The 69,497-nt window shown below is 58.0% G+C and overlaps 1 protein-coding gene across 2 annotated transcripts; it reads right to left on the reverse strand.

Moving 5' to 3' along the window:
* Positions 1 to 13,838: 13,838 nt before the first annotated feature.
* On the reverse strand, positions 13,839 to 50,073 carry GFRA2 (GDNF family receptor alpha 2). 2 transcript variants are annotated; one of them, XR_010425495.1, is made up of 10 exons: positions 49,693 to 50,073; positions 42,797 to 43,120; positions 39,825 to 39,908; positions 36,183 to 36,531; positions 27,746 to 27,855; positions 27,522 to 27,662; positions 27,260 to 27,435; positions 26,729 to 26,782; positions 25,670 to 26,069; positions 13,839 to 13,855 (listed from the first exon to the last, which is right to left on the reverse strand). XR_010425495.1 is itself a non-coding variant. In XM_064638121.1 (9 exons), the coding sequence occupies exons 1-9, from the start codon at positions 49,730 to 49,732 to the stop codon at positions 25,932 to 25,934; spliced, it is 1,416 nt and encodes a 471-aa protein (XP_064494191.1). In that variant the 5' UTR covers positions 49,733 to 50,073; the 3' UTR covers positions 24,773 to 25,931. The 2 variants fall into 2 exon arrangements, 1 of the variants encoding a protein (XP_064494191.1); XM_064638121.1 differs by lacking the exon at positions 13,839 to 13,855 and having other exon boundaries at positions 24,773 to 26,069.
* Between the last annotated feature and the right edge of the window lie 19,424 nt (positions 50,074 to 69,497).

Here is a 69,497-nt window from a genome sequence, read left to right on the forward strand (position 1 = left end):
CCCTTCCCTGCTTTCCAGCTCCCAGTTTATCCCACGGCAAAGCTCCTCCCGGGGCCTTGGCAGCCCGGGGAAGGAGGTGGGGGTGGCGCGAGGAGGAATTGTCATTTTTCCTGGCGCTGCTCCCGCTGCCGGGAAGCAGCAGGGAGGTGACAGGATCCAGGGAGGTGACAGGATCCAGGGAGGTGACAGGATCCAGGGCTGGCAGCGGGGGAACGTGTCCGTCACCTCCTGGCAGCGGGGGAACAGCAGGAGGGGGATGGGACCGGCTGAGAGCCCGTGACGCAAGAAATTCCCAAAAAAACAGCTTGTACATGGATCTGGAGGGGATGGAGGGTTGGATTTGGAGGGGATGGAGGGTTGGATTTGGGGGGATGGAGGGTTGGATTTGGAGGGGATGGAGGGTTGGATTTGGAGGGGATGGAGTGTGGGATTTGGGGGGGATGGATGTTGGATTTGGGGGGATGGATGTTGGATTTGGAGGGGATGGAGGGTTGGATTTGGGGGGGATGGATGTTGGATTTGGAGGGGATGGAGGGTTGGTTTTGGAGGTGATGGAGGGTTGGTTTTGGAGGGGATGGATGTTGGATTTGGAGGGGATGGAGGGCTGGATTTGGGGGGGATGGAGGGTTGGATTTGGAGGGGATGGAGGGTTGGATTTGGAGGGGATGGAGTGTGGGATTTGGGGGGGATGGATGTTGGATTTGGGGGGGATGGATGTTGGATTTGGGGGGGATGGATGTTGGATTTGGAGGGGATGGATGTTGGATTTGGGGGGGATGGATGTTGGATTTGGAGGGGATGGATGTTGGATTTGGGGGGGATGGATGTTGGATTTGGGGGGGATGGAGGGCTGGATTTGGAGGAGATGGAGGGTTGGATTTGGAGGAGATGGATGTTGGATTTGGAGGGGATGGAGGGTTGGATTTGGAGGAGATGGAGTGTGGGATTTGGAGGGGATGGAGTGTGGGATTTGGAGGGGATGGAGTGTGGGATTTGGAGGGGATGGAGTGTGGGATTTGGAGGGGATGGAGTGTGGGATTTGGAGGGGATGGATGTTGGATTTGGAGGGGATGGAGTGTGGGATTCCTCAGTGCAGCAGATCGGCCGGGTGGTTTTAGCACCAAAAAACCAAAATAAACCTCAAATCTCATCCACGGCATCATCGGGAAGGGCTGTTCAGATTTTTCCCCCCCTCCTCTGGAAGAGAAATATCAGGGACTCGCAGGGAATTCTGACAGGCAGCTCCATCCTGGACAAGTGGGAGAGGTGGTAGATTGGAAGGAACACAAAGACAAGGGGAAAAATAATAAAATTAATAAAAATAATAAAATAATTAAAAATACTGATAAAATTAATAAAATAATAAAAATAATGACATAATGAAAATAATAAAATACGAATGAAATAATAAAAATTAAAATGACATAATGAAAATAATAAAAATAATAAATTAATAGAATAAAATAAAATAATAATAAAAATAATGACAATGAAAATAATAAAAAATAATAAAAATAATAAAATAATAATAAAAATAATAAATAATAAAAATAATAAATAATAATAAAAACAATAAAACAATAAAATAATAAATTAATAAAAATAATAAAATAATAAAAATAACATAATGAAAATAATAAAATTAATAAATTAATAGAATGAAATAAAATAATAATAAAATAATAAAATAATGAAATAATGAAAATAATAGAATAATAAAAGTAATAGAAATAATAAAATAATAAAAATAAAAAATAAATTAATAAAATAATAATGAAAATAATAGAATAATAAAAGTAATAGAAATAATAAAATAATAAAAACAATAAAATAATAAAATAAAAAAAATAATAAAATTAAATCAACTGAGTACTGAAAGGTTCTGTTTCCGGAATTAGGATTCGAGTGAAAACACATTGAAACATCCACATTTCCCAGCCATGCGTAAAAACCACAGCGAATCCTGTGTGGGAGAGGAAGGGAGAGGAAAAAAACCACCCCAAAATCAACTTTCTCTGCTGGGAGCCGTTGGCTCAGAACTGCCAGGGCTCGGTGGGGGAGCTGGAGCGGGGCCAGAAGGCTCTGGAGAGATCTCAGAGCCCCTTCCAGGGCCTGAAGGGGCTCCAGGAGAGCTGGGGAAGGACTGGGGACAAGGAATGGAGGGACAGGACCCAGGGAATGGTTCCCACTGCCAGAGGGTTAGATGGGATATTGGGAAGGGATTCCTCCCCAGGAGGGTGGCACAGGTTGCTGGGAGAGACTGAAACGCTCCCGTAGCAGGAGTCAAAACACCATAAATGTCCCCCCTGTAAATCCCCCCCATCCCTGGCAAAGCAGCCCTGGGTGATGCCAAGAAAACACTGGATTGCTCCTTTTTATCCCCCCTCCCCAGCCCCAAAGAAGTCATGGGGAGGAGCAGCCATTAGACTAATTAGCCCCAGTGAGGGGGGGGGGGGGTTCAGCAAAGGCAGTAATTGAAGCCAAATAATGAATATTTAACTCTCTTAAGTGAAGTTTAATTAAGTTATCCTATGGCTGAGGCTTTTTGCAGCATTACCGTGGCTTTCAAGCATATTAAGAGGAGCCAAAAATAACCTTTTCAGAGACACGGGGTCCTCTCCCCCTCTGTCCCCCCTCTGCAGAGCTCTGTCACTGCTCAGCCCCCAGGTTTCATTATCAGGAAAACTTAATTAATTTAGAGGCTCCTGGAACGGTTTGGGTTGGAAAATACCTTAAAATCATCCTGTCCCACCCCCTGCCACGGGCAGGGACATCTTCCACCAGCCCAGGTTGCTCCAACCTGGCCTTGGACACTTCCAGGGATGGGGCAGCCACAGGTTTTCTGGGAAATCCATTCCAGGGCCTCCCCACCCTCCCAGGGAGGGGTTGGTCTCTTTTCCCAGGCAACCATCAGCAAGACAAGAGGGCTGGGTCTGCAGCTGTGCCAGGGGAGGGTTAGGTTGGAGATTAGGAAGAATTTCTTTGCAGAGAGGGTGCTCAGCCATTGGAATGGGCTGCCCAGGGAAGGGGGGGATTCTCCATTCCTGGAGGTTTTTAAGAAGAGACTGGATGTGGCATCAGTGCCATGGGCTGGGAACCACGGCGGGGTTGGATCAAGGGTTGGACTGGATGATCTCGGGGGTCCTTTCCAACCCGGCTGATTCTGTGATTCTCTGATTCTCTGCTAATGGCCCTCACTAATTGCACCGCTCCAGCTCCACGAGTTAATGCTCCATTAGCCCCGCGCCCGGAGCGGTCCCCGGGCTGGGGAGGGGTCCGAGCCCGCCGTTTATCCCCCCCCAAAACCTTCTCGGCTGCGCGGCAATCAGCCCCAAAAACCGGCGATGAGTGATTTGTAACACCCCGGCGAGTGCACGAACCTTCCTGTAATTGCCTGTCCTTCTCGGGGCTCTTAAAAGCTTTCCAGGGGAAGAGAACAGAGGCTCCTTGTCAGAAACAAGCCATTAAACAGATGAAAAGAGCTTCCCCTCCTCTTCACCGCCTCTTGTTGGGTCTCTTAATGTTTTATTTTTCTCTCCCGAGCCGCGGGTGAGGCCGAGGGGCAGCCGGGGAGGGTTTGACCGGGTGATTTTAGGAATATTTAGCCTGGGATTAACACCCGGGAGCAGGGCCGGGTGTTCACCGCGTGTTTTCCAACACCGGCATCGATCCCTGGAGGAGCCGGGGGTGCCCCATCTTGGAGGAATCTTGGAGGGATCCTGGAGGGATCTTTGGGTCACTGACGGCCCCACCCCGAGCATGGGGAATTGGGGCTGGAATTGGGGACCGCAGGGCCGAGGGTGCTCCGGGAGCCTCATCTGTAACCCCAGCAGCGTGGGCTGTCGGGGGACTTGGCACAGCTTCAAACCCGACCCGTCGGAGGCATCGTTTCAAACGGCTCCTTCCCCGGCTCCCCGAGATCAAACCGCGCTGCTGCTGACTCACAACGCCTCATTAGCGATCCGCCAGCAATTAATGCCTCTCGTGACGACGCTCGGAGCCGCTTTTCACCCCCTCCTCTGCCTCTGCCTCAGCGCGGATTTCTCTGCCTCGAGAGGGGCCACACCGAGCTCCTCCTGCCCTGCCCAAAACCCGCCCCGTGCTCGACCAGCCTTTGCTCTCTGGCTGATTTTCTGCGTCTTTTCTTTCGAAAAGAGCTGAGCCTGGTGGCTCTGGGAGGCGGGAGACGGCTCCAGACGGGCTCCCGGGCTGATCCAGCCTGACAAGGCTTCCGCTCCGCTGAGATCCCTGCCGAGCACCACAAGGCAGGGAGAGCGGGATTTTCCCTTCGCATCAGCGCTCAGCCGGCTGGCACCGAGCGGGCAGAGGCACTGAACGGGAAAAGCGCTTCGTTCTCCCTGGAAATGCTCCCTTCCGGTGCCCATCTCCCCCTGGGAGCGGCCTCTCTGGCCAGGGAATAAGTTCTGGGGTGAAAAAAGCCTTCTCGGGGCGCCCCAGTAAAGCAGGGAGGGAGGGGAGGTGGGAGGCAGCTCCACCTTCCCCCAGAGAAAGTGGGGGGTTTCAGAGCCGCCCCATCCCAAGGAATCCTGCTCCGAGGTTCCCCCAGCCGTGCCCAAAACATCAGATTTTTTGGAGCAGGAGAACGGGCGGGCAAAGGGGGAGCACAGTGAGGGGAGGGGAAAGCCGAGGCACGAAGTAATTCTGTCTAGAAATGCACATTTTAAAAGCTCAGCTCTGCCGGAGATCGATCCCCCAGCCCAGACCCGCAGCCCTGCTCTGACCCAGCCCCCTTTCCCCCGGCGGGATGTTTGGCCCCGGGCAGAGCCAGCTGGGGTTGGCAAAACCCTCACAAAAAGTGGGAATTTGGGGCCCGAAAGGACTTGACAACGTCCCTTTATTCCCTCGGCCGTCCCTGGAGGAGCTGGCACTCAACTGATGTCCTCTTCGATTCAGGGAGAGGGCTTTTCTCCCTGCCTGGAATCGGTTTGCTGGCTGATACTTCCCAAAGGCAGCAGCAGGACTGGGAGGGGAGAGGATTCCCAGAGGGAGGGGGGGTGGGACAGGAAACAAAACTCCAGGAGTGGATGCTCAGACCCTGGAAAAGCCCATCCACCCCGAGCCAGAGGAATGCTCCAGCCCCATTCCCAGCCCCCAGGGATGCTCCAGCCCCATTCCCAGCCCCCAGGGATGTTCCAGCCCCATTCCCAGCCCCCAGGGATGCTCCAGCCCCATTCCCAGCCCCAGGGATGTTCCAGCCCCATTCCCAGCCCCCAGGGATGCTCCAGCCCCATTCCCAGCCCCAGGGATGTTCCAGCCCCATTCCCAGCCCCCAGGGATGCTCCAGCCCCATTCCCAGCCCCCAGGGATGCTCCAGCCCCATTCCCAGCCCCCAGGGATGTTCCAGCCCCATTCCCAGCCCTGAGGGATGTTCCAGCCCCATTCCCAGCCCTGAGGGATGTTCCAGCCCCATTCCCAGCCCCCAGGGATGCTCCAGCCCCATTCCCAGCCCCCAGGGATGCTCCAGCCCCATTCCCTGCCCCTCAATTCCCAGAGATGCTCTCTGCAGGACCGAGGACCTCCATCCTTTCCCCTGTTTCTGGGGTGCTTTACCCCCCCCGCAGCAGGTTGGGGGGTTGTGTCTCACTCCAGACCCCTCTGTGAGAGCCACCAGCTCTCCCCCCACCCTTTCCCTGCCTCCCACCCCCCGTTTCTCTCGCTGCTCTCCCCCATTTCTCTATTTTCATGCCCTTCTTTTGTTCCGCCCTCTCTCTTCACACTTTCCCCCCCCACCTCTTCCCCCCCATATGTTACTTCAGAAGAAGAAGAAAAAGTTGGTGGAGGAACCAACAAGCAGAGCTTGCTGGATTATTTTTAACAGGAATGGAAACAATTACCACCCTAATGGAAAGCTATAATGAAGATTAGCTTGGGTTTTATTTTCCTTTTATTTTTTTTTCCCCCAGTAACAGCTTCCATCGGGAGGGAGAGAAGCAAAACCAGCCAGAAAAGGGCAGATTCACCCATAACTTTAATTTGCAGTGATTTTCCCTGCCAGGCTCAGGCAGTGCTTCCAGGAGCACCCATTTTTTTTTTCCTGGGAGTTGGGTGCAAGGAGAGCATCGGGCAGAGGGAGATTTGGGTGGTGGAGGATAAAGGGCCTGGATTCATTCCCACCTTCCCCCCTGAGCCAGGCAGCCTCAATCAGCTCCCATCCATCCTCTGCCCGTGCCCTGGGCTTCCTCTGAATCATCTCCTGGCTGGAAAGGAGGTGGATGAGGACGGTGGGATCCTCATCCCAGGGATGGGATGGGCACAGCCAGGATGGGGGGGCAGGATGGGTGAGGCTGGAGGGTCTGTCACCCCCCAAAACAGCCCCGTGGCGCCTTCCCATCGACATTCCAAGCTGGCAACACATCCCTGGCCCCTGGAGATCATCAGGGATGTTAAACAAGAGCCCTGGCACCCACTAAGCTGGAAGAGCAGGGGGGGTGCATCCAGCACACCCCACTCAGCACCTCCACCCTCCCAGCCCAGCGGGCACATCCTGCCCCTCCTGCCCCTTCTCCCCAGGTCCTGCCCTCCCTGCTCAGCTCCTCCAGCACCTCAGCACATTCCCAGTGGGAAATAAATGTGATTTTCTCCCAGGGCAGAGCCCCAATTCATCTTCCTGTCAGTGGGAACCGCAGGCAGAGGCCGAGGAGCAGCAGCAGCCACTCTGTGCTTCCCCTCATCCAGCTCCCACAAATCCCTCCCTCCCTAATCCCTAATCCCCAACCCGGCACTGGGGGCTTGGGAGGGAATTAAACCAGACCAAAAAAAACCCCAAAAAAACCCAAAATAAAATAAAATAGGAGGTGGACAAAGTGATTTTGTTCCCCTCCCCGGTCAGTCCCTTTTGTTCTGTCCAGAGCTGTAAAACCCGGGGAGATTTTTATCTTTTCATAAACTTTTATTGAGCCTGACGCTGGGAGGGCCATCCAATTAAACCTCCCCCTAATCCCACTCTTAACTCCAGGCTCCGAGGGGAGATTAAGGACTAATCAAGGTGACAAACGAGGGGAGATAAAGGGGAGCTGAGCAGGAGGAGGGAGGGCAGGAGGGCACCGAAAAAAAAGGGGTTTAATGGTGAGAGCCACAACCCCAGGAACAGGGGAATTACGCCTTTCATATTCTGCTGGGCAGCTGGAGCCAGGCAGAGCTGACATTACACAAATCCCTGGATTTTCCTGCTGCCAGGGGTGCCCAGAGCTGCCAGAGGAGGTGGGAACTGCAGCCACAGGGCACTTGGAAGGTCCAGGTGTCTCTGCAGAGAAGCCCCAGAGCTGCTCTCCCTCCCAAAGGGATTTTCCCCCCTATCCTGCACGTTTTCTGCTGTGCTGTGGGTTGGGGAAAGCCCAAGGAGAGGCCATGGAATTGCTGGTGGGAGGCAGGTGCTGCTGTTTAATTGTTCAACCCACTCAGGACTCTCTAGGAGACGGATCAGGGCTGGTGTTCCCAGAGTTGTGGCTTTTTGGGATCAACATTCCTGGGAGCCCTCCCAGGAGTTCCTCAGGGAGAAAAGACCCCCTTGGGTTTAAATTTCATGCATTTTACAGTTTTACAGAAATCCCACCTTTTTCAGATAAGCTCGATATATTCACTTTTACCTAAAAAAAGGTTTCTTTTCTCTGAAAAAGGGGCTTATCCTTCTTTTTAATTGGCCACTGTCAAAAGGGATGGATCTTCCTTTGTTCTCAGCCCAAAGAGAGAAAAGAAACCCCCCCATGTACCAAACTCTCACATGAGTGAGAGAGTCATTCATATCACAAGATTTTGAGTTTTAGGAATTTTTCTATTCCCCTTAACCTGACACCCAAGCCCACTCTGAGACTTGGATACCTCACGACTTCACCATGGGCCTGTAAACTCAGATTTATTTATTTCTCACACCAGGGCCTCCCATTCCTCCTCCTGCCCCAGCTCCGTGCTTCGACTTTCCCGGGAAATCAGCTCCCAGTGCTCGTGCAGAGGGAAAACGAGGCCAGCCCGGATCCAGGAGCAGCTTCCCCACGATCCACGTGCTCCTCCCCATCCCTTGGAGCAGGACGCAGTTGGCCTTGAGCAGGAGCTGCTGCTTTTAATTCCTTCCCCACTGACTCAACAGCTCCCTCCCTTCCCCAGCTCCCCGTTCCAGCCACGTGGCGAGAAAAGGCAACTCCAACGCACCGGAGCTATTTTGACACGCTGAGTAAATATCAATTAATTCGCCTTTAAAGGGAAAAAAAAATACATATATAGAGAGAGAGGAAAGAAAAGCTTAATTGAAAAAAAAAAAAAAATCCGGGGCCAGATTTGCAGCCTGGCATTTGCCAGAAGAGCCTTGTTTTAAAGGGCTTTTGCGTTTCTTCAATTGCCGGGGATTTTACAGCTCCCAGGAGGAAAAGCTTTCTCTGAAGGAACTGGATGAGTCACCGGAGTCGGAAAAAAAAAACCAAAAACAACAAAAAAAAAAGGGCAAAATAGTCGCTTCAGGAAGGGTCTGAGCTCCCACTGCCCGGGGCAGGTGGGTGGGATGAGGGGGGTCGTGGGGCCAGCACGTCTGGGGACCCCAAATTTGGGAGCTCACAGCCCGGAGGCTGCAGGGAAGGGACAAGGACAAGTGGCTCCGGGCACCAGCGCTGCTGCAGCAGGAGGGGGAAGCTGCTGTTTCCTCCGCAAACATCAGCCGCCCATCCCTCGGCTCCAGGCCCCCCAATCCCACCCGGATCTCCGGGCAGGGGGGCCCCGAGAAGCGGGGGCAGGTCCCCCGTCCCCACCCCGCAGGGCCGGCAGGAGCACTTGGTATAAAAAACCCCAACCCCAAATCCCCAGCCCCTGCAGAACGACTTAATTTAGTAAATCGCTTTGACTCATGCAATTATTTGCTTCTAAAACGCAATTAGCTGACGAGCCTCGGCTTTGTTTTGGGTCTTCTCCTCCGCAAGGAAACAAGTGCGTCACTGGCACCGAGTCCCCGGCAGAGGGGACGGGAGGGCTCCGGGGGCTCCTGCCAGTGGCAGGAATGTGGCTTGGTGGTGCAGGACTGGAATTCCACAATGGTTTGGCTTGGAAGAGACCCTAAAATCGTCCAGTGCCACCCCCTGCCACGGGCAGGGACCCTTTCCGCCAGCCCAGGTCGCTCCAAGCCGGCCTTGGACACTTCCAGGGATGGGGCAGCTTCTCTGGGAATTCCATCCCGGCCCCTCAGCACCCTCCCAGGCAGGAATTCCTCCCCAGTATCCCACCTAATCCCGCTCTTCCAGTTCGAAGCCGTTCCCCTTCCTTCCTGCTGAAGTCCCCCCCCCCAAAAAAAAACAGCTTCAAAGGGAAGAGAGGAATAAAACCTCCCTGCAACAGCCGGGATAAAGGCAAAGAGAATCTGTTCATCCCCTCCGCTCCCTCCTTTGACACCTCCTAATTAGGGTTACCCTTTGCAGCAGCAGGCACCCGGGGTTTTAATTACCCGCGAGAGGCAGAACGTGCCAGACTCGCCGTATTTTTAGGCGGCACAAAACCCGACACGTCCCGTTCCCTCCGCCCTCTGCTCTTCGCAGCTGCCCCCAGCTGAGAACGTCAGCGCTTTACAAGTGAGAAAGGAAAGGGAGGGGGGGGAAAAAGGTTAACCAAGCTGTCAGAAAGGTTTTTTTTCCCTCTCCTTAAGACGGCGAAGCAGCAAAATGTGTTTAGTGCTGGGCGTCGGGAGCTAACGAGGGGTCGGTGCCGCGCCCGCCTGACGCTGAGTGCCTGTGACACCCTGACGGCCCTTTGGAAGGAGCGAGCTCAGCCGGTGCCTGAACGGATTATTCCAAGTGTCTGTCGCCGGAAAAAAGCCCCACTTTGCAAATATTCCAACGCTGCTTCAAGTGCCGCATCCCGGGAGCCGCCCGGGGAGGAGCGTCGGGAGCACGGGAGCTCGGATTTTGGGTGGCTCTCGTGGTCGTGGAGCCGCCGGGGCGGTCGGGGCCGGGCTCCTGGGAACAGGTTGTTGCCGGGTTTAAGCGATTTTGTGGCGTTTCTGCCCTTAACCACAACCCCCACCCCCCACCCCCCCCCGAGCTCGGCTGCTGCTGGATATCCCGACAAACCCACAGTGCAGTGGGATCGTGGGATGGTTTGGGTGGGAAGGGACCTTAAAATCATCTGGTTCCACCCCCTGCCATGGGCAGGGACACCTTCCACCAGCCCAGGTTGCTCCAACCTGGCCTTGGACACTTCCGGGGATGGGGCAGCCACAGCTTCTCTGGGAATTCCATCCCAGCCCCTCCCCACCCTCACAGAGAGGAATTCCTTCCCAATATCCCATCTAAATTTACCCTCCTTCAGCTTAAAGCCATTAATGCATCACCCCAATGGACATTCCAGTGGGAAATCCCTGAAGGAGCTGGATGCAGACCCCCCTTCTGGGACTCCCTTCCCAACCTCAGCCTCTTCCTTTTCCAGTTTCCCAAGCCCAGCCAGTTTTCCCACTCCGGCCTGGGGAGGGGGAAAGCAGCATTTTGTGCCTTATGGCTGGAAGTGAGGCAGGAGATCTTTCCCCACCCCTTGGATGTCACAGCTGGAGGTCAGGAAAAACGACCCGGAGCCAGGAGATGATCCGAGGCAGCGACGTGAAACCATCTTTACATCACAAGTGGCATCGATTCATCCCCCTGTCACTCCCTGATGGTGTTTCCAGCTCCATTCCTTCCCATAACGCTGTCAAAGGGAATCACAGGGGTTTTCCAAGGAGCTGGGGGGGACACCAACCCCCCTGCACACCCCAGACCCGGGTCAGCATCATCACCAGGCTGTCCCAGGGATGGGTATTTCCATGCAAAAACCACCCGGGAATAAAGAGCCTCCGGGAGAAGAGGGGAGCCCGGAGGGATCCAGGGAAAACGCAGCAGGCAAGTCACAATTCCCGGTAAAAATCCTGCCGAGGAAAGAGCTTAAAGAGCTCAGGCTGCTCCGTTTATCAAAAGGACAACGGGGGTGACTTGATTGCCGGGAGTAAAGTACCTTCCTGGGAGAAAACACAGCCCATTAAAGGGTCTTTAATCTACTGAAGAAAGACAATAACAAGAGGCAGGAGTTGATCGTGTCTGGCTGGAGCTTCCCCGCTGGAAAACAAGGCACATGTTTTACCAGCCAGGCTGAGTCACCATCGGGGCAGAAACGATGAATTGCACACTTTTTTTAATGGCTTCAGCCCCGGAGCAGGTGCCTTTTCCAGGGAGGGATCAGCCGGCAGGGATCCCCCTCTGCCTGCCCGGGGGAATGGGAATGTGTAGGACACGGGGAGCAGGTTATTCCCAGATTAATTCAGCTGCCCCTCCAAGGCTCAGACAGGAGTCCTAAAACCCCCAAATGCACCTCTGGGGGTTGGCTGCATCCACACCGTGGTATCCATGGACACGGGCAGCACTCCCACCCTGCGCTGGGAGCCTGGGGAAGGGAAGGGTCTGGAGAGACCTGAGAGCCCCTTCCAGGGCCTGAAGGGGCTCCAGGAGAGCTGGGGAGGGACTTGGGACAAGGGGTGGAGTGACAGGACACAGGGAATGGCTTCCCACTGCCAGAGGGCAGGGATAGATGGGATATTGGGAAGGAATTCCTCCCTGGGAGGGTGGGGAGGGGCTGGGATAGAATTCCCAGAGGAGCTGTGGCTGCCCCATCCCTGGAAGTGTCCAAGGATAGGCTGGAGCAACCTGGGCTGGTGGAAGGTGTCCCTGCCCATGGCAGGGAGTGGAACTGGGTGATTTTAACATCCCTTCCCACCCCAACCGTCCCAGAATTCCATGATTCTTCCGGAGCTGTTGCCACACACCCCAGGCAGCCCCTGCTCCCTCCCCGGCCCCACATCCTGTCCCTCCCCACAGTCCCATCTTCAGAGAGCAGCTCACAGGGCGCTGCTTCTGCTCCCGTTCCTCGATTTCTGAGCGTGGGGGCGGACAAAATTTCCCAGATTTTCCCCCCCACGCCGCAGCAGGTGGTGCCAGGGAGGATAAAAAACATAAATATATATAAATACACAAATATACACACGGCAGCCTGCTGGGGAGCTCAGACCTTAATGCCCAGCACGGGAACGTCACCAGGTTTGGTGCCAGCCCTGGGGGCTGCCAGGGATACTGGGGTGGGCTTGGAATCAGCTAAAACTGTGGAAAAGCGGGAATGCAGCCTGGTCTGGGGGGATCCTGGAATTGCAGGGGGTTGGGGTGGCTGTGAGGGTCAGGAGGAGCAGAGAGGGGACAGGGATGGGGATGGGGCCAGGGATGGGGATGGGGCCAGGGATGGGGATGGGGCCAGGGATCTGTGACTCTCCCTCCCCTCCCCATCCCGGTGAACTCCGCTCCCGCTTCCCGGGTGACGTCAATGGGAGCAGCATCTGGAAAAGCTGAAGCTCCCGAGCCAAGGGAGCTGCTCCAGGCGCATCCATCCGGGCACGAGGCTTCCCAGGCAGCTGGAAAACAGAGCCTGGCTCCTGGAGCACATGGCTGGGAGCTGAGCACATGGAAAAACCCGACCCCGGGGGCGCAGAGCAGGGACAGGACACGATCCTGCTCCATCCTTGGAGAGCATCCTGCATCCCTGGAAGGGCTGGAGGAGGGGTGGGAGACCAAGCTGAGCCCCTTGTCCCGCCCCAAACCCACCAGCTTTATCCCTAACCCCCTGCAATCCATGCCCAGCAGCCCGAGCTGTGCACGGAGCCCACTTCTCCCTCTTTATATTACCCAGAGGAACGAGCTGCTATTATGGAATCATTAAATTAATAACTCGGTAATATGGGCAGATATATAAAACAATCTGTTCCTAGAACAAAAGAAATTACCGCGTCCCAAACAGCCATAATTTAATTTAACAGTGAATTAAAGCAGCATACATAATATCCCCCTCCAAATGTCAATAGCATTATGTAAATAGAGCCGGGATGGGAACTGGGAATGTCCTTTAGCACCAGCTCCAAGGGGCAGGAGTGGATTAACCACCTTTAATTAAGGCTGTGCTGAACATTCAGGGGGTTGGTTTGTACCCAGGGGCACGGGGAGACCCTCAAACCCTATTCCTGCCCCTTTCCTACTCCTGCCCCGTTCCTACTCCTGCTCCATCCACCCAAAATTAAAACCAGCAGCCAAACACAGCATTTAAACCTTTCCTACTTCTGCTCCATCCATCTAAAATTAATCCCAGTAATCAAACACAGCATTTAAACTTTTCCTATTCCTGCCCCTTTCCTACTCCTGCCCCATTCCTACTCCTGCTCCATCCACCCAAAATGAAAACCAGCAGCCAAACACAGCATTTAAACCTTTCCTTTTCCTGCCCCTTTCCTACTCCTGCTCCATCCACCCAAAATTAAACCCAGCAACCAAACACAGCATTTAAACCTTTCCTACTCCTGCTCCATCCATCCAAGATTAACCCCAGTAATCAAACACAGCATTTAAACCTTTCCTATTCCTGCTCCATCCCTCCAAAATTCAACCCAGCAACCAAACACAACATTTAGACCTTTCCTATTCCTGCTCCTGCTCCATCCAAAATTAATCCCAGTAATCAAACACAACATTTAAACCTTTCCTATTCCTGCCCCTTTCCTATTCCTGCCCCGTCCCTACTCCTGCTCCATCCACCCAAAATGAAAACCAGCAGCCAAACACAGCATTTAAACCTTTCCTTTCCCTGCCCCATCCACCCAAAAATGTAAAACAGTAGCCAAACCCAATATTTAAATTACCCTGCCTCCCTATCTCGCCGCTCCTTTTTAATTTCCTTTCCATTTGTGCTACCTAATACTCTCCCCTTTTGTTTGAAATTAATTTGCTCTCATTTGTGGGAGCGCGTTTGATTGCCGTTGATTAAGTTTAACAAGCAGGGGGAAAAAAAAAAAAAGAAAAGGCTGCAGCATTAGACATCAAAGCAAACAAATCCGTTTGCTGGGCCTGCTTGTGCATAATTAATAAATGCTGTCACTCCTCGTGCAGTAAATATATCTATTATGTTACAATAAAACCCGTGTTGGAGCGATTAATGCACGCGGAAAACACGTCCTGGGCAAACCCACAAAAATCTGGGAGTCGAAGCCGCTTGTTTGTTGAATGTTTTGGGATTCAGGGCGACTGTCAGGAGCTGGGGAAATGGGAGTTTTCCTTGGCTGCCAGCTCAGCACGTTCCCGGTGATTCCTGTGCCCTGCAAGATCCATGAATCCCTGTTGGAACTCCCTCATTCCCGGTGATTCCTGTGCCCTGCAAGATCCATGAATCCCTGTTGGAACTCCCTCATTCCTGGTGATTCCTGTGCCCTGCAAGATCCATGAATCCCTGCTGGAACTCCCTCATTCCTGGTGATTCCTGTGCCCTGCAAGATCCATGAATCCCTGTTGGAACTCCCTCATTCCCGGTGATTCCTGTGCCCTGCAAGATCCATGAATCCCTGTTGGAACTCCCTCATTCCTGGTGATTCCTGTGCCCTGCAAAATCCATGAATCCCTGTTGGAACTCCCTCATTCCTGGTGATTCCTGTGCCCTGCAAGATCCATGAATCCCTGTTGGAACTCCCTGAGTAGGGCAGGGCGGAATTCCAGGCTCGGGTCTGCTCCAGACACCCCCTCCCAGGCAGAAATCCTGGTGTGCAAACCCCTTTTTTTAGCAACACTCCCAGAAGCCAGGCTGGGAACTCGGCCTGGGGAGCAGATCCTGACCTGGCTTCTCCCGGGATGAGCCATGGAAGGCTCTGGGATGCTCAGGAATCTGCCCTAATTAGGGGAGAAGCTGGTTCCAGTCCATCACTCCCAAGAAAATTTGGGGATTAGAACCCCTTTGCCAGCAGTTCTCCGCATTTTACCGCTGGATTTTATGGATGGAGAGAGCGGAAAATCGTGGATTGGGGGGGAATAAACGTGCTGGAACAAACTCCAGGCAAAGCAAAAAAGCCCCGGCCAGTTGGTGCCACTTCCAAGCACATTAAATATTTATGGGCCCTCGCTCGGGGCCTCCAATGAGCTGTGAACTGAGCGGGGTTATTTTCCAGGTGATTAAAAATGGAAGAGGGATGGAGGGGACTGTTGATGGGAAGCCACAAAACCACAGCTACTGAGGGAGTCACCACCAGCTCTGCAGCTCGGGCTTTGCATCCCACTCCTGCTGCATCCCAGGCTTTGCATCCCATTCCCACTGCATCCCAGGCTGGTCCAGCCCCCTCTGCCATCCCAGGCTTTGCATCCCACTCCTGCTGCATCCCAGGCTGTTCTATCCCAGGCTGCTGCATCTCCCTCCCACTGCCTCCCCCTCCGTTCCTTCCCACTCCCACTGTTCCAGCCCCTTCTGCCATCCCAGATGTTCCGTCCCACTCGGCCTCATTCCCCTTCCCACGTGGAAAGCTCTGTGGGATGAGCCACCAAACTGCTCGGGGTCACTGCTGGGATATTCCAGGGGATGCTGGAGCATCCAAGATCCAGGCACAGGGCTCATCTCCCCTTTGGAGCACAGGGAGCTGGGCAGGATGGACTCACCTCTTCCCAAACTGCTGCTGAGTTCAGGATTCGGCAAATCCCGACATCCCAGAGCTCGTTTTCCATCCCAGCCCCCTCCCATCCCCGCCCAGAGCCACTCCCACCCCAATTCCTTTACTTCTGTCTGCAAATATTTCAGGTGGAACTGAACTTATCCCTTTAAAACAACCCAAAGAATCCTTCTGAGGTCGCAACACCACAGCCCTGCCTTTCCAGAGGTTTATTCCTGGTTTTCCATGCAGTGTCTGCAGGATGGGGAAGGGCAGACACGGATCTGTCTCCTCGTGTTTCAGGGATTTGGGAAAGCAGTGGCTTCACTCCTGCGGCTGCACTGGGATTAACTGGGATAAATCCTGGCCGCGGGTGCCCAGCCGGGGGTCGAGCACCCACGCAATGACTTTTTTTGCTTCTTAGAAATGCAAGGAAACAGCTGGGAAAAAGGGAGGAAAGAGGGACTGGGGCGGAGGACGGGGTGAAGGAAAGCAGATTAATAAACAAACAAACAACAACAACAACAAAAAATCCCCGAATCCACCCCCCCCCCCGAGCGAGCGGAGGCTCCAAAACAAATTAAAAGTTGTTATGGCAACTGGGGGTGTGTGTGGGCAGCAACACCCGGCGCCCGGAATTCAAACCTTCAGTAAACACCCACACCAAAGGGGGCACCGGGACCCCCCCGCGCTGCCGGGGCCACGGGGGCAGCCGGGCTCTGGCTCGGCACCACCCTCAGACCCGCCCCGGTTTTCCCAGCCCCCCATCCAGCCGCTGGATGAGAGCAGGATTTGCTTCCCAAAACGCTGAGCCCCGTGGGATGAGCTCCGTGCACGGGGTGACCCCTGGATACCCCCGGGGTGACCTCTGGCATCACCCGGGCACGGGGAGGGGGTGGGAGCCGCGGGGGATCTGGCTTGGAAATTCCAGGGCTCGTCTTCCCCCTTCCCACACTCTTGATTTGCTCCAAAAATGACCAGGCGGGGTCACCCGGGGGGTGCAGAGCCCGAGGGGAACAGCAGAGCCCTTGTTCCTGCCATGGTCCCTCTGGGACCAGCCCCCTTGTCCGGGGATTGGGGGTGTGGGGTGTGGATGATGCTCTGGAAAATGCTGCCTTTATGCCCCGAGGTCTGGGAATGGGGTTTCTGAGGCTCCTCCAGCCCCATTTATCAGCAAACCAGGGCCGGGACCGGGACGCCTGAACCAGCCTGGGGGGTGTTTCCTTCCTGGGAGCACTGGGAAGCCATCCATGCTCCCCCAGGGAGATGGGGAACACGGCTGGTGCTTTCAGGGACAGATGGGTTTGGCCCCAGCAAGATCCATCAACTCCTTGCACACAGGGAGGGTTCTCCATCCCGGGATTTCCCAGCTCCCTGCTCAGAATCCTCCTTGACATCCCAGTGGCTGCTGCTGCTCCCGTAAGGAAGCCACAGGCAGGGAATTAGGAGAGCCTGTGCTGGGTTTTAGTTCACCCCCTGAGGCCAGTTAAGGGGTGCAGAGAGGCAGCACTGGAGCGGGAGGCGGGAATGATTCCGGAGGACACGGACAGGCAGGAGGCAGAGCATCACCCCGGCCACTCACTGCACAAGTCCTAAACAGCTTTTTCCAGTTTTCCAGCCCTTTAAAACACACCTGAACCCCAGGAATTCAAGGCCAGGTTGGACAGGAGCTCCCTGGGATAGTGGGAGGTGTCCCTGCCCATGGCAGGGGTGGCACTGGATGGGTTTTAAGGTCCCTTCCAACCCAAACCACTCCGTGATTCTATGAATTCCTCTCCTGGAAAAGCTTGCAGTTGTCCCCCCTCACTGGATATCCCAGCTGCCAGGGAATTATCGCAGGCACATCCCATAATTTGCTTTCAGAGCCCGGGAGTTTTCCCTCCTGTCCCTGTGTTTCTTCCCAAGGCCGAAGGTTGAACAGAAGGGTTTTGGTGCCTGTGATTTTTCCTGGTGGAAGACGAGGGGTTTGTCCTGTCAAACAGACCCCAGAAGGGCAGATTTCCCTGGATTTAAATCTCCTTTTCTCCAGTGGAAGGTTTGGTCTGTCCTGCAAAGATCCTGGGAGAGGAGGAGGTCATGGAATGCTGGAATGGTTTGGGTCGGGAAGGACCTTAAATCTCATCCCGTCCCACCCCCTGCCATGGGCAGGGACACCTCCCACCAGCCCAGGTTGTTCCAGACCCTGTCTCCAACCTGGCCTTGAATTCCTGGGGTTCAGGTGTATTTTAAAGGGCTAGAAAACTGGGAAAAACCGGGAAAATCCTTGGATGCTCTCAGGGATGGAGCAGGGGCCCCAGACCACCCACTCCAGTGAGAACCAGCCCTTCCTAAAAACTCATTAAACCCGATTTTCTAGAAAGTGCTTTTCCCTCCCCGAGTCTGAGGCTCCCTCAGTTACGTACACTCGTATTTCTGGCACACAAACAGCAGCTATTTTTAAAAAATCTCTCTGAAACGCTTTCCCTTCTATTTTTTCCCCAGTGCTCCCACCGGTTGGCATTTCCTGTGAGGAGCACGGGGACTTTTTTCACTCCTTCAAGAGCCCGAATACAAAAACGCCACCTGGGACAGCGCCGGGCTGGATTTACAGCCCCGGGTGAGCGAGCACAGGTCGGTGCCCGGGGGAGGAGCGATAAAAACACCCCGACGAGCCCAAATGCGGAAGGTGAACTCATTAACGAGCCAAACTCGCCGTCCCCTCCATCCCCCCGAGGGTCCCTCGCTGCTCCCGGAGCTCTGGGATGGGCGGGAGGGAAGAGCTCGGGAATTTCTGCGCGGCGTTAAGTGAGGTGCTTTGGTTTCCGAGCAGGTTAAATGGCTTTTTTTTTCCCGTGGGACTGGCAGCTGGGAAAGGGAGATTCCACCCGCTAAACGGGGGGAAATCCTCATGGATTCCTGGGTTGGAATTGGAGGATTTGCTGCAGGTTGTGCTGGGTGCTGGGGTGAACACGGGGGCGGCCAGTGATGGTCCCAGCTGCAGAATCTTCATTTGAACTCCTCCCGGGTTACAAATAATCCTCGGAGCAAACCCTGCTTTGCCAGGACAAGACCCGGGACATTCCCATCCTGGCTTTGCTGAAAAAAAAAATCACAGAACACTCTTTTTCTCCCAAAAGCAAGATGCCATGGACGGGGGTTTTAATACCGAGCTGCACCTTGGAACTCCAGAGCAAGAATTAAACGTGATTTATTCCCTGGCTCCTTTATCTGAGGAAGGGAGAGCTCTGGTGGTTTTTCTTCAATTATTGTTTTAGGCAACATCCAAAAAAAAAATAATAAATGAAACGGCGTTTTCAGCACTTTCTCATATCAAGAAAGTAATTGAGTCAAAATGAAGAAGAAATTATCTCCGAAGTTAATTATCTCGCAGACGTGTTTTACACCCCGTCATTTTTCACCATCCCCGGGCTCCGGGAGCAGGAGCGTCTCTCCCTCCTGTAATTAACGGGCCCGGAATGTGCTGGAGGAAGGGCAGGTTTGTGGTTGGAGGGGGAGGGGATGGGCAGCGACTCCAAATCCTGGCACGGGGTGCCCAGGTGGAGTCACCATTCCCACAGGGAATACGGGAGCGAGACCCCTCTGAGCGCTGGGGTCTGGCTCCAGCTGTGGGTTCCATGTCGGGACACGAGTTTGGAATCGGGGAGGGAGCTCTAGGGGAGCAGGAATTACACCTGGCACCTCTTCCTGCCGGAGCTGGGAGCTTCCTCCCCGTCCCTGCTGACATCCCTTTCCCAGAAAAACGTTGGGATGGGCAGAAAAGCCCCGAGGGAGCCGGGACGGTTCCTTCCCTCGGGGAGGGACCCCTGGCAGCGACACCCCCGGGTCTGCCCCCTCCCTTTCCCCTCCACTGAATTCCGTGTCCATTTTCCGCTGGAATTCCATTAGGGAAGCGCAGCCGGGCACGGGAGGCCCTCAGAGGCTTCCAGTTGCTGCTGGAACGGGACCATCCGGGTGGGAATTGGGGGAAAGTCCGTCCTCCGGCCCAGCTTCCCGCTGGAAACGCTGCAGCTGCGACCACTGGGGGTGGCTCCTCAGCCCCTTCCTTAATTACCCCCTAATCACTGAAATACAGTCTCTTTTTTTGGGGATGGGGGGTGAATTACCCCCTTAATCACTGAAATGCAGGGTTTTTTTGGGGGGGATGAGGGGTGAATTACCCCCTTAATCACTGAAATATAGTCTCTTTTTTGGGGATGGGTGGTGAATTACCCCCTGAATCACTGAAATACAGTCTCTTTTTTGGGGATGGGGGGTGGTAGAGCTCAGTCGTGCTGGCGGAAAATCCCATTTTTATGTTTATGTGGCACAGCCCCCTGAGCCCCTTGGTCACCCCTGAGCCCCTCCTCACCCCAGGGACAGTGGCTGCAGCTGCTCTGGGCAAACCCAACCCCAAACTCCCTTTTGCCTCCCCGGTGTCCCCCATGTCACCCCCAAAGCACCTCCCCCCCCATGGAAGCAGAAGCTCCTTCTTTTCCTGCCGCACTCCCCAAATCCTTTTAAATCTCCCGGGGTCATCCAAGGCCCCCGGACCTGGGAGAGTCTCCAGAGCTTCACTTACTCCATCAAAGATAAGAAAATAAATCAATTCTGGTTTCTTCTCCTTGTCAGAGACCTTCTGAGCTTCCGCCTGTGCCGAGATTATCCCAGATAACGACATCGGGTGATTTGAGGAGATGTTTGTTCTCCCTGGAATTGTTCCTGTTTAACAAAAGGGACCCGTTCCCTTCATCCTCCTCCTTTTTTTTCCTTCCTCTCCTTGCTGGAGCAGCATCAAGAGAACTTCTGGGCCCGAGGATCAAGGGCATCCCAGTTCCATGCCCATCCCTGACCCGCAGCCCCTCCGCTCGTCACTGGGTTATTTTTGTGCCTTTAGAATGAAACTCAGCCCAGTGGAGAGTGAAAAATATTTTAAAAAAAGAAAAAAAGGTGTTTCTCGTGAAGTGAAGCAGCTTGGGAAGGTTAATGAGGCAAAAGAATCTGCTCAGGGAAAACCTGGAGGTGTCAGGAGAGGTGAGAGCTGATGTCAGGGAGGATTAGGGAGAGGGAGGGGACCCCACACTTATTAAAGCCCAAAGGACACCAGCAAGTTAATTACAGAGGGCAAAGGTGCCCGTCCTGTCTGTTTTTAATCACCTCTCGTGGGGGGAAAGTCTTTCCAAGTGCTGCCCTTGTCGTGGGATGGACCAGAATCCAGGTGGGTGGTGCCATGGGGGGCCAAACCCCGAACCAGCACAGCGGGAAAATTGTCCTTGGAGGGAGGAACTGCCCCTAATCCCGGGGTTTGGCCTTCTGGGGGTGGGTGGGAGTGAAGGGAGAGCTGTGGAGAGGGGATGGGCACAGGCTGGGGCTGGGAAGGGGTTTGTGCCCACCCATGTGTGGCTCGGGGTGTTCTCCGGGGTTTGGGAAGACACACCAGGCAGCTCCTCGAAACAACTTGTGTCCAGAGGGAAAAAGAGATGGAAAAGAAGGAAAAAACCACCCTGTTGGGAGGCAGTCCTGGTCCCAGGTGTGTTCCAGCCCTTGGGGAGGTGCAGATCCTGGAGTTGCTGGATCCCACACTTTGGGACTTTGGGAAGCCATCGGGTCCACGGAGCTTCCCGGGGCTGTGTCTCCGGGGGGGGTTGCAGGGTGGTTCCTGTTCCTCTGGTCAGGCTGAGGCTGCAGCCTTGGAGCAGGAATGCTGTTCCTAGGAGCAGGAATGCTGGGTTTGGAGCAGGGATGCTGTCCTTTGGAGCAGGGATGCTGGGTTTTGGAGCAGGGATGCTGTGCCTTGGAGTAGGGATGCCATGCTTTGGAGCAGGAATGCTGGGGTTTGGAGCAGGAATGCTGTGCTTTGGAGCAGGAATTCTGTTCCTTGGAGCAGGGATTCTGTTCCTTGGAGCAGGGATGCTGGGTTTTGGAGCAGGAATGCTGTTCCTTGGAGCAGGAATTCTGTTCCTTGGAGCAGGAATGCTGTGCTTTGGAGCAGGAATTCTGTTCCTTGGAGCAGGGATTCTGTTCCTTGGAGCAGGAATGCTGTGCTTTGGAGCAGGAATTCTGTTCCTTGGAGCAGGGATTCTGTTCCTTGGAGCAGGGATGCTGGGTTTTGGAGCAGGAATGCTGTTCCTTGGAGCAGGGATTCTGTTCCTTGGAGCAGGGATGCTGGGTTTTGGAGCAGGGATTCTGTTCCTTGGAGCAGGGATATCCACGCTGCCATTTGCAATCCCCAGTTCATCCCGCAGAAGGTCCCCAAATATCCCTAAATCCAGATGAGCCGAGGCTTGGCTCCGGCTGAGAGGGGCTGGAGACTCCCAGCCCCACACGGCTCCTCTAAAAGGATCATTCCCAGAAAAAAACCTCCATGCAAATGGAATCCTCTGCACATCCCATGGCTCTGCCAGGAGCCTCAGGATTTTCCACGCCGCATTAACGAGTCCTCGCAGCTTCCTGAGGAGCCCAGAGCGTCTCATCCCCCTCATCCTCCTTCCAGGAAAGGCTTTGTGTTCCCAGAGCAGGGATTTCACGTCTCGGACTCTGTGTCCCAGCCCTGGGATCAGCATTTCCGCCTGGAAGAGCTTTGCTTTGCTGGGAGAGCTCGAGCACCTGGATGAAGGTGTCCCATTTATCACGGATAAAGCCTTCATCCCAAACACGTGGATACCCAGCAGATCCTGCTCCATCTCCGTGCCTGGGACGCAGCCAGGGGGGTGCAGCTGCATCCAGGCTGCTCCAGGAGTGGAATGGCACATCCCCATCCTGCTACATCCAGCAGCTCCATGAAATGGCACATCCCAATCCTGCTGCATCCAGGAATGGCAAATCCCCATTCTGCTGCATCCAGGAATGGCACATCCCCATCCAGCAGCTCCAGGAATGGCACATCCCCATCCTGCTGCATCCAGGCTGCTCCAGGAATGTCATATCCCTATCCTGCTGCATCCAGGAATGGCACATCCCCATCCTGCTGCATCCAGGAATGGCACATCCCCATCCTGCTGCATCCAAGCTGCTCCAGGAATGTCACATCCCTATCCTGCTGCATCCAGGAATGGCACATCCCCATCCTGCTGCATCCAGGAATGTCACATCCCTATCTTGCTGCATCCAGGAATGGCACATCCCCATCCAGCAGCTCCAGAAATGGCACATCCCCATCCTGCTGCATCCAGGCTGCTCCAGGAATGTCACATCCCCATCCTGCTGCATCCAGCAGCTCCAGGTGTTGTCCTGCCTCTGGCCCCACCGGCACTTGCTCGGGGAGGGCCCAGCAGTGCCAGAACCCCCCCAGAGCGAGGAGGGACCCTTAACTCGGCTTCATCCAAAGCTTTTTGCTTCCTGCTGGTGCCTCCTTAGGCTGGAAAACCTGGGGAGCTCCCAGGAGCAGGATGGACAATCCAAAGCAGGGAATGCAGGATGGACAATCCTGAGCAGGGAATGCAGGATGGACAGTCCTGGGCAGGGAATGCAGGATGGACAATCCCAAACAGGGAATGCAGGATGGACAATCCTGAGCAGGGAATGCAGGATGGACAATCCCAAACAGGGAATGCAGGATGGACAATCCCAAGCAGGGAATGCAGGATGGACAATCCTGAGCAGGGAATGCAGGATGGACAATCCCAAACAGGGAATGCAGGATGGACAGTCCCGAGCAGGGAATGCAGGATGGACAATCCTGAGCAGGGAATGCAGGATGGACAATCCCAAGCAGGGAATGCAGGATGGACAATCCCAAGCAGGGAATGCAGGATGGACAATCCCAAACAGGGAATGCAGGATGGACAATCCCAAACAGGGAATGCAGGATGGACAATCCCAAACAGGGAATGCAGGATGGACAATCCCAAGCAGGGAATGCAGGATGGACAATCCCAAACAGGGAATGCAGGATGGACAATCCCAAACAGGGAATGCAGGATGGACAATCCTGGGCAGGGAATGCAGGATGGACAATCCCAAACAGGGAATGCAGGATGGACAATCCCAAGCAGGGAATGCAGGATGGACAATCCCAAGCAGGGAATGCAGGATGGACAATCCCAAACAGGGAATGCAGGATGGACAATCCCAAACAGGGAATGCAGGATGGACAGTCCCGAGCAGGGAATGCAGGTGCCCCGTGGGCAGCAGTGATGGATGGAATCCCTGCCTGGCAGAGCAGTTCATCCTCCTCCCAGCAATGCCTGCAGCATTCCCAGCCTTCTCAGGGAAGACAGGAATCCAGCCACCACCCAGAGGAACAATCCACGCTGTGTTTTACATCCCCTTCCCTACGGAAACACGGAGCTCAGACTTCAAACCCTGCATGATCGGGGGTCACCCAAATCTGGCTGTGGAGCCCCCCCAGCCACCCCTCTCCGTGCCAGGATGGTTTTTTGGGAGCCAAACTGCTCCACAGGGTCAGAGCTGTCAGAGGAGGCAGGAGCAGGAGCAGGAGCAGGAGCAGGAGCAGGAGCAGGAGCAGCCTGGTTTTGCCCCCAGCTCCCGGGAGAGCCGTGACATGTTTATTTTCCCCATGCCAGCTCCCCCGGCTCAGCCCTCTCCGCTTTTTTCCGCGCTGGAAAAGGGAATATTCATCCATCCCTCCCCTTCCCCACCGGCCCCAGCTCCCTGCAAACAGCCCAGCAGGTCCCTCCACTCCAATTTTCAGCGTCCCAGGCCAGGATTGGAGCAACCCAGTCTCTGGAAGGGGGGTGAACAGGATGATTTTTGAGGTCCCTTCAACCCAAACAGCTCCAGGATTCTGCGATTCCACGGCTGTGGCATCCCGAGGTGCCCAACACCCCCTCTTCCACGGGCACAGCTGGATGGGAGCCGACGTTTCCGCCGCCTGACAGGAGCGGCAAAGTGTGAAAAAACCTGAAATAAATAAATTTAAAAAAAAATCGAGCAGCTCGCTGCTTTGCCTGACCCAGATCTCGACGTTTCACTTCGGTTTTTAAAGCGCTGACAGGTCTTGGGGGGGGGGAAAAAAACCCCACCAACCAAAAAAACAACGTTAAGGCGAGAGGATGGTGTTTCAAATCCACGGTTATTGCACATAAAAATAAAAACCAACCCAAACAGCAACAACAACAAAAAATAAAACCAAAAAAAAAAACCCTCTCCCTGCCACACGGGAACGTGTCAGCTCCTTTGAAATGTTGCCTTGTTTGCTTGTCTCCCGGAGCAAAACAGGCAGGGAATTGTTCTGGAGAGCTGCAAAAATATTTGGGCTGACCCAAAAAATCTCTGTGTTCCTGCAGCTGAAGGGGCCCCCCCCTCGTGACCCCCCTTTCCCCAGGCTGGGGGTGCTTGGCCAGAAAACTCGGATTCCATCGGAGCTTTTTGGGGCTGTTTTCGTTCCTTGGGTTTGTTGGTCTCGGTTTATTTTATTGTTTTGTCTTCTCCATCATAGACGTCATTAAAAAAAATAAACTTTTACAATAATGCATTTTGAAGTCACCGTTCCGAGCTCGGGTTTTGTTTTGTTTTTGTTTTTTTTGCCTTTCCAAAAAAAAAGAAAGGAGGGGAAAAAACGAAATTAAAAAAGCCACACGTTGCATCTGGTTATGTATATACATACATATATGTAGGTATAGGTGAGTGGGGTATACATACACTATATATGTATATAGAAAAGAAAAGGGAGAGGAACACAGAGAGAGATTCTGACACCCCCCCCCCCGAGGGGTCAAATCCCTTCCCGACCCTAATTAAAAAAAAAATTAAAAAAAAAAAAAATAAAAAAGAAAAATAAAATAAAAAAGAAAAATAAAATAAAAAAGAAAAATAAAGATCTCCCCCTGGAAGTGACAGAGTGAAAACATCGGGATGACCCCACACGGTTCAACAAAAGTTTCTTTTCGCTTCTGTTTGAAAACTCTCGGGGAGAAATAAAAACAAAACGACCCCAACCAAAACGCCCCATAATGATGTTAAAAGGTCCAGCCAGTCCCCTCCGAGCTGCACAGGGGGCTCCCCACGGCACAGCCAATCCTCTGGGATGCTCCCCTGCGGAACCCTCGTCCCCAGGCCGGCGGATCCTGCGGATATTCCTGAAAATCCCCTTCCCCCAAAAAGCTCTGCTCCGTTTATTCCCCCCTCCCCAGCGCCGCTCGCAGCTCCGGCCCCCTCCCCTTTTCCCCATTCCAGGGGTGGGTTTTCCACCACGAGAGAAAATCCTGCTTTGGAAAAACCAAAAAAAAAAAAACCAAAAAAACACCCTCAAAAACCAGGGAAAAAAAAAAAAACAACCGATGAAACCAGGAAGAAAAAAAACCACCAAAGTTCCCCAGCGTCGGTGAGAGGGTCCCTCCTGCCGCCTCGGCATTCCCGCGCCTCGGCATTCCCGGCGCTCCGGAGGGTCTCAGTCTGTCCGTGTCCCCCCGTGGCCGCAGCAGGAGCTGGGGGTGAGGCTGAGTGCCAGCGGGCACTGGTGGGCACTGGTGGGCACTGGTGGGCACTGGTGGGCACTGGTGGGAGCGTCCCCGTCCCGCCGGCCTTTCCCTGCCCTCTATAATCCCGGTGCCAGCAGCAGGATGGGCCCCAGGAGCACAGGGAGCAGGGTCCGGCCCGCCCGGGGTCGGCTGCATCCCCCCTTCTGGTCCACGAAGGTCCTCTGGTCCGGCATCGTGTCCGTGGGCAGCTGGGGCTGGGGGCAGAGGAGGCGTCAGCAGGGCGGGTTTTGGGGGGGAGGGAAAGCATCCAAGGGAAAAGCATCCATGGAGAAACACCTGGTGTTCCCTTTGCTCATCCCTGGTGTCCTTCCCTCATCCCTGGTGTTCCCTTCGCTCATCCCTGGCGTCCTTCCCTCATCCCTGGTGTTCCCTCATCCCTGGCGTCCTTCCCTCATCCCTGGTGTCCTTCCCTCATCCCTGGTGTCCTTCCCTCATCCCTGGTGTCCCTCCTCATCCCTGGTGTCCTTCCTCATCCCTGGTGTTCCCTTCCCTCATCCCTGGTGTTCCCTTCCCTCATCCCTGGTGTTCCCTTCCCTCATCCCTGGTGTTCCCTTCCCTCATCCCTGGTGTCCTTCCCTCATCCCTGGTGTCCTTCCCTCATCCCTGGTGTCCTTCCCGCATCCCTGGTGTCCTTCCCTCATCCCTGGTGTTCCCTCATCCCTGGTGTCCTTCCCTCATCCCTGGTGTTCCCTTCCCTCATCCCTGGTGTTCCCTTCCCTCATCCCTGGTGTCCTTCCCTCATCCTTGGTGTCCTTCCCTCATCCCTGGTGTCCTTCCCGAGCTGTTTGCACAGGGAAACAGCTCCCAGGGCCAGGATCCCCCTCCCTGTGCTCCCTCCCTGCCCCAAACCCACCTCTGAGTAGCACAGGCTCTGCTCTTTGGACTTGTTTGGCTTCAGTCCTTGTTCCTGGGGAGGAGAAGGCAGGAAGGGTGAGGGCAGGGATGGGAACCGGGGTTTGGAGTCCTGGATTTCCCTGTGGAAATCGGGGCTCGGAGCCCATGGCTGGGGGGTGAGGCACGAAGAGAAAGGTGAGCAGGAGGAGGAGAAGGAGGAGGAAAAGCTCATCCCTTTTCCACGGGCAGCTCAGGGTCTCCACCGGGCTCCTGCCTTGCACCCCTGCTGCAAATCCTCCTGCTGTGGACACCCCCAGACCCCATCCCACCCCTCTCCCAAGGAGCAGAACACAGCCCCACACGCCCAGCCCACACGTATTTTCCCCATTTCCCCAAAACCACGTGGAATTGGAGCCGCTTTCCCCCCGGAGCAGGAGGAGGAGGGCTCGGGGCAGCCACACCGGCTCACCTGGGCAGGCAGGTGATGCTGCCCCGGGTGAGGGGCAGGGCACTGATCCCTCCTTTGCCCATTCCCTTCTCCCGTCCCTACCTGGGCGGGGGTGCAGGCGGGGCCGACGCTGGTGTCGTAGATGGTGTTGCTGTCGTTGACGTCGTCGGGCAGGGCCGGGCTCTTCTCCGCCCTGGGAGGCACCGTGACGGGGGGAGAGGGGTTTTTGGGGGCCACGCTCACGTCGCTCCCGTTGCCAAAGGCCTGGATGGCGTTTCCTGGGGGCGGGAGAGGTTTCAGGGGGGTGATGCAGCAGGGTGGGGTGAGGGGAGGGAGCAGGGGGGGTGGTGGGGAAGCGCCTTACGGAGACAGGGGTTTTCCGTGAAGTCCCGCAGGAACTTCTCGCACTCCTCCTCCATGTTCCCGCTGCCCTTGCAGGAGCACCAGGGCGAGATGGTGATGCTGGTGGTGCTGGCGTCGACGTAGTTGGGGGTCATGTCGAAGCCTGGCAAGGAGGAGGAGGAGGAGGGACAGGGATGAAGCCACGGTGGGAGGGGGACCCTTCCCCAGCCCGAGGCTGCCACTCACCGATGAGCCCCGTGTAGGAGCCCAGGCACGCCTGGTAGTTGTCCCCGGGGCAGCTGGTCAGGGACTGGAAGGTGGCCTGGCAGTTGGTGTGGAAATCAGCCAGACGGGACCTGGAAGGGGAAGAGAAGGGGGAGAGGGATGGGATTGCATCGCCTGTCCCAGCACGGAGCAGCTCGGAGATGTTTCAACAGGATAAAGGGGAAAATAAGGGGGAATATAAAGGGGAACATAAAGGGGAACACAAATGGGATTAAAGGAAGGAGATCTAAATGAGAGCTGAACTCAGGTGGTGAAACTTCTTGTCCCACCTCTGTCGCCCCACCCTGACAAGGGGGCATGGGATGAGGGAGCCAGCCCTCATTCCCGAGGGAATGAACCCCCTCCAAGCCTGGCACCCTCATTCCTCCATCCCTCCCTGCTCCCCAAGCCCTCTCCAAGCGCTGCTCCACCGGCAGAGACCCCATAAACTTCCCGGCCTCGTTTGGCCTCTCCCGGGCGTCGTTACAGGGCCAGAAAATTTCACTGCCTGGATTTATCCTCCCCCCTGGAACCTTCCAGCTCGGAGTGCAATTAAAATGCCTGAGGTTGGGAATTACAGTTTTCCTTTCTTCTTTTGAAGTCGAGAAGGGAGGGGAGGGAAAAACCCCCCCAAAAGGCAGCAGGGTGGGGGTGAGATGCTCCCACCCTGCTGCCTGACCCGGGAGAACCAGCAGAGACGGGGAGAACCAGCAGCAGCAGGAGGAATAAGGAAGGGCCACGAGGAGCTGACTCCCATCCCTCAGTCCGATTCCTGCCTTGGTTCCCCCGTCCCATCTTCCCTCCCGCACGGAATCAGCACGAGGAGCGATGGAAGCAGAAGTTTCACGGGAGGTGTCCCTTCCCCGTGGCCTTTAAGGTCCCTCCCACCCCAAACACTGTGTGATTCCGCCATTCCACGATTATTCCCAGGGGTATCCGTGCCCTGGCTGCGCTGACACACACCCGCTCCTCATCCCAGAACACGGGGAGGGATCCCCCAGGTCGGGAATTGGGATTCCCTAAAGGAGCGGGAAGAGCGGAGAAGAGGATGGACAGACAGCCCAGGGGGACAGAAGGACGGGCTGCAGATTCCCAGGGGGACTCAGCCATCGGATGGACAGACAGGAGGGTGAGTCGTGGCCCCTCTGGAGGAATCTCCCACCCCGAGGATGAGCCCTGGCATTTCCCAGTGGAAAAGCTCCTCGGCTCCTTTCTTCCCCCCCACACTTCACACACCCCGCAGGAGGAACAGGAATCCGTTATTTCCCTCGGCTTCCTCTCCTCCCTTCTTAATTAAATGTCAGCTTTGTCCAGGCAGTGATTGAATCTTCCAGCGGTACCTGCCTGGAGCCGCGGGAACCGATGGAAAATTGCGTCATTTTTTCGTTCCTTAAATAGGAATGGTTTGTTTTCAGGAGGCTTTTGAGCAAATTAAACACGGGAACAAAGGAAGCGGTGGCTGAACGGAGCAGATTCCTTCCACCCACCCCAGAATTCCTCCTCCCCGTTCCAGATCTCCAGGCAGGGACCACCGGAGGGCCGGGGAGGAGCAGGAACGCTGCAGTTCCAGGGGCTACAGCCCAGGGAAAGGGATGTAGGGAAACAGGGAAAGGATGTGGACACCCCGTCCTTGGAAGTGTCCCAGGGGCCAGGTTGGAGCAACCAACTTGGAATGGGATTCTGTAAGGCCCCTTCCAACCCAAACCACTCCACGATCCTCAGATTAAGAGGGAATAAAGGGAGGGAATAAAGCCCTTTAAGAGGGAATAAAGGGAGGGAATAAAGCCCTGCTGCTCAGGGCCGGACCAGCACACTGGATGCTCCATATGGGAATGCGGTGGGATTCCTGGAGACTCTTGCTGGTGACCGAGGGCCTAATTGGGTGCTAATTGCTGCCATCCCAGCGCCCATCCGAGCCCAGCAGCATCAGGCTCCTGAATATTTCACGCCCAAAATGCCAGGATTTCTCTGGTTTTTCCAGGGATTCGCAGGGACTGAGGGGAAAAAGGGCTTTAAAAGACACGAGCCCGGAGAGGCAGCCGGGAAAGGCGCCTGTCCCCCTCCCCTGCAGAGCCGGGGATGTTCAAGAAGCTGCGACAACACGCGGAAAAAAAACCTCGGCGAGACATGAAAAACCCGCGGGCCCCGCTGGGCACCCCCCTCCCAGCGCTGCCTCTGCCTCGTGTCCTGCTGGAGAGGAATCCTTTTGAAGCCGGGAGATGCTGAGATAAAACAAAGATTAGCCTCAAACGCGGGCAGGTGATTCAAAGAGCCCCCGGAGGAAGGAGGGAAGCCGGGACAAAACTCCCGCTTTTGTGGGTGACCCCCCACCAAAGGCAGCAGAGGGGGAAAAACACAAGCAAAGAGATCAATGGGGAGATTTGTTTGATGTGGGAAAAGTTCTGTGCCACCTCTGGGGAGCGGGGTGGCCTGTTCTGGTGGGAGCCAGGGGAGCCTGAGTTGGGGTTTTGGGGAAAGCTGGATTTCTGCCTGGCTCGGTGGGGTGGGCGCTGCTCCCTCATCCCGAATTTCAGGAGGAATTCCTTCGTGGAAGGGGCTGTCAGGCACCAGAAGGGGCTGCCCAGGGAGGTGGTGGAGTCCCCAAGCTCTGGGCAGGGTGACAAGGAGGGGGTGAGGTTGGACTTGGTGATCTCGGAGGGCTTTTCCAACCTCAGGTCCCTCGCTCGGGGACAGGGGGACAGCAGGAAAAAACAAAAAAAAAAGGCAAACCCCCCCATAAACCGAAGGAGAAACCCCCAAATTAGGCCGAGCAGAGGCAAACCAGCAAGAGGGGGGAAAAAATCGGGAGAGAAACCAGCCCAGCTTCTCAGTCAGGAGCTCTCCACGTGCCTTTCAGGACACCACGTTTCGATTCCCCGCCGATAAGAGCGGCTCAAAGGCTTTTTTTTTTTTTTGGTGGGTTTTTTTTTTATCCTCTTTGCCTCTGCTCGAGCCCTATCATTACCCGGGGAGGGAAGAATTAAGCACACGCATCATTTGGTTTTAATTGAGGGCCTGTTCTATCCCATTGAACTGCTAACTAAGCCGAACAGGAGATTGTGTTTACATAAGCAAAGCCCGAGTCGGTATAGACTTGCTGTCACATTAAGTCAATACTTATGAAGCCTCTCGATTTAATTATTCAGCGAGAATTGACTTATTATTGTGTTAAAAGCCCGGGGAGCCTCGAGGGAGCTGAGCCCTCCCAGCTGCCTCCACATGTGGGGTCCCAAGGGAGGGTCACCCCCGAGGTGCTGCCCCACCGACCCCCCCCCTCACCCAGAAATCCAAATCTGACAATCTTTAGAGGTTTCCTAATTTCAAAGTTGGATTTGGAGGCTGGTTGTTGCAGGCTGGGAGCTGGGGGAGTGTGTCAGCCATTGCCCCTCAAACTCAACCACTGCCCCCCAAACTGCACCGTTGCCCCCAAAATTCCACCACTGCCCCCCAAACTCAAACTTTGCCCCTCAAACCCCACCATTGCCCCTCAAACTCCATCACTGCCCCTCAAATTCAAACCTTGCCCTTCAAACTCCATCGCTGCCCCCCAAATTCAAACCTTGCCCTTCAAAATCCACCATTGCCCCTCAAACCCCACCACTGCCCCTCAAACTCCACCACTGCCCCCAAAACTCCACTGTTGCCCCCCAGACTCAAACATCACCCCCCAAACTTGAACACTGTCCCCCAAACTCCACCATTGCCCCTCAAACTCCACCATTGCCCCCCAAACTCAAACATTGCCCCTCAAATTCCACCACTGCCCCTCAAACTCCAACATTGCCCCCCAAACTCCAACATTACCCCCCAAACTCGAACACTGTCCCCCAGACTCAAGCATTGCCCCCTCAAACTCCATCACTGCCCCCCAAACTCCACCACTGCTCCTCTCCACCAGCTCCCGGAGCCGCTGTTGGATCCAGGAGCAGTTTTTCCCTCCTCCTCCTCCTCCTCCTTCCCCGCCAGCCGAGCCGCGCTCGTTACAGGGACTAATGAGAAAGTTGAGCTGCTGCTGCTCCGCTGTTTATCAAGGAAACATCCATTCCGGATGGCATTTTGTCTCTGCTAAACAAAGGCCGGGAAGGCTTTAAAAAAAAGAAGTGTTTTGTTCCCAAATTCGGTGTTTAATCAACACCCAGCTGGGCCGGTTCTGCTCATTCCCGACCCCAAAAGCCGAAAAGAGGCGGCTCTGCTGTGCCCAAATATCTCCCTGATGGGCACAGACACCCTGGGAGGGGCTGGGAAGATCCCTCACCCCATCCCCCAGCCTTAAATACACCAAAAATAGGGATAGAAAAACTCTGGGAAATGATCCCTCACCCCCCACTCCCCCAGCCTTAAATACACCAAAAACAGGGATAAAAACTCCCTCACCCTCCACTCCCCCAGGAAAAACAGGGATAAAAACTCAGGGAAATGATCCCTCACCCCTCACTCCCCCAGGAAAAACGGGGATAAAAACCTCAGGAAAATGATCCCTCACCCCACTCTCCCAGCCTTAAATACACCAAAAACAGGGATAGAAAAACTCTGGGAAATGATCCCTCACCCCCCACTCCCCCAGGAAAAACAGGGATAAAAACTCTGGGAAATGATCCCTCACCCCACTCTCCCAGCCTTAAATACACCGAAAAACAGGGATAAAAACTCTGGGAAATGATCCCTCACCCCACTCTCCCAGCCTTAAATACACCAAAAACAGGGATAAAAACTCTGGGAGATGATCCCTCACCCCACTCCTCCAGCCTCAAATACACCAAAAACAGGGATAAAAAAACTCTGGGAAATGATCCCTCACCCCCCACTCCCCCAGGAAAAACAGGGATAAAAACTCTGGGAAATGATCCCTCACCCCACTCTCCCAGCCTTAAATACACCAAAAAACAGGGATAAAAACTCCAGGCAATGAACCATCAGCCCCTGGATGCTGAGGGAGCTCCAGCCAGTGGAGGCTGGGCAATTCTTCAGCCCCAGCACCACTGGAGCGTGTAAGACCAGATTATTTGTGTTCCCGACTTGCTGATGCAAGATGAAAAAATACAGCAAAGCTGCAGCTGCTGAAATCAGCTCTTTTCTCCCCCTTCTTCCCTTCCCTTTCCTTTCCTCCTTCGCTGAGGTTAGTGCTTTTTTTTTTTTCTTTTTTGGAAAAAAAAGGTTTTTTTACATTCCGGGAGCTCAAAAACCTGCCGGTCGCAATCAGACACAAAAGCCCCGGGAGCTCGTCGGGCTCCCGGAGCGCCGGGAAAAGCTTCCCTGGGCACAAAGGGCCGCGCAAATTGCGGCGATCTGAGCCCGGGGGAGGCGGGGAAGGGCCCGGGGGGATTTTTTTTTTGAGTGGCCAGCCAGGTCGAGGGCGTTGGGATCGATTTATCCGGAGCAAAAACCCGGGATTTGTGCCCGGAATAACCCACAAAGCCGGGAAGGGGGTGGCACAGTGGATTCTCTGGGTCCCACTGCCAATGGGATCAGCCCATGGAGAGCTGGGATTTTCCAGGTCCCATTGCCAATTGGGATCAGCCCCCATAGAGCTGGGATTTTCCAGGTCTCCCTGGGATTCTCTAGCTCCCACTGCCAGATAGGATAAGCCCATGAAGAACTGGGATTTTCCAGGTCCTTCTGGGATTCTCCAGTTCCCACTGCCAGATGGGATAAGCCCATGAAGAGCTGGGATTCTCCAGGTCCCATTGCCAATGGGATCAGCCCATGGAGAGCTGGGATTTCCCAGGTCCTTCTGGGATTCTCCAGTTCCCACTGCCAGATGGGATAAGCCCATGAAGAGCTGGGATTCTCCAGGTCCCACTGACAACTGGGATCAACCCATGGAGAGCTGGGATTTTCCAGGTCCCATTGCCAATTGGGATCAGCCCCCATAGAGCTGGGATTTTCCAGGTCCTTCTGGGCCTCTGCAGCTCCCACTGCCAATGGGATCAGCCCATGGAGAGCTGGGATTCTCCAGGTCCTCCTGGGACTCTCCAGCTCCCACTGCCAATGGGATCAGCCCATGGAGAGCTGGGATTCTCCAGGTCCTCCTGGGACTCTCCAGGTCCCACTGACAACTGGGATCAGCCCATGGAGAGCTGGGATTCTCCAGGTCCCATTGCCAATGGGATCAGCCCATGGAGAGCTGGGATTCTCCAGGTCCCACACCTAACTTGCTGTCAGCAGGGGTTGGGTCCCTGAGGGGACACACGGGAGGAGCCCAGGGGACAAATCCTGGCCCCTTCCTGCCCTCAGAAGGGCAGCACAGGGTGTCCCCCCAGCCATGGGCACCCCTGGGTGACCCAGAGCTTCAACAGCCCTCCCAAAGCACCCAGAGCACACCCACACCTCGGTCAGGATGGAGGAGCTGGGGGATTTTATCCCCCCCTCCACGGAACCCCCAGCCCTGCACAGCTGGAAAACAGCAGCGAAAAGCCACGAAAAACCTCCAGGAATGGGTGATTTCCACGCTGGGTCTTTTAATTTGCCCTTTCCCTTCCAACTCCTCAGCTTTTCTGGGGAGGAAGGGCCCCTTCCTGCCCGGGGTAGGAGCCTTATCCCATCTCCTGTCACTGCTGGCTTTGGGAACACTCGGGATCTGCTCCCAGTTCAATCCCTCACCAGGCCCCATCGGGTAAGGATGAGCATCAACCTGCTGGATAAACACAGGGATATCAGTGGGAAACCCCCTTGGGATGAGGGGAGGGGTTTCGTGCCTGGTCGCTCCTGTGAGGAGATGCCAGAGGGGAGTGGATGGGATGAGACCTTCCCCTGAAAAACCCAGATCCAAGGAGTGCATCCATGTCCTGGAACACCCCACCAGGAAGGGAAAACACCTGAGGCTGCAGCACAGCTCTGCTGGAAACAACGGAACGCTGGATTCAGGCAGCCCCCAGCCCCCATCCCCATCCCGGAAAAGTGCACTTCCACCTCGGAGCAAACACTCCAGGCAGCTGCTGCACCTTCCCTCCCGTTGCTGCTTCACCTCTTCCTGCTGGGATTTCATCTCGGGCAGGCTCAGGCTCCTCATTAACGCTCGGCAGCTCCGGGGCCGCTCGCCTGGGTTATCCCTCTCCCTCATCCGCAGCATCCCCCCTCGGAGCGAGCTGATGGAGAGGTGCTGCCACTCACCGCTATCTTTTATTCATGGACCTTGGCTCGTTGTATTACTTTTTGATAAAAAGCCCCAATTCCCACATTTCCAGCGGCTCCGGAGGAAGACCCGGAGCTCTCATTTCTTCCGCCGGGAAACTCCATCACCCCGATGGCAAAGAGGAGCAAAGCCCCTCCTGCTCCTGGCAGGAGACAGATCCCTGACGAGGCTGATCCAGCCCCTGGAGGGTTTTTTGCCGGGTGAATAATGAGTTTCATAACTGCACCGGAGCCTGAGCTCCCACCTTTGCTCCTCCGTGGGGAAAGCGGCGGATTTCACCAGCCGGGAAGGCTTTTTTGGGATGCTGGGAGCACAGGGAGGGATTTGGCTGCTTGCAGGGCACGTGTGTGACCTCCTGCCCTTTGAACATTCACCCCTCCACAGCTCGGGGAGGTGGAGCAATCCCGGGTGGGGAATGGAGCTGCACATTCCCCGGGGATCCGGCTCTGCCGCTCGCAGCAGCAAAGGGAGGCTCCATCCCTGTTCCCTTGGATTCTCCAGGTCCCACAGCTGATGAGGACATGCTGGGAGCAGCCCCCAGAGAACTGGGATTGTCCTGCTCCCACTGCCAGCTGGGATCAGCCCATGGAGAGCTGGGGTTCTCCAGGTGCCACTGGGATTCTCCAGGTGCCACACCTAACTAGGACATGTTGGGATCAGCCAGAGGAGAGCTGGGGTTCTCCAGGTCCCCCTGGGATTCTCCAGGTCCCCCTGGGATTCTCCAGCTCCCACTGCCAACTGGGATCAGCCCCCAGAGAGCTGGGATTCTCCAGGTCCCACTGCCAGCTGGGACCAGCCCACAGAGAGCTGGGATTCTTCAGGTCCCACTGCCAACTGGGATCAGCCCCCATAGAGCTGGGATTTTCCAGGTCCCCCTGGGATTCTCCAGCTCCCACTGCCAGCTGGGATAAGCCCCCACAGAGCTGGGATTCTCCAGGTCCCACACCTAACTAGGACATGCTGGGACCAGCCCCTGTAGAGCTGGGATTCTCCAGGTCCTTGTGGGACTCTCCAGGTCCCCCTCCCAACCGGGATCAGCCCCCAGAGAGCTGGGATTCTCCAGGTCCCACTGCCAGCTGGGATCAGCCCATGGAGAGCTGGGATTCTTCAGGTCCCACTGACAACTGGGATAAGCCCCCACAGAGCTGGGATTCTCCGGGTCCCACACCTAACTAGGACATGCTGGGACCAGCCCCTGTAGAGCTGGGATTCTCCAGGTCCTCCTGGGACTCTCCAGGTGCCCCCGGGACTCTCCAGCCCCCCCTTCCAGCCGTGCCCCCCCTTTACCTGCACAGGTGATCCGCCCGGCAGGTGCCCCGCAGGTCCAGGCAGTTGGGCTTCTCCTTGTCCTCGTAGGAGCAGGAGGGGACGATGGTCTGGCGGCGGCGCTCGGCGCAGGCGCGGTCCTTGCAGGAGCAGAAGAGCAGGCGGAAGGTGAACTCGCCGGGCACGCGGTCGAAGAACTGGCGCAGGGCCTTGTGGCACTTGCGGCGGCTGCAGGGCTCGGCCCCCGCCAGCTCCCGGCTGCACGTGGAGATGTACCCCGAGCGCAGGCGCTTGCAGTTGTCGTTCAGGTTGCAGGCCTTGGCCGCGTCCAGGCAGTGGTTGCTCTTGGAGGAGGCGGCGGGGTCCATCCCTGGGGAGGGAAGGAGGGAGGTGGGGAGGTGGCCTTGGTCTAGGGACGAACTCTGAAACTCAGCTCAGGGGTTAGGAGGAGCCCTCGAAGCTGGAAGGATGCCTCTCAACCTGGGGAGAAGCCCTGGGACCTAAAGAGAAATCCTTGAACCTGGGGAGAAGTTTCTCGACCCGGCGATTAGGGGAAGCCCTCAAAGCTGGAAGGACGCCTCTTAACCTGGGGAGAAGCCCTCAAACCTGGGGAGAAGCTTCTCAACTCAGGGGTTAGGAGGAATCTTCAACATGGAAAGATGCCTCTCAACCTGGGGAGAAGCTTCTCAGCTCAGGGATTAGGAGAAGCCCTCAAAGCTGGAAGGATGCATCTCAACCTGGGGAGAAGTCTCTCAAATCATGGATAGGGAGAAACCCTCAAACCTGGACAAATGCCTCTCAGTCTGGAAAGATGCCTCTCAAACCCAGGGAGAAGCTTCTCAGCTCAGGAGTTAGGAGGAATCCTCAACCTGGAAAGATGCGTCTCAACCTGGGGAGAAGCCCTCAAACCTAAGGAGAAGCCCTCAAACCTAAAGAGGAGTCCCCAAACCTGGGGAGGAGTCCCCAAACCTGGGGAGAAGCCCTCAAACGCAGGGAGAAGTTTCTCAACCCAGGGATTAGGAGAAGCCCTCGAAGCTGGAAGGATGCCTCTCAACCTGGGGAGATGCCTCTCAAACCCAGGATGGGGAGATGCCCTCAGACCTGGGGGAGATGCTCTGGGGAAGGGCTGGCATCGGTGCCACCCCTCTGGCATCTCCAGCACGGCCCATCCCTGCCCTGCTGGCAGTGGGGAAGGGGCTGGATGGTTCCCCCCTCCCCAGTTTGGAGGCCCCCATCCAGCCCAGGGAGGGTTAAACACCCCCCAAAACCGGGGGGACCTGGTCAGGCAGCTCTGAGTGCATAATTCATGCCAGGAACTGGCAACGTTTCCTTCCCCTTTGTCAATTATTCAGAGAATAATTATTAATTATTCAGCCCTCTCCAAAGCAGAATAATCTGCCAAACCACAGAGGGCCCCTCAGCCCCACAGCCTCTCCCCAAAACTAGGGCTCAGTGCAGCTTTTTAGGGGCTCAGTGCAGCTTTTTAGGGGTTCAGTGCTGCTTTTTAAGGGTTCAGTGCTGCTTTTTAGGGGCTCAGTGCCGCTTTTTTAGGGGTTCAGTGCCACTTTTTAGGGGCTCATGTTCCTGTGACAGCTGTCCAAGCCCTGCAAGTGGTTAACAGCAGATCTCCTGCCCAAAGCGGGATTTTGGGATCTGTGGGAAGCGCCAGCTTATTGTCTAAACCCCCCTGAGCATCTCATCACTCCTGCCCTGCCCGGGACCTGCAGGGACCTGGATGCATCTTAATGGGGTTTCTGGGGAGCTCATTAATAAAGCACGAAAGGCCATGAAAGTTTCATGAGCAGGGGAGGAAAGCGGGGGGCTGAGGGGCTGGGCAGGGGACCTGGGGCCACTTGGCATCCCCTCTGCAGGCCCTGGTGGCCCCTCAGTGCGGGACAGGGGCAGGGACAGAGCAAGAGGAGGAGGAGGTGGTGATGGGGCTGAGCCCGGGGGGCCTGATGCCCACCCAGCTCTTGGGGGGTTGGTTCCCACAGGGCTGGATTTGCAGCTGGAGCCTCTTCCTTCTCCCCACGGGCTGTGCTTGGCCCCGGGGTGCAGCCCCCCCCTTGGCACTGAGGGGGACCCCGGGCTGCTCTGCCCCTCGGGGGATCCTGGAGCGCGGCCCCCCTGCCCGGGGGAGGCTCAGCGCTGGCTCCTGGTGCCCTGGCACACTGCCATGGCTCACACGAGGCTCGCAGCCCCTCCTTTCCTGCACCACGGCCCTCTAATCCCCCCCGCCTCTCCCCCCCAGGCAATTAGCGGCAGCTCGTTCTCCACAACAACCAGCACTAACAGCTCGTTCGCTTCACCGCCCGCGCTCAGGTCGGGGCTGGGGGTCCGGGGGGCACCCGCGGGCTGCTCGCACCCCCCGGCCCCGGCCAGGGGGGCAGGGAAGGGGTGGGAGAAGCCCCGAGGCCGCAGCACGGAGCTACCCCTTCCCCCAGCCCCAAAATCGCCGGACGGGCTCTGCCGGTGTCAATAAATCAGCCCGGGAGGGTCCAATCCCCGCCCCACACTCTTTTTTTGCTTTTCCTACTTTCCAGCAGTTAAATATTTCCCTGACGCCAATGTGATCCCGGGGGGGGGGGGGGAGGCAGCCTCATCCCAAATATCCCAACATCCCAATCCCGGGGAAATCCACCTCGGGGGGGCTCAGAGGGAGGGGGGGATGCACCGTCCCAGCTCTGCTCAGGGGGGTCCCCAGGTGAGCTGGGGGGCTCCGGGCGGGGCTGCACGACCCCCCGAGTTCACACTGCGACATCTGGGGACACGGGGACATCCTCCCCACCCCAAAACCCCACGGCCAGGCGGGTTTGGGGGGAAGGGGTGAGGAGGAGAAAGAGCGAGGAGAAGCCAAGGCACTGCTGACCTAATTTGGGAAGGGGGTGGCAGAGGGAAGGTTGTCATGGAAATGGACGGCAAAAAAGAAGTTGCCGAGGACGGTGGTGGAGTTTGGGATCCTCGGCGGGGGTGGGGGGGGGGTGGGAGGAGGCACAGAGATGCTCCAAGGGGCACGGAGATGCTCCAAGGGGCACGGAGATGCTCCAAGGGCTCGGCATCCCTCTCCCAGCAGCATTCCAGAGCTCGGCTCCAGGCCACCCCCCCCCCCCGGGAGGGACAGCAAACAGGGTCCCCCCTCAGCCCCCCCAAATATGAGGCATCTCGAGGGTCCCAAATCTTCAGAAGAAGTGGAACAGGGGGTCTGGACCCCCTGGAGCCTCCCCCTCCTCCCCACCCCGGTGCTGGGGACGAGGGAAATCAGGGATTTAAGGGAATTTCAGCCTCTCCAGCCCAACCTCAGCAATCTCCTGTAAATCCGTGGTTGAATCCGGGAGGTAAAAAAACCTAAATCCCAGCCTAGGGAGGGCTGAAACCGAGAGGATCTGCCCCAAAATGCCTCAGCAGGCGGGATCCAGCCCCTCCACCCCCCTCCAGCATCCCAGCCAGCTCCAGGGAGGCCTCGTGTCCCCCCAGGGCACAGATTTGGGGTAATGGGTGATGAGAGGGGCAGGGAAGCAGCTGGAGGAGCTGCAGGAGCTGCAGACAAGCCCCGGGGAGGGGAGGAGCTGCAGGTTTTCCCTGCCAGGGAGCTCTCTCGGTGGCAGGTCTGTGTTCCCCGGGCAAGGGGAAGATAAAGCAGCCAGAGCGTGTTGCTTTTATTACCTGAGAAAATTGAAGCGAGTCTGAATATATCAGAGAGACGAGAGGTGACCGGCTCGTAAGGGGAGGCTTCATAAAATTCTTCTCCTGCCGTGGGAGGAAAGGGAGAGAAGGAAGGGAGGGAGGGAGGAAAAGCAAATTAAAACCCACACGGGGAATGATCTCGGCACGGGCAACCCCCCCCCCCCCCCACCAGCCTGGGATTTGGGAAGGGGGGAAGCCAAAAAGCCTTTAAAAAAAGCCTGAAACACGAGGAAAAAAGCTGATTTTGGAGCGGTTCAGGTGGGCTCTGGCTGCTGGGGAGGGGGTGGGTGGGTCCTGCTGCCAGCTCAGCTCCCTGTCCCAGCCGGGGTTGGCTGGCAGTGGCTCCAGGAGTTGAAGGAATTGGGATTTGAAAGGGGATTGGGATTTCCTGGCCACGGCCCCCCAGCCTGGGCCAGCTGCAGGGTGGAGGTTTGAGGGGCTGTGCTCAGCTCTGGGTTGTTTTATTGTTGTTCCAAACCCCCCATTTGCCTAAAAACCCGCTGCAAGATGGTTTTCCACCCCGTTCCTTGGGAAAATAGGAATATTTCAGAGCAGGGGTACAGACCCTCATCCTCTGAGAGCCCCAGAGTGTCCCCACGCTGCACTCCAGGGGCTCATCCACCACAATCCACACCTTCCAGAGGGAACCTGAGGGGCAAATCCCCCTTCTCCCGTCTTGGATTTCAGGGAAAACTCCTGTGCTTTTGCTGGGTTAAACCCCAGGAAAAAAAAAAGCCAATTTCAGGACAACCAGCCACGGCCCTCAGGAGAGGAAACGCTCTCCCCAAACCCCGGCGGCCACAGGAAAAAATAAATAAAATATATATATATATCTGTAAAAATGAATCGATGGCCGGACTTTGAAAGCCCAGCTGGAGCATCGATCCAGGAGTGCAGGGGCATCCCTTCCCCAGGATCCCTGCGGGGTGGGGAGCCAGGATGGAGCCTGCTGTGTCCCAGGGATGCATCCCGGGGTTACTCCCGGCCCGAGGCAGCAGCGTTTATCCTGAGCTGCTCCAAAGCCTTCGTGGCCAAGGAGGGACAGGGAGCGGGGCAGGAGGGTTTACTCCGAGCCCAGCGGCTCCTCAGTGGCATTCCTTGGAAATCTGGGAGGTGGGATGCCAGGTGGGATGCCAGGTGGGATGCCAGGCTGGGCCGTCTCCCCCTCCTGCGGAGTTCCAGCCCGTCCCCCCGTGCCTGCTCTCCCCAGGGTGATGCTCTTGGGGGGCACAGGGAAGGGAACAGGCTCCGGGCAGCCCGGAGGGTCCTTCTCCAGGCCACTCCCAGCCCCTCCTCCAGCTGCCCGGGTTTCCTCGTGCTCCGCTGACAAACAGCACCTTGATTAAAGCGCGTTTAGGAAGCCCAGTAACCTCCCGGTGCATTGCTAAGCACAGTAACCTCCCGGTGCATTGCAATGAATAATTAAACCCCAGCTTGACTCCTGCTGCTTTGCCAGGGAAATTACGGAGCATTAAAAGGGCACTGGACCTGCCTGGAGATACAATTAACCCCCAGGAACGAGGCTGGAGCCAGAGCAGCCCTCCCCGGAGGCAGGGACGGGACATTCCCCAGCTGGGAGGACACCAGCCCCAAAATCTTGGCTAGAACGGCACAAGATTAGGATCTGCTTCGGGTTCCTCGCTGCACATTAAAGCAACGAGCTGCTGGATCGCCCCAGAGCTTCCACCTCTCCCTAAGACTTGCCATAATCACTTCTCTTCCCACCTCCTCCTCCTCCTCCAGGTACAGCTCCTGGAGTACCCAGCAAGCCCTTAAAAACGTCCCTCATTCATGCTTGCAAAGCCCTGGGAAGCTGCTCAATGAAGGCTGTTAATGAGGGGGAGAAAACAATTAAGGAGTAATTCCTGCTCTGGGACCGGTTTTGGGCTCAAAGCTTCCTGTGCTGACCCAGATTTGGAGGGAACTTCACCCAGGGGGGCTGTGAGCTGGGGCACAGCTCCCCCAGCCTCGGGAACAGCTCCTCCAGCCTCCAGCACACCTTTCCCATCCTCAGGCACAGCTTTCCCATCCTCAGGTATAGCTTTCCCATCCTCAGGCACACCTTTCCCATCCTTGAGTACACCTTTCCCATCCTCAGGCACACCTTTCCCATCCTCAGGCACAGCTCCCCCAGAATCCCAGACTGGTTTGGGTTGGAAAGGGACCTTAAAAAAACCTCCTTCCAACCCCCTCCCCCGGGCAGGGACACCTTCCACAGGGACACCTTCCACAGGGACACCTTCCACAGGGACACCTTCCACAGGGACACCTTCCACAGGGACGCCCCGTGCCCGCCTTGGGCAGCTCAACACCCATAAGCATCCTCTGGGAATGGGATGCTCACCTGCCCTACCTGGGGTGCCCACCTGGGATGCTCACCTGCCTTACCTGGGGTGCCCATCTCCCTTACCTGGGGTGCCCACCTGCCTTACCTGGGGTAAGGGAGCTCACCTGCCCTGCCTGGGGTGCCCATCTGCTCTAGTTGAGGTGCCCATCTCCTCTACCTGGGGAACCCATTTGCTTTACCTGGGGTACCCACTCGCCCTACCTGGGGTGCCCATTTCCCTTACCCGAGGTAAGGGAGCTCACCTGCCTTACCTGGGGTGCCCATCTCCCTTACCTGGGAGCTCACCTGCCCCACCTGGGATGCTCACCTGCCCTACCTGGGGTGCCAATCTCCCTTATCTGAGGTACCCACCTGCCCTACCCGGGGTGCCAATCTCCCTTACCTGGGGTAAAGGAGCTCACCTGCCCCATTTGGGATGCTCACCTGCCCTACCTGGGGTGCCCATCTCCTTTACCCGGTGTACCCCCCTGCCCCACTTGGGGTGCCCACCCGCCTTACCTGAGCTACCCAAACCCCACCCACCCCATTTCCCCCAGACTCCCCTCCCTCCTCCAACCACTCCAGCACCCCCCTCTCCCCCACCCCACCCCTGCCCCGCCCTCACCTTCGGTCAGCCCCAGGTGTATACTCCAGTAGATCTGAAGGCACTGAAGCTCCTTCTTCATGCCCCTCTTGCAGCGGCAGTCGTACAGGGGGCTCTCCTGCAGCACCTCCAGGGCCGCCTGGCACTCCTTGTTGGCCAGCATGGTGTTCCTGTCGCGCCCGGCCAGGCACTGGCGCAGGGTGCGGTAGCGGGCGCTGCAGCCGGGCTCGCCCGCGCACAGCTCGTTGGCCCGCACGCAGTCCACGGGCACCCTCCAGCCGCGGGGGTCCTGCCCCGCCGGGCCCGGGGGGGCGGCGGCGGCTCCCAGGCAGCGCAGCATCTCGTCTGGGACGGGGAGGGGCAGAGAGGAGGGCACACGGAGGTGAGGGAGGGCGGGGATGGGGCGGGAAGGTGTCGCGTTCCCTCCCCGCCCGCCCCGCGCCGGGACCCCGCACGGCCGCCCCGGGTCGTGCCCAGATATATTTTAAAATATCCTCACTGGGTCGTGCCCAGTTATATTTTAAAATATCCTCACTGCGTTGGAACGACTCCCGTTTCTCCCCTCTCTCCAAGGATATGGTGATTGTTTTCTGGTGGAAGTTAAGGGCAGGGGGTAAGTGGGTGCTGACCCTCAGCTGGGCTCTGGGACACCCTCACCCCAGTCCATCCCCACAGGGCTGGGCACCCCCGCGGGCCTCTCTGCCTTGGGGTGCAGAAATCACAGAATCCCAGAATCAGCTGGGCTGGAAGGGACCTCCGAGATCATCCAGTCCAACCCTTGATCCAACCCCGCCGTGGTTCCCAGCCCATGGCACTGATGCCACATCCAGTCTCTTCTTAAACACCTCCAGGGATGGAGAATCCACCCCTTCCCTGGGCAGCCCATTGCAATGGCTGAGCACCCTCTCTGCAAAGAATTTCTTCCTAAATTCCAAGGATAAGGTGATTTTTTTCTGGTGTAAGTTAAGGGTGGTGGGTAAGTGGGTGCTGACCCTCAGCTGGGCTCTGGGACACCCTCACCCTGGTCCATCCCCACAGAGCTGGGCACCCCTGCATGCCCCTCTGCCTTGGGGTGCAGAAATGCTCCCAGGGTTTTGAAAGCTGGTGGAACAGAGGCCTCAAGTTTCACCAGACTTTCAAAAATGTGATTTTTTTTAGCAGATTTTGAAATCAGGATATCCTGAGCTGGGAGGGACCCCCAAGGAGCATCCAGTCCAACTCCTCACCCTGCACAGGCCCATCCCCAAGAGTCCCACCCTGTGCCCCAGAGGATCATCCAAACCCTCCTGGAGCTCTGGCAGCCTTGGGGCTGTGCCCACTGCCCTGGGGAGCCTGGGCAGTGCCCAACCAGCCTCTGGGGGAAGAACCTTTGCCTGAGATCCAACCTGACCCTGCCCTGACACAGCTCCAGCCATTCCCTGGCTGCTGTCCCTGGTCCCCCAGAGCAGAGCTCAGTCCCTGCCCCTCCCCTGCCCTGGGACGAGGTTCCTGGTGGTGACACCTTCGGGCTGTTCCAGGGAGGGAGAGGATTGTTCCATCACACCTGAAATCAGCCCGGATGTGCCACAGAATCGTGGAATGGTTTGGGTTAGAAAGGACCTTAAAGGTCAAACTGAAAGAGGAGAAATTTAGGTTGGAGGAAGGGAAGAAATTCCTCCCTGGGAGGGTGGGGAGGCCCTGGAATGGATTTCCCAGAGAAGCTGTGGCTGCCCCATCCCTGGAAGTGTCCAAGGGCACGTTGGGGCAACCTGGGCTGGTGGAAGGTGTCCCTGCCTGTGGCAGGGGGTGGCACTGGATGAATTTAAGGTGCCTTCCAACCCACACCACTCTGGGATTCCAGGATCTCATTCCACCCCCTGCCACAGGCAGGGACACCTCCCACTATCCCAGGCTGCTCCAAGCGCCATCCAGCCTGGCCCTGGACACTCCCAGGGATGTCACCAGGCACCCCAGAACCCAAGAGGTGCCCCAGGGTGTGGAATGAGGAGGTGGAGGGTTAACCCAACCCCTCCACTCCCAGCCCCACGTGATGCCCCGGGAACCTCCTGTTTCCTATTAAATCCGTGACCTCGGCGCGTTCCCAGCCCCGGCGCTGGGGGACAGGGACCCCATGGAGCCCAGGGAAGCAGGAATTCCATCCCAGCTCCCTGCACACGCTGCTCTCGGGGCTTTTCTTTGAGCTGCTCATCGTTTTCAGCCCCATCATGGGATTTTTCGGGCGTCTGACCCACGGGGTTGGGAGTGCCAGAGCTCGGCAGGGAAGCTGTGGCTCGGCACAGGCTCTTCCCCCTGGGATGGCCTCCTGCCTCCCCTCTGTGCCAGCCATCCCTCGGGGTGGCAACTGTCCCTGCTGCCCGGGCCCACTCTCAGCCCCAGCCTCTGTGCCCTCCCCTCCTGCCTCGGCATTCCCATGGCTCTCACACCATTCCCATCGTCTTCTCCTTCTCTTCTCCTTTTGGGAATCGATCCTTGCCAAGCCAAGCCCCTGTGGGTGCAGTGGGGACTGGTCACAGGCAGCACTGGGCCCCCCCAGCCTGCCCCAGGGACAGGGTGGGCACTCCTGTCACTCCCGACCCCCCAACTGCCAGATTCCAGGGAAAGCCCTAGAACAGGCCAAAACGGGCATGGCAGGACCTGGAGGGCACCCTGGGCTGCTCCAGAGGGGGATGGACAGGGGGGGCCCTGCTTTGTGCAGCACCAGCACCCCCCAGAGGGTGATGGACAGGGGGACCCCCCTTGGTGAGCGCCTGTCCCTGAGCCCCGAGGAGCAGCATTCCCATATTCCCATCCCGTGAGGAGCAGCATTCCCATATTCCCATCCCATGGGAATCTCGGCCTCCAGCTCCCAGCCCCTTCCCAGCCCGGGTCTGGCAGGGGGACAGTGACACCTACAGGAATGTGACAAGGGCCACCCGTGTCCCCCCCTCGCCCACCAGGACACGTGGGGGGCTCCCAACAGGCAGGGCTGGGCCCCTGCCACCACCCTGGGCTGGGCATTTGTGCCCTGCCACCACCCTGGGCTGGACATTTGTCCCCTGCCACCACCCTGGGCTGGGCATTTGTCCCCTGCCACCACCCTGGGCTGGATGTTTGTCCCCTGCCACCACCCTGGGCTGGGCATTTGTGCCCTGCCACCACCCTGGGCTGGGCATTTGTCCCCTGCCACCACCCTGGGCTGGGCATTTGTCCCCTGCCACCATCCCAGGCTGGGCATTTGTCCCCTGCCACCACCCTGGGCTGGGCATTTGTGCCCTGCCACCACCCTGGGCTGGATGTTTGTCCCCTGCCACCACCCTGGGCTGGGCATTCGTGCCCTGCCTCCCACATCCCATGGGAAGGAGTGGCCAGAGGGGCAGTGGCCACACCCAGCTCTGCCCCCCTGGGTCCTGTGCCAGAGGGGACACTCGGGGGGCCCTGGGGGGGGGGACAGGGGGAAGGAGCAGGGTGGGCAGCAGCAACAGCCCAGGTGGAAGCAGCTCCACTGCCCGTGGTCAGTGCAAGGAACAGATCCCACAGATCCCTCCTGGGCTTCAGCCAACGATCCCAAACAGGTTCGCAGGTAACCCACGGTAGATCCAAGTTTGGGAAGGCCATCCCTGGCCTGTCAGGATTATATTCCACACGAGAGGCAGGCAGGAGCCTGCAGGCACACTCCTGGCACACGGCCCGGGCTGCTGGAGGAGGAACAGGCAGCCCCGAACGCTCCTGGGGGCAGGAATGCTGGATCTTCACCGGGCTTTGGAATGATGCTGGAAGGGGCTCTGCAGCTTCACACGCTGGGAAAGCCCAGCCTGAGGCATCCAGACAGCCTGAGCCTGCTGTGGCTGCAGGGCAACCACTCCAGGGCATGGAGAGCCATCCCACAGCTCCAGGGAACATGGAGAGCCATCCCACAGCTCCAGGGGGACATGGAGAGCCATCCCACAGCTCCAGAGGGCATGGAGAGCCATCCCACAGCTCCAGAGGGTATGAAGAGCCATCCCACAGCTCCAGAGGGCATGGAGAGCCATCCCACAGCTCCAGGGGGACATGGAGAGGCATCCCACAGCTCCAGGGGGTATGAAGAGCCATCCCACAGCTCCACCATGTGCCATCCTCGCCCATTCGGTGTCAGATCCAGCTGGTGCTCATCCCAAATCCCTCTGCCCTGGGCCAGGTCTCAGCTCCAAATTCCATCTTCTCCAGCCGATGCCACGAAGCCTCTTCCCAAACAGCCACATTCCTGCCTCCTGGCTGGATCCATGGGCCTCCCAGGCAGGAACCAGAGGTGCTGGCAGGCAGGTAGGGAAGGGAGACATCCTTGCCCTGATGCAAAAGGCGCTGGACCACCTGGAATATCCTCGTGCACATCCCAGTGCCGGATTGGGAAGCCCAACAGTAAATCCACCCGCTGGGAGCCAGCAGGGATGTGTGCTGGTGGCGAGCTGGCCCCGTCCTCCTGGCTTTTTCCACCTTGTTTCCATGATCTCGCAGGGAACAGGGATCTGTGAGCCCCTCGGCCTCCCTGGGAGGGTTCCTGCAGCATCCCACACCGTCCAGCCGGGAATGCCAGCGGAGCCCGGAGCACAAAGCCACCCCAACAGAGGAGGAAGGGCAGGCACAGCCCTTCCTCACACTCACAGCCTGCACAGCACAGCCTGGTCCCTCCAAATCCAGCAGGAATCAGCCCTGGCTGCCACCTCCGTGGGTTTTTCCTGGATCCCCCCCTTCCCTTCCCAGCCCTGCAGCCCCACCGAGGCACAGGGTGGGGAGTCTGCATGGAGGGCGAGACCCAGGGGGGATTTTTTCACCCCCCTTCCCCCCAAAAAACCTCGCCTGACAGAGCCACCCTCCCTAAACTCCCATCCATGAAACATCTGCAGAGAATTCCAAGCTAATCCTCGGCAGTCTCCGGGGTGTCGGAGCACGGCGAGGATTTGCAGGCAGATGCACAAGGCTCTGCCAGCACACAAGGAGATGGCCCCTTTTCCTCCCCACACCAGCAGCCTCTTTTCCGAGCTCTAAGACACGTTTTCTTTTGCTGGTTCTGCCACAGACCTTCGAGAGAGGGAAATATTTCTCCTCTTGCAACTCGCCCCCAAAAAAGGCTCCCTCTGGAACACGCAGCCTCCCAGAGCCAGGGGGCTGCTTTGGCTCCTTGGGAATGATCCCAGATGTGCAGAGCCGGGTGTTCTCTGCACCAGGATCCTCCCCACGAGGCCACCCTTGGGTGGTCACCCCATCCCTGGGGGTACAACATCCCTGGATCACCGGGGTGCTCCGGCTCCTCGGGATTTGGGGATGCAGCTTCCCCCCCCCCCTGCACCCACAAAGCCTTTGGGGCACCCAGGAATTGGGGGACAGGGGGGTCCTGCTTTCATGCAGGGCGGCTGGACCCCAGTCTGGATGTCTCCAGCACCCTGGAGGTCCCTGTCCCCCTGGGGGTCCCAGCCCCCCAAAATGTCACCATGAGACGTCCAGCATCGCCTCAGGCATGCGCACAGCTGGCCCCCCAGCCGGGCTGGGGCCCCCCTTTTCTCCCCTGCCCAGGGGTCTCCCCACTCGTGCCCCCTTCTCTCTGTCTCAGAGGGCACAGCTCGTGCCCCCCAGCACTCCCTGGGAGAGGGCACCCCCAAACCGGGGCTGGGGCCCGTGTCCCACCCCACACAGAGGCGTGGGAGGCACCAGCTGACCCCTCCCCACCCCACAGCACCCCTTCAATCCCCCGGGATCGCGCCGGGAGCAGGGAGGGGAAGAGCCCCTCACCCTCATTCCAGGCAGGGAGCGGAGCCGAGCTCCACGTCCCTCTGGAGCGGGGTTGGCTCTGCCAACCTTCAAGTCTCCCCCAGCAGCTCCCTGGCCCTTCTCCCTGGCCCCGCAGGACGGTGACACCCCGCCAGCCCAGCACAGGCTCAGCGGAGTTCTTCGGGTGCTCGATGCTGCAGGGAGCTGGGATCACACCCGGGAACAGAGAGGGAGCTGGGATCACAGACCGGGAAGCCACGGGGGGCTGGGATCACACCCGGGAACAGAGAGGGAGCTGGGATCACAGACCGGGAACCCAAAGAGATCTGGGATCACAGACCGGGAACCCAAAGAGATCTGGGATCACACGCCGGGAACCCACGGAGGGGCCGGGAATCCGGGATGGCATCGGGAGCACGACACGGGCACAGCCAGGAGCCAAGACAAGGAGGGCAAAAAACCGGACATTTCCCACCTGCCTCCTTTTCACCCCAAACCCAGCACGGTCTGGGGGTCCCATCTCCCCCCTCCTTTTCCAGCTGCACCTCCCGTGGGAGGCTGCCCTAGAAATAAATGGGAAGCGTCTCCCGGCGCAGACAGAGCTCCCCGGGAACTCAGCCGCGCTCCCTCTCTCCGGCACCACGCGCGATTCCAGCCGCGGGGACGGCGGTTCCCCACGCACACGCGACACGCCGCGGGCTCAACTTTCCCTGCCCATTCCCCGCGCCGCGTTCCCAGCCTTTGGAAGGGCGCGGGGCGGGGTGGGGAGCAGCACTGGGGGGGCACCACACGGGTGGGAGGGGGCGAGAGGGGCAAATATCCCCCCAAAACGCAAATCCCTGCTGGCTGACGAGAAGGATCAGAGACGAGCAGGGCTGTGCCGGTGGATGATCCCGCTCGCTCCCTGCGCTGCCAGCGGCGGGGGCTGCTTGGGGTTTTGTCCCCCTCGTCCCCCGTGTCCCCCTCCCCGTTTTAAGTTTACAGGGAACAGGAGAATCGAGTTGCCCTCAGTTAAGCCCCTCGCCGCGTCCCCCTCCTGCCGCAGCGCCGGCTCGCAGGGGGTCGGTCCCGCTCTCAGCCCCCGCAGCCTCTCCCCCGGGGGTGGGGGGGACACGCCACCTCGGCCAGGCGACAGCCACCACCCCCCAACATCCCCCCCACCAGCCCGGGGCACCCCGGCCGGGGCCACTCACCTACGAAGAGGACGATGCAGAAGGCGTTTGCCAAGATCATGTTAGGAAATCCGCGCGCTCCTCCACGTGTGCAAAAATAAAATAAAATAAAATAAAAATTTAAAAAATTTAAAAAAAAAAAGGGACGGATCAAAAAAATAATATATATATATATATATAATAATAATTCCCAAGGCGAGCAGGTAAGATCCCAAATCCTGGAAGGGAAGGGAAGAAGGGGGTGTGCTCCGCCCGGCGCGGAGCCGGGTCCTCCTCAGCCGCTCGCCGCCTCCCGCATCCCCGCCGGGCTCCGCTCCGCGCTCCGGGCTCGGCGGCTCCGCGGGGCTCCCGGAGGAGCTTCTGCCGAGCTCCGGCTGCCGGGGCGGCGGGGAGGGGGCGCGGCGAGGGGCGGCCGCGCTCCGCCGAGCCCCGGCGAAGGGGCCGAGCCGGCGGTGCCGCCGTCCCCTCCCCGCCCCCCCGGCCCTGCCCGCCCCCTCCGCCCGCACCGGGGGCCGCGCTCGGCGCGGGGGCAGCGCAGCCGCGGACGCCCTTCCACCGCCCTTCCTTCCGCCGGGCCAGGGGGCTGCGAGGGGGCGTGCGGAGACCCCCCCGCTCGCCGCCTTTGTCACCGTCTTTATCCCTCTCACCCCTCCCCCGGCTCCCCGGCTCGCCATCCATCCCTTCTTCCCGAGGGGATGCACCTGCATGGATTGAACAGGGGACCCCCGGGGCGCCCCGCGGCTGCAGAGACAAAGGAGAGACCCCCACCCTTCCCAAACGTCCCCCCCCTCCTTCCCCGGGACCATCCCCGGGTCCCTGCGCTGCTGCAGCCGTGGGGTTGGGAGGGAGGGATGCTCTGGGGAGGGGAGAGGGTCCCTGGATGGGTGGTGACCATGGGGATGGGAGGGAGGGATGCTCTGGGGAGGGGAGAGGGTCCCTGGATGGGTGATGACCGTGGGGATGGGAGGGAGGGATGCTCTGGGGAGGGGAGAGGGTCCCTGGATGGGTGGTGACCGTGGGGATGGGAGAGGGGCACCCGGGGGGGCTGCAGGGACAAGGTGCCTCCTCCCTGGATGGGGGACCACCCTGGGGACCCGCGGGGCTGCACGGGCACAGGGACAAGGTGACAAGCCACCAGCTGCCAGGGGGAGGGAGCCAGGAGAGCCCACCCAAATTGGGGTGGCCCTCCCAGCTGCTCTGTGCCCCCAGGGTCTGCAGGGGGAACTGCACACACACACACACACACACACACACACATACACACACACACACACACACACGTGCACAGACCCCAACCAGCCAGGGAATTAGACATTCCCATGGGAGGCTCCTCTGGCAGCAGCACCCTGCTCATCCTTCCTGTTCATCCTTGGTGCCCTCCAGCCCCTGTGCCCCCCCCTCCCCGGGGCTGGGAATGGGGGTCACCACCACCCTGCCCCTCCCGCTGCCCCCTGGGCAGGGTCCTCACTGCAGGGTCTCTCTCCTCCCAGCCCTCTCACCCCTCTCTCCATCCATATTTGGGGGTCAGGGCCCTCCAAGGGCCGGAGATGGGGGGTCCTGGCCAAGGAAGCGGGAAGGAGGAGGAGGAGGAGGCTTTGCTTTGCTACCTCGAGGTAGTGAGAGGCCTCGGGAGCGGGAGGGGATGTTGGGGAGCACAGCACTGAGCCCCCCCCTTCCACACATCCTCGTCTCCGGAGCCAGGGCCTTTGGAAAACAGCTGGCACATCACCTTGGCAGAGGGAACAAAGGAGCACAATCCTCCAGAGCGAAGGGTCAGGCAGAGAGAAAGGGGAGGATGGCAAACAGCAGCTCAGAGCAGACACATTAGCGAGGCTGCCCGGTTAGCATCCTGCCCGTCCTATTCTCTGCCTGCTCTTTGCTCTCCCTGCCTCGCCTTCTCTTTAGAAAGAAAAACCACACGTAGGCTGTGACTTAGCAGGATGTTCCTGCGCTTTCACAGCTCCTGAATGGAGCCAGCGCTGGGAAGGGGTGTCCTGAGCTGCCCGGGCTTGGCTTTGGGCAGGGCTCGCTGCTCGGGGTGTCACAGCCGTGTCCCTGCAGGGGCGTGGCAGAGCCCGCTGTCCCTCTGTCCCTCTGTCCCCTGCTCTGCGCTGGGATGGGGGTCTCATCCGCGGGAACAGAGGGATCTGATCGGCTGGATGATCGCCGGGTGCCTCTGTCCCAGGAAGGCAAATCCCTGCTTTGGCTCCTGCCTGAACGGCACCTCGGAGCCGAGCCGAGGGGAAGGATCCCCTCTGCCAGAAGAGGGATCTGCTCTCCGCTCTCCTTTCTGCTCTTTGGCCTCTCCACTGTCTCCCCCTCCTGCCTTCCCAGGCTCAGGGCTGGGCTGTGGCAGAGGGAAGGGGATTTCTCAGCCCCCACCCAGGTGACACCCGAGGGCTTTTGCCCCCGCAGCTGCCACAAGAGGGACAGGCAGAGCTTCCCCTCTTTCCCTGTGTTTTAGTTCCTCAATGTTCCCACAGAGACCCTCATCCCCCTCCCCAGGACCTGCTGCCCGTGGGAACACCCACCTCTAGTTACCTGAGCACGTTTATCTGCTCGGCCACAGCACCCACCTGATGGAGGGATGGGGCAGGAGCCCTGAGCTTTGTGTCCCGGGGGTTAATCCCAGCAGCATTCCCACTGCAGGCACTGACTGTGGAGCTCATCCCCGCTCCAGCCTTATCAGGAGCAGCCAGCAGCTACCTGGCCTCTCAGTTCGGATTTATTCCAGGGGAATTTACAGCCTGGCAGCTCCTTAAATCAGGGGCACGGCACGGGAAGCATCCCCCTGGTCAGCCTCCCCCCTCAGCCCGTGGGTTTGGGGGCAGGGGAGGTTGGATTTTGGGGTTTTCCCTTTAGGACAAGGGGAGAGGGATGGGATGGTGGAGGTGGCTCTTCCCTGGCAGCTTTTGGGGGGCACACGGGAGGGGCTGTGCCTTCCACAGCCATTCCAGCACAAAGAGGGCTCTGCCTGGAGCTGCTGGGACTGGTGGGAGGGAGGAGGGAGGCACAGAGGGAGCAGGGTGGGAGCCAGAGCTTTTTGGGACCATGGGAGACCTGTGTGGTGCCTGGGAAGAGGAGCAAGATGCAACCCCGGCACAACCCCTGCAAATATTCATTCTTGGCAGGGGGGAAAAAGCCACAAAAGCACAACAAACCCAACAACTTCATTCCCACCCTCTGTGGAATAACATTAACCAGCAAAGCCCATTGCAGGGACACGGCTCCCAGTGCTCCCAGTGCCTCCAGAAGGGATGGGCACCTTCAGGGTGAGGGATGGTGGCTGGTTGCTGCTCCTCACCCCAAATTATGTCCTGCTTCCAAAGCACCCCGCTCCTGATGGTTCCAGCATTCCCTGGGGGATGGAGACCCCTCCTCGGGGCCGGGCCAGCCCCTCTCCAGCTGGGCTTTGTTCCTGCCCAGGGACTGATGGATGGGACTGGAGGATTTCTCCCCTCCTTCCCTGTAAGTCCCATTAATATGAGTTGGATTTGCTTCCCCTCCTGACTCCGGGCTTTAATTCTGGGCAGCGTTATCACATTAATGGGAGTCAGGGTTGTTAACGTGATGGATTAGGCATTAACAGTGTAATCCTTGGGGGACAGGAGCAGCTCCCAGCTCTCCCCACACACTCCCTGTCTCCTCCTCATCCTGACAGCTCCGAGAAAACCCTGAGCACCTCCCAGGTCCCCACAGGACTCAGGCAGGGGGATGCCTGGCTGAGGGGACGGGGGCACATTCCCTGGCTCTGCTCTCCAATCTGGGGGCTCCCAGTGGGGGTTTTTAGCACCTCTGGGAGTTTTTAGGGTCCCCCCCGTGTGTCCCAGGGGTGGCTGGGAGGCAGGGCCTCCCCTCTGCTCCCAGTGCTGGGGGTTCTGCAGCCCGGGGACAGACCAGGACCAGCACCTCTTGTCCCCCAGTGCCACCGGTGTGATCCCTCTGCTTGGTCCCTCTGAGCTCCAAGACCCTGGAATTTGGCCCGTTATGGAATCATAGAATCATGGGACTGTTTGGCTGGGAAGGGACATTAAAGCCCATAAAGTCCCACAGGCAGGGACACCTTCCACTAGACCAGGTTGCTCCAAGCCACTCATCCAACCTGGCCTTGATTTGGTCTCCTCTCCTTGCAGATGGGACTCTCTTTTTTATTCTTTTTTTTTTAATCTCACTAGTTTATATATTTTTATCTCACTCTTTTGTATACTTTTATTTCACTATTTTACACATTTTTACTTCACTAGTTTACATATTTTTATTTCACTAGTTTACATATTTTTATTTTGCCAGTTTACATATTTTTATTTCGCCAGCTTACATATTTTTATTTCACTCTTTTACGTATTTTATCTCGCTATTTTATATATTTTATTTTGCCATTCTACATATTTTTATTTCGCCCTTTTGCATATTTCATCTGGCTATTTTACATATTTTCATTTCGCTGTTTTACACGTTTTTATTTCGCTCTTTTACGCGTTTTTATTTCAATTTTTTTTTTTTTTTAAGTGTTTCCATCTCACCGTTTTATGCATTTCTCATCCCAGCTGTGGGCAGAGCAGGGGCAGGCTCACCCTGGGCACCAGGGCACCCACGGGGACAGAGCTGCCTCCTGAACCCCCCCTCTGCCTGTCGCTGCAGCCGGGGAAGCCCAGCTCGTCCTCACCCTCCTCCTCCTCCTCCAAACCGTGCCAGACCGGGCTTTTCTGCTCAAGGAGCCAATTCCCAGGGGCTGGATCCGCCGGTGCCATCGGGGCTCACCCGGGCACAGCCGGGTGCCCGCGAGGGTGCCCTCGGGGGGCTCGTCCCAGGGCTGTGCCAGCGGCCAGCTCGGAGCCGGGGGTGCCAGGAGTCCTTGGCACACCCCGATGCTGATGGGCCCCGACAGCCACACGCACAGCAGAGGCTATTTTTGCCCTCGCCGCCGTTCCCCGAGCTGATTTTTCCCCTCTTTTTAACCTCTGCCCCCCCGCCGCTGCTCTGCCCGCTCGGGGGGCACAGGGAGGAGCGGAAGGGTGGGATGGAAAGGGGCTCAGCTGATCCCAAACCCCGCTCCAAGCCCTCGGGATGGAACACGGGGCTGGGGATGGGTCCCGGCGGTTCCTGTGCCTCATCCTGCCCTCGGTGGTGGGCCTGGCTATGGAGAGAGCTGGGGGACAGCCAGGAGAGCCAGGGGACAGCCAGGAGAGCCAGGGGACAGCCAAGAGCCCTCTGGATCCCATCCCAGCGCTGTCCTGCCAGCTCCAGGCCAAGGAGGAGCAGCTCTCCCTGCCAGTGGAATGCCCTGGCATGGGGGCATCCTGATCGATGCCCTGTGGCGCTCTGCTGAGAGCAGGGGCAGGTCCTGCCCTGCCAGGGATTCCCAAACCCGAGCCGGGTTGTCCCTGAAATGCTTTGGGGGCGAGTCCCACGGATCCCAAGGTATCCCAGGATTCTGGGATGGTGCCGGAAAGTGCTGCAGCGCTTCCTCTGCCCTCAGCGAGTTTTTGGGAGTTCGCAGCGCCCCTCCCATGGCAGAGCCACCCAGAGCCACCCAGAGCCATCCAGAGCCACCCAGAGCCATCCAGAGCCATCCAGAGACACCCCGAGCCACCCAGAGCCACCCAGAGCCATCCAGAGCCACCCAGAGCCACCCAGAGCCATCCAGAGCCATCCAGAGCCACCCAGAGCCATCCAGAGCCACCCAGAGCCATCCAGAGCCACCCAGAGCCACCCAGAGCCATCCGGAGCCACCCAGAGCCACTCAGAGCCACCCAGAGACACCCAGAGCCACCCAGAGACACCCAGAGCCACCCAGAGCCACCCAGAGCTATCCAGAGCCATCCAGAGCCACCCAGAGCCATTTAGAGCCATCCAGAGCCACCCAGAGCCATCCAGAGCCCCGCAGCGGGTGGCACCGGGCGGGCTCAGCCCAGCCCGTTCCGAGAGCTGTCAGCTCTGCTGCTCACACACCCGTCAGCCTGCACGGCCCCAAATCGCTGCTGACATTTCCATCAAACCCCTCGGCACCTGAGCGAGACGAGGAGCTGAAAGGGAAGCACTTGGGAATTTTTTTGCACAGGAACATATTTATTCTTTTTCCCCCCCAACTCTGCTCTCTCCTCCCGTGTCTGGGCACGGCTCCCACTGCCAGAGCCCCACGGGGTGGATTTACTGGGCACATCAGCATGGGAACACCCTGGATTTCAGCTCAGGACCCTGCTGGGATGGACTGACAGGCTCTTCCATGTGCAAGCAGCTTGTTCCCATCAAATGGAGGGCACAGCGATAGAGGAAAAGGAAGAGGGACTTGTTCCCATCCAATGGAGGGAAGAGGGATGGAGGAAAAGGAAGAGGGACTTGTTCCCATCCAATGGAGGGAACAGAGATGGAAGAAAAGGCAGAGGGACTTGTTCCTATCAGATGGAGGGAACAGGGATGGAGGAAAAGGCAGAGGGACTTGTTCCTATCAGATGAAGGGAACAGGGATGGAGGAAAAGGCAGAGGGAGGGACTTTTTCCTACCAGATGGAGGGAACAGAGATGGTGACAAAGAAACAGGGACTTGTTCCCATCCGATGAAGGGCACAGGGATGCAAAGGCAGGAGAAGAGGGGCTTTGCAGCTGCTCTGGGAATGAGGTGGGAAGAGCCGGGAGACGAGGCCGGATCCTGTCACACACTGTCACACACCCTCAGCCCCGTCACCCAACGAAGCAAATCGAGTTTCACCAAAAGCTCAGGAGCCCGGGCTGGGCGGCCCCTCCTGCCCCCACGCTCCTTGAATCCCCGGGAATGAGATTTCCAGGCGCTCCCTGGATGCTGGTGAGCGATGGCCGCGGTCTGAGCGGGGCAGGGAGCACTGCCCTGGGTGAGGATCCTTGGCTGAGGCTTCCTGTGCCTCCACAGCACAACTGGATCAGCAGGACTGGGCCCAGCGTGAAATTCCTCCATATCCGCTGTGCCAGAGGCAGGGATGCTCCAGAGAGAGTCTGGGATAAGGGTCCCTCCCCATCCCTGGGGATTCATTCACCTTTGTCCCCAAAGCCACCCTTTGCCTGCTCCTCCCTCCTCCCCAGGTGAAGCCCCACGAGGTCCAGCCGGGCACTGGGAGCTGGAGATGGTGATGGAGTGGCTTTGGGAGCTGCTGGGATGGTTTAAATCTTGGGAAAGAAGGGGAGAGGGGACGGCAAGGAGGGAACAGAGGTGCTGGTCTGGGGTGGGATTCGGGGTCAGGGGGACAGGATTTGCTGCAAGGTTGTGCCGGGTGTTAAGATACTAGGATAAAATATTGGGAAGGAATTCCTCTCTGGGAGGGTGGGGAGGCCCTGGCACAGGTTGCCCGGAGAAGCTGTGGCTGCCCCTGGATCCCTGGAAGTGTCCAGGGCCAGGCTGGAGCAACCTGGGATAATGGAAAGTGTTCCTGGGGCGTGGAAGGAGACTAGATGAGCTCCAAGGTCCCTTCCAAGCGACAGCATTCCATGAGTTGTGTGGATGTTTATTCCCACCGAGGTGTCTGGCAGCCTCCCACCTCCCCCGGCAGCCTGGCGAGCGCAGCCCCACCCTCGGGCTGCCGGGCTGGGAAGAGCCGGGAAAACCCCCACGTCTGGAAAACAGGGATAGACGGCGGCGGCGGGAGCCGGGATCCCCATCCCCGCCTCGGGAAGAAAGGCTGAGGCAGAAGGTGCCACCCCCGGGAGAGACACGGGAGCCCTCCCGGAGGGAGAGTGGCAGGAGATGCCACGGCCATTCCCAGCGGGAGCGGGGCAGGACCATTCCCAGCAGGATGGGGCAGGACCATTCCCAGCGGGAGCGGGGCAGGACCATTCCCAGCGGGAGCGGGGCAGGAGGTGCCGCGGCCATTCCCGGCTCCGCTGACACGACTCCCCCTCCGGGCCCTTGGCGATATCCCCGAATCCCCGGGTTATTTTTATTGTCTCATCCCCTGCGGCCCTGCCTGCTGTGTCAGCAGGATATTTATAGCCGTGCCCTGCTCCCGGGCGGGTGGATGGCAGGAGCATCCCTGCCCGGAGCCACTTCCTCTCTCCCGCTCCTCGAGAGCCCCGTGTTCCACACGGAAACACCTCCAGGTGCCCCCAGCAGCTCTCTGGAGATGGGGACCCCCCCAGGGACACGGCCAAGGGGGTCTCTGTGCCCCGGGGGTGGCTCTTGGTGCTGTCCAGGCTCCTGGACATTTGCCTGGGATTTGCTGCTTCTGTTTTCCTCGGCGTTGGAAGCTGAGCTTAATCATGGATGTTTTTATGTTGGATGTGAGGACCCCTGCTCAGGGTGGGAGTTTTGGGGGGGGGCATAGCAGCTCTGCCAGCCCCACACAGCTCCCTCTTTCCTTAGCACAGTGCTGGGTGCTGCTGGGCCGGGTTATGGCTCTGCAGATCCCAGAGGAATAAAGGGGATGTGATGGAGCTGATCCCACCCTCAGGGCGGGCAGGAGGGGTGGGTGCTGCTCCCAGGGAGCTCCAGGGGTGTGGCTGCTCCCAGCCATCCTCTTCCTCAGCAGGACAGGTCCCCGGTGCTGCAGCTGGGGGGTGTTTTTCCTGCTCCTTGGGTTGTTCTTAAGGGTGGTTACAGGGAAAATAATCCACGGGGGGAATCCAGTACAGCAGGGGAGAGCCTGGCGGGGCACAGAGGTGCTTCACCCAGGGGAAGGGCCCAGAGCATCAGTCTCCATCCCTATCCTTATCCCCATCCCCATCCTCATCCCTATCCACATCCCCATCCCCATCCTTATCCCCATCCTCATCCCAATCCTCCCCATCCCCATCCTTATCCCCATCCCCATCCTCATCCATTTCCCTCCCCATCCTCATCCCAATCCCCATCCCCATCCCCATCCCCATCCCCATCCCCATCCCCATCCCCATCCTCATCCTCATCCCCATCCTCATCCATTTCCCTCCCCATCCTCATCCTCATCCCCATCCTCATCCTCATCCCCATCCCCATCCATTTCCCTCCCCATCCTCATCCCCATTTTCACCCTTGCCCTGCAAACCCCATTTCCCTGTCCCCCCTCAGCTCCTCTGAGGACCATCCAGGGGGGATAAGAGGGCTCAAAGAACAAGGATAACACTCCAAACAATCCCAGCCCTCTCGGAGCAGCAGATCCTGCCAGCTCAAAGCGGATCCCCCTCGGGAATGACGCTTCAAGCACCATCAAAAATAAAACAAAGCCTGTCTCTTCCAGGAACCCCCTTCCCTCTGGTGAAGGAAAACATGTGCTTTTTCTATGTATAAGCCAAAAATTAGCAAAATGCTGATAAGAGAAGCGGATCCCTTGCTCCTGGTGGCTCCCAGGATGGCATTTCCATCGGGGCCAGGCCCGAGCCCCCTCCCCAGCCCGTGGGGAGACGGGGGTGGGATTGATTAGAGCAGCCACAGCAGCTTAATTGAGCTTCCCAGGGCTGCTGCAGGCACAAATTGGATCCGAATCCAGGCCCTTCCCGGCTCCTCCTGCGCATACGGAATCTTCATTTAGGCAGCAGCTCCTGCCAATTAACTCAGGGCCCCTCATTAGTGCCCTGGCATTGATTGCCCTGCCAGGGCTCCCCCCTGGAGCTGCTGAAAGGAGCCTGGAAGTGGATTTGGATCCTTCAGTTCCAAGCCTGTGTCCAGGGGGGCTGGGCAGGGCCAGCAGGTCCCCTTTCCAACCTCATGGAATCACGGGGTCCTTTAGGTAGGGAAAGGCCGAGTCCAACCCTTCATCCCCTCTGTGCTTCAGCCTCTTCCCTTCCCCCTGGGTCCATCCAACCCTCCTGCCCGCCCCAAACCCCGTTCCCACAGCTGGGAGCAGCTCTGCAGCAGCATCACATCCCTTCCCTGCGGCTCCATGACCTCGGTCCCAAACCCGCCTGGAATTCGGAGGAACTGGCATCCCTTGGATCACCCTGGGGGTGCCTGCACCCCTGGCATGGGCTGGCACCTCGCTGGAGGGTGGCCACAGAGGGTCCTTGGCCTTCCCACCGAGCGTGGCAGCGCTGGGGACCAGAGCAGGGGGTGTCCCCAGTGCCCCCCAGCAAGGGCAGGGCCCCGTGGATGAGCTGGGGGGGGAGGGATGAGCTGGAAACGTGGATCCAGTTGACTTGCTCTGGGTAATATCTCCTGATTATTTCCCTGCAGCTTGCTGAGGCTGCAGAGTAATCGAATTAGGCAAATATTATGGGGAGGAAAATGGGCAGATAAGTAGCTTAAAGTGATCGAAATGACCTGGAGGTGCCCATGCAAATGGTCTGGATAATATCCTGTAACAACCCTGCCCGGGCAGCTCCCAGCAGGCACAATTCCAGGAATGGGGTGTCTGACCAGGAATGAGCCTCTGCCCCCCAGTCCTGCTCCCTTGGGGGGGGCTCAGCTCTGCTCCCCCCCCTCCTCCCCAGCTCCCAGGTACAGGAAACCCAAACCCAGCTCTGGAGATGTCTTGGAATGCTGGGGGAGGGCGTCCCCCCCATCCATGGGTGCCACTGTCTCCACGAAGCCTCTCCAGGGATGTTGAGGAGGGTCAGGCACCACATTCCCATCCCCAAACCAGGCTGATAAACCCCCGAGGCAGAGGGATGCAGGAGGGGTGGGTGTGGGATGGCACAGGCTGGGAGCTGAGACCCCCCTGGGCAGGAGGATCCAAAGCACGTCCCAGGATCAGGAAAAAAGCTGTTCAAACCCTCTCCCATCCCTTCCCACAGGTAGGGGAGCCGGGAGCACTGAAAGGAGGGGATAAAAATAAAAACAGTTCCTCTCCCGGCGTCAATCCCGGCTGTCCCCGGGGAGGTGGCACTGCCAGCGCTGGCTGGGGAGCAGATCAGGGCCCCCTGGGACGTGGGAGAGGCAGCCAGGCGTGGAGGAGACTTTCCCCCTCCTCCTTTGCTGGATGCAAACCGGGAGAAAACGCTGCTCCATCGCCGGGATTGAGAGCGGAGCAGAAGCAGTCCTGGCTGGAGACGTGTGTGTGACAAAGTCTCCTGTCACCCGCCGGTGCCAGCCCTTGCCATGACCAATTAACCTGACAGCATCCCCTGCTCCAGGCCCTTTTTGTATCACTGGAGCATCCAGCTGGAGAGAGAGAGAGCCTGGCAGGTGTCCCAGGTGGGAGCCTGGAGCTCTGCCTGCATCCCGGGCTGGCAATTCCCACATCCCGCCGGAGCAAGGGAGGGATGCCAGACACCATCCCTCAAAAACCTGCTGATCTGGGGGGATCTCACATTCCCAGCCTGTGTCCCCTCGCTCTCCAGTCACCAGGGAAGGTTCTAGTCCCAGATCTGGGATCCCTGGCCTTTGCTCCAGGTTTCCCTGCATGACCACAATGATGATAATTATCCAAAATCAGCTCCAGTGGAACGGGATCCCCCTTTGTGCCGCTGGATTTCTCTCCCATTTGGGGAGGGGGGAAACAAAACGAGCTGTAAACTGCAAAACCCACCCAAACCCGGGTGCTGTGGTTAAAAACAAAAAATAAAAAAGAAAAGGCATAAATGATCCATAACCCGCCGTGCTCGGGGAAGCAGCTCCTGAAGGAGATTGGCTTTGACAGCCCAATAAACGTCGGCTCCTGCCGGGCCCCGGCTCCCAGACGGATCCTCCCGACCTTAATTGGAGACATGATGCTCCCATTACCCAGGACAGGATCCCACCCCTCCGTCCCCGACCCCTCCACTGATAAAATTATCCTTTTTTTATGTCTCTAATTGATTGCAGCGTTGCTCTTCACCTCCCCCCCTGGAGAATTTGCTCCTGCAGCCCGGCAGGGCTGGGGAGGAGCCCTGGAGGGGGGTGGAAGGGTCCCTGCTCAGCGTGGGGGGCACAGAGGGACCCCAAAGTCCTGTGACATCCTCCTGTGCCCCCGAGGAGGAGGGAGAGGAGGAGGCAGGGACTGCCAGGAGGGATGGGAAGAGAACTGGGAGGTGGGGAGAAGGAAGAGCATCGCAAAAATTAGCTGATAGCCATCTCCCTCCCTGATTTTAATTCTCCTGTCGGATTTAGGAGGCAGATCGCAGGCCTGTGCTGTGACAAGCAGAGATTAGCTGAGCTGGGCTGAGCTGGGGATGAGGCTCCCACCTCCATCTCTGCCCCACGGGTGCAGGGAAAAGGGGATTTTGCTCCCGAAATGCAGCAGGAAGAGGGGTCAGCACTGCCCTGAGCAGCACAGGGGGCACAGCAGGGCTGGGACACAGCGGCTCGGGGCAGCTCCTCTTCTCCATCTCACTCCCTGCAAGGCAAAAAGAGCTGGATCAGCCCCCCAGGAGCTGTGCCAGGGATTAGGATGGGGAAGTGGCCGCTCTTACTCCAGGCTGATGGTCCGTGTTTTGTCCCCACTCTCTGTTTTCCCACCCAGGAGCCAATCCCAGTCTCACTGGCTGTTTTCTCTCCTCGCCAGGAATTGCTCCCCATAATTCCCATTTAATGATGAGGCCGGGGCTGAGCGTTGGGAGCAGTGTCACACAGCAGTGTTGGAGCAGTGTCACACAGCAGTGTTTTAGCAGTGACAGGAGGGAAGAAGGGGCACAGAGGGAAGCAGAGCAGGAATCCAAGGTGGCACAACCAGCGTGATCCCCACGGAGCACCCACAGGACCATCACATCCCTCCCATCCCAGTTCCACATCCCTCCCCAGCACTGCCAGGGCAGCCTTTTCAGGAGCCAGCCTGGAGCTTGCCAGCAAGGCAGGGCTCTCATCGTTAATGATTTATCCCTAATTAGGCTGTTCTGGCCACTGCAACCATCCTCTGGCACGCTCGGCACCGAGGTGTCTGGGAACAATCGGCGCTGGCAAGAATTCCCACCTATTGCTTGGGTAGCGTGGAAATAATTACATAGCAACTGGGGGAGCTCGGATTTCATGGAGCCCTTTTGTTCACCGGGCCGCCCGATCCCAAATGTTGCCGGTAACGGATACGGCAAACACGTGGATACACAAAGAGAGGGATTTTGGAGGAGCGGGAGGGGAAACAGGGAAGCACGAACGGCTCCTCTGTGGGAGCCGGGGGGGTTCAGCATCCCCTGAGGAGGAGTAACCAACAACCCCCCGCCCCGTCCCCCAGCACAGGGCCTGGGAGCTCCGGGGGGAAGGTTTGAACCCAAAATGTTTGGAAATGAGGGGGGAAAAGACACAGGACACCTCATTTTAAGCCCCTTCCCCTCCGGCTCCCCCTCGCTCCTGGCAGGAGAGGCGATTTGCAGCTGATGAGCCGCGGTTGTTTCATTTACTAATGACTCCTCTGATTAATTGCGGGGAGGTGACACCGGCTCTGCCGCTGATGAGCCCTTCGGGGACCGGGGTCACATTGCCAGCCCTGCTCCCGCCCCCCGCCCGCGATGGGCGTGTGTGTGGGGGGGGTTCTGCGGCGGGATGGGATGGACTGGGAGCATCCCGGTCCCCAGCACGGGATTCCACGGGTCCCTGTGCCAGCTTTGCATGGGAACATCCCAGTCCTCAGCATGAGATTCCATGGGTCCCTGTGCCAGCTTTGCATGGGAGCATCCCGGTGCCAGCACGAGGTGCACAGGTCCCCATTCCAGCTTTGTATCGGGAGCATCCCAGTCCCCAGCACGGGATTCCACGGGTCCCTGTGCCAGCTTTGCATCAGGAGCATCCCAGTCCCCAGCACAGGATTCCAGAGGTCCCTGTGCCAGCTTCTCGTCGGGAACATCCCAGTCCCCAGCACAGGATTCCAGAGGTTCCTGTCCCAGCTCTTCATCGGGAACATCCCAGCCCTTAACATGAGTCCTGAGGGTCTTTCCCCCCCTCCCACACCTGCCACGCGCCCCTGGAAGATCCTTCTCTACCGGTGTAACCAGGAAGATTCTCCAGCAAAACCACCATGCTGGGAGGCTCCTTTCACCCCTCCAGAATTCCGGAGGGTCTTTCCCCCCCTCCCACACCTGTAACACGCCCCTGGAAGCCGCTCCCGTGCCGGTACCACCGGCCAGGCTGCTCCAGCAGACGGGAACCCCCTCGCAGGGCACTGACGGCTTTCATCCCCCCCTCCTCGGCCCCTGCCGAGCCCCGGCGGGGCCGGGCGGGCCGAGCAGCCCCTGCGGGTGACAGGTTTTTATGCAAGATGAGTTATATAAGCCGAGCGGAGCCCGAGTCAGCCGTAATGAGCCGCCTGTGAAATCTTGCACCGATCTGTGTCAGCGCCCTAATCGCAGGCGACAGCCGGGCTCTGCGGCTGCTTGGAGATGATAATATTAATGTCAGGAAGCATCAAGCGCAGGATGCGCCTTTCAAAGGGGGGATTACGCTCCTCGCCGAAGAAAAGGAAACAGCCCTAATCTTGGCTGTCGCATCCCGGGGGCTGGGGCAGCGCCTGGGGGGGACTGCACAGGGCGCAGTCAGGGTGACAACGCCGCTGTCCTGCTCCAAACCCCGTCCTTTGATTGCCTCTCACCCCGTTCTCCTCACCCCGCATCTCTGCCCACCCTCTGCATCCCCGCCCTGGGGGAGCGAACTCGGGGCCGAGAAGCAAATCCAGGTGCGGCAGCGAGAGCTCCCTTTGTAATTCAAGCAGCTTTTCCCCGTCTCCGGGTGCTGCTGCTGCTGCCGCCGATCCAGAATTTATTAGCATGCATTCCGCTCTCATCTGGGGTGCGGGGGAGAGGGAGCTGACAGGCGACACAAACAAGCAAACTCCGAAAGCCGAGGGATGCTGAGGATCCTGAGGGATGGGAGGACCCGGGGACGGGCGGGGTGGAGACGGGCAGAGGCGCCGGTCCCGCGTCGGGTGGGAAAAAGCCCTCAAGGATCCCGTTTTTCTTTGTTATTCACCAACTTCGCAGCTCACGAGGCTCGAAAAGGCCGGCGATGCCTTTTGGCCACCCTGTCCTGGAGGGTGACTGTGAAAGGGTGGCTGTGGGCACCTGGAGCCCTTCACCCGAGTCTCTGCTGGAGAAACCTCAGCCCAGAGCTGCCTTTTATCCCAAATCCCAGCTCTGGAACACCGGCTGACCCCCCAGTGGGGGGCACCGAGGAGGTGGGGAGGCAGTAAAGGCCCGATGTGGAGGGTGAGGGCTGGTTTGGGGCTTTGCTGGGGCGTGGAAAGGTGGGTCGTGGTATTTTTTTCCCCTCTCTTTTCCAAAGGAAAGAGCTCAAAGCACGGAGCTCTGCAGGTGAAACGCTGTTTGCCACCTGCCCGGGGGAGCTCGTTCCGAGCCATCCCTCCCCTGCGGCTTCGTGCTTTTGATCTTTGCCCTGGAAATCCTGGTATTCCCAATCCTGGCATTCCCAATCCTGGTATTCCCAATCCTGGCATTCCCAATCCTGGCCTCTTGTGCAGAGAGTGGGAGCAGTGTGGGATTTCTGGGGCACGGGGGGGGGGGGGGGGGGGGGGAATGTGGAGACTCAGCAGCGGAGCAGGGAAAAAAAATGAAGCAATAAGAGAGCAGATCCCCCCTGGGGGGAAATTAGGGATCAATAATCCGGGAGGAAGAGAGTGCAGCAACCCTGAACCCCCCTGGCGAGGAGGGGCCAGGGGAGCACTTAGCCCAGAGCAGCAGAGGCATAAAGTGCAGGCTCTGACACTAACGGGGCTTCGGGGATGCAAAAGGGATGATGGCTCCGATAATGGGCCGGAGGTTAAAGTGCACTTAGAGGGAAAATTGGCGATCAGGTCCTCGGGAATGGGTCTGGGAGGGGAAAGGGGAGTGGTGACCTTCAGGTGATGCCGAGGGTCTGCTCCCTGCGGAACCTCTGCCCAGGGGGTGCCCAAAGCCTCAGGCACGGCAGTGTCCAAGGCTGGACGGGGCTTGGAGCAACCTGGGCAGTGGGAGCTGTCCCTGCCAACCCTTCCAGCCCAAACCATTCCAGGATTCCACGGTTCTAGTCCCCATTTCCCCTTAGGCCCCACGCACCAGGGGCTGCAGCCAGGGCTGTGTTCAGGGCATGGGATGGAGATGATGAGAAAACAGATGATATATTGGCAGAAGGGCCCTGAGAGAGGGATAATTGGAAACAGAAGGGAGTCTGGGGTGTCCACGAGCACAGAATCATGGAAAAGTGGATCTGTGACTCACTGATTGACTTTTTAACTCAATTACTGGGGATGCTGATGCACAGACTCATCCCAACACCCCCAGCTCTCTCCCGAGCAGCTCCACTGCTGCTCAGCCGAGATAAATCCAGCCCTTCCCGGCCTGCCAGGCTCCTCCATCCCCCACGGCGCTGGGGCCTGGCTGGGATGGGATCAGCATTCCATGACCTGGTGGCTCTGCTCCCTTTCCCGGGCTCTGCTCATCCCCACGGAGCACGAGGGGCTCTCAGAGCCTCGGTCACAGGATTCCACATCCGCCCCGGGTGGCACCTTCCCGGGCACAGCCGTGTGCCAGACGTGGGCAGGGGTTGGTGCTGAGCCCTGTGGGATGTGGAGGGGGAGTCAGAAAGGTCGGGAGATCCGGCTGCGCTCCATAAATCCCATAAATCCCGGGGAGAGGATGGCTCTGCTCCGGCTCCATTATCGCTTCCTTATGCATCAATACCCGGCACCGACGGGGCCATGAATCAACTCCCGGCTGGCTCAGCAGGAACGGGAGCTGCCACCCTGCCCTGCAGCCCTGTGGATGAGCCTGCCCCGTGCCCTCCCTTCCCTGTGCCCCCCGGGGCTCGGGGAATCTGGGATCTGTGGGGATTTCGGGGCCCCCCCCACGCCGTGGACGTTCCGTGCAATGAGTTTCCCCCCAGTTCTGAGCAGGGCCTCGGGATCCTGTGGCCTCCAGGCATCCCTGCTGCCTCCTGGGATCCCCCCTGGATGACCTGGAGAGGTTTGGGGAGCAGGGAAAGGGCTCTGCCACTCCCACCCCGTCCCGGCTGCCGCAGCTTCTGCTCGTTCTCTGCACCAGATCCCTCCCAGGTTGTGCTCGGCTGCTTCCCCTCGTTAGCACTCCCATGTATATTTTATGTGGCTGCAAACAGGCGGGTCGGAGCCGTTCCGTGCCGAGCTGGAGAGGTTTTCCCGGCCTGATTCCCGGGGGAAGGGCAGGAGGCAGCCGGGGCTGCCCCATCCCGGCAGAGCCTCCTCCCCCCGAGGCTCCACAGGGAGCAGACCCTTGGCATCCCCTCCACGGGCTCCATGCCCACCCTTGGCCTCCTCCTCAGCCCTCTCCTTCCTCCCGGTGCTTTATTCCTGTTCTCCTTCCTCCTGGGCTTTATTCCTGTTCTCCTTCCTCTCCATCCTCCTCACCGGGGAGGAAAAGCCGGGTCTTGGCATTCCAGGCTATGGGAGGAGCCTGGAAGTGCCTGGGGGGCTGATTTGGGAGGGTGTGAAGGGCACGGGGGAGGGAGGGAGGGTGGGGGAGCACCAGCCCCTCCCCACCCCTGCCCACCCCTGCCCTCCCAGAGCGCCACGGGGTTTAATTAAAACTAAAATTAACATTAAAACTAAAATTAAAATTAACCCCCTTCCTCCTGCCCTTCCCATCCTCAGGGATGCCCGGTGATGGCATCCCATCCTTCCCAGGGCTGGGCCATGGATTCCCTGGCTGGGCAGCTCCGTGCTGGTGCCAGCCCAGCCCCTCATTAAGCGCCACGTCCCCGCTCGAGTAATTAATTCCTCCTATTTATAAATGAGCCTTCGCCCCTGCCCTTGACAGAGCCCCGGCTGCTGACACAGAGCAGCAGCTATTTTTACCCCTCTCCCCTGGAGATACTTTCGCTCCCAATTCCAGTTGTGGGATTTAAAGGAGCTCTGATGCTCCTGCCAACCCCCTTCCCGGGGTCCTGGGAGGGGGCTGAGCTCTGCCCGGGGGGCTCTGTGGGACTGAGAAGTCTCTGAGTGGGAGCTCGTTGTCCATCTCCAGGCAGGAGGTGCTCCGTGCTGGGGGATGTGGGGTTGTTAATCCAGAGGGATCGTGCTGGCCCAGCAGGATTTCTGGAGCCCCCCCTCAAGGACCTGGATGTGTTGATGGGGAACAGTGGGATGCCCATGGGAGCAGCTCCCTGAGGAGCAGGACCTTGCTGGAAGCTGAGGATGGACACACCCAAAGTGAAAACCCTCTTTGTGGAGATTCTGCGTCCAAATGAGTCCCTGTTGCTGTGGACACACCTTTTTTTCCCTGGATATCTGCTCCTGCCCATGCTCTCCACAGGGTCAGTGGAGTGGAGCAGCTCCTCCGTGCCAAGGCGACCCAGCTCCCACCTCCTGGCAAAAACAGACTCCATCCTTTGCTTTCACACCAGTTATTTTGGCTGTGACTGCCACGATCCCGAGAGGAAACTCTGCTGCTCCGAGCTCTGCCTTGGCACCTCCCAGCCTGATTTCCCATGGCAGGTTAAGGAGGCAGAGCAGCTCTTCCCAGAGGGCTCCAGAGGGCTCTGGGCACCCTCGAGCCAAGCTGGGAAATGCCTCTCTGTGCAGGAATGGAAAGGAAAATGATTCATTTTTTTATTTGAATGCAAAGCCACGGGGGGGGAAACCTCCTTGCAGGGGGTCTGAGAGGGGCAGGGAGAGCCACGGGGACGACTTCACCTGTGTCTGGTGGGACAGCAGGTCCCTGGCTGGGATCCAAACCTTCCCTAATGCGCCTCTGTTGTATTTACATCCCCATAATCCACGTGATGCCGTGACATTCCTCATCCCTGGAGAGCTCCCTGCCGGACCTGCCGCCCTCCGGAGCCGCCACATCCCCGCTCCCCGCGCAGGAGGACCCTGGAATGTCCTCCCATGGAGTGCCCAGGGGTTATATTTTTAATTACAAGCAATAATGGATGCTGTTTGTGACTCCTGCTGCCGGGTGACCCCATCCAGGCACGGAATTGCCCCTCTCCCACCCCCTCCATCCCAGCTCCGCTCCGGAGCCCGGCGTGAATCATTCCCACGGCACTCGGAGCCATCTGGATGGGATCGGCCCTTCTGCCACGCCAGGGAGGATTGTTAACACAAAGCATATGCTTTGTTTGAAATTAATAATAATTTTAGGCTCTCGCCAGCTGCTGGTAATTGGCTCCCCTTCCGCGGAGATAACGGAGAGCAGCAGGGTGGAAATTCCGCCGCTTCCCGGCTCCTTCCCTGGTGAGATGAGTCCCTGGGAAGGGTGGCTGTTCCACAGGGATACACTGGGACACTGGCTGGGGTGGTGGCTTTTGGTAACCAGCTCCCTGTGCCTCAGGGATGGGCACACACGGGCACTGGGAATGCTCAGGGACGCCGGGATCCCCTCGGAGGGAGCAAATCCTTCCCCGGAACACACCTGGATGGGGAAGGGCAGGTTTTAGCAGCCTTCAAAATCCTGGAATGGTGTGGGTTGGGAGGGAATGTAAAGATCATCTCCTTCCACCCCCTGCCATGGGCAGGGACACCTCCCACTAGCCCAGGGTGCTCCGAGCTGGCCTTGGACACTTCCAGGGATCCAGGGGCAGCCACAGCTTCTCTGGGAATTCCATCCCAGCCCCTCACCACCCTCACAGAGAAGAATTCCTTCCCAATATCCCATCTAACCCTCTGGCAGTGGGAAGCCATTCCCTGTGTCCTGGTCCTCCTGCCCAGCAAACTCCCAGTGCCCAGGGCTGTTCCTGCAGCACCCACAGAGGGCTGGGAAAACAGGATCACAGAATCCTGGGATGCTCTGGCTTGGAAGGGACCTTAAAGCCCATCTCGTGCCGTGGGCAGGGGCACCTCCCACTCTCCCAGGTTCCTCCAACCCGGCCTTGGACAATTCCAGGGATGGGGCACCTTCCCTGGGAAGCCTGTCCCGGTGTCCCCCCCAGTCCTGCAGGATTCCAGCAGCAGCAGATCAGCACTGAGGGAGTGGCTGCACATTCCCTTGCTGAGGCACAGCCTGGCCAGGTGGGTGGGGGGATATTTATACTTCCTGACAAAATCTGCCTGTGGAGGAGCCCACCAAGCACCCCCA

This window comes from Pseudopipra pipra, chromosome 28, assembly GCF_036250125.1.
Source record: "Pseudopipra pipra isolate bDixPip1 chromosome 28, bDixPip1.hap1, whole genome shotgun sequence".
Taxonomy (NCBI): domain Eukaryota; kingdom Metazoa; phylum Chordata; class Aves; order Passeriformes; family Pipridae; genus Pseudopipra; species Pseudopipra pipra.

Excerpts from the sequence above, each read along its gene's own strand:
- GFRA2 (XM_064638121.1), bottom strand. The coding sequence starts at position 49,732 with ATGATCTTGGCAAACGCCTTCTGCATCGTCCTCTTCGTAG. Across the intron at positions 27,663-27,745 it reads CTCCTACACGGGGCTCATCG|GCTTCGACATGACCCCCAAC; the intron begins GTGAGTGGCAGC and ends CCTCCTTGCCAG. Across the intron at positions 26,783-27,259 it reads CCGCCTGCACCCCCGCCCAG|GAACAAGGACTGAAGCCAAA; the intron begins GTAGGGACGGGA and ends TCTCCTCCCCAG.